General features: G+C 40.1%; 2 protein-coding genes across 3 annotated transcripts; both read left to right on the top strand.

Annotated features, from left to right (window-relative positions):
- The first annotated feature begins 1,377 nt into the window (after window positions 1-1,377).
- Window positions 1,378-36,872, top strand: PI4K2B (phosphatidylinositol 4-kinase type 2 beta). The gene is made up of 10 exons (XM_077815793.1): window positions 1,378-1,895; window positions 8,217-8,374; window positions 18,408-18,608; window positions 20,394-20,525; window positions 24,125-24,278; window positions 27,052-27,119; window positions 27,746-27,845; window positions 29,592-29,725; window positions 31,312-31,371; window positions 35,126-36,872. Exons 1-10 carry the CDS (start codon window positions 1,613-1,615, stop codon window positions 35,297-35,299), a joined length of 1,464 nt encoding a protein of 487 aa, XP_077671919.1. The 5' UTR covers window positions 1,378-1,612; the 3' UTR covers window positions 35,300-36,872.
- Window positions 36,873-40,288: 3,416 nt separating this feature from the next.
- On the top strand, window positions 40,289-59,907 carry ZCCHC4 (zinc finger CCHC-type containing 4). 2 transcript variants are annotated; one of them, XM_077815791.1, is made up of 13 exons: window positions 40,289-40,430; window positions 40,835-40,953; window positions 42,351-42,433; window positions 43,299-43,574; window positions 46,356-46,436; window positions 46,742-46,814; window positions 50,003-50,153; window positions 50,663-50,763; window positions 54,119-54,240; window positions 54,462-54,537; window positions 55,094-55,145; window positions 55,980-56,124; window positions 58,839-59,907. In XM_077815791.1, exons 1-13 carry the CDS (start codon window positions 40,292-40,294, stop codon window positions 58,978-58,980), a joined length of 1,560 nt encoding a protein of 519 aa, XP_077671917.1. In that variant the 5' UTR covers window positions 40,289-40,291; the 3' UTR covers window positions 58,981-59,907. The 2 variants fall into 2 exon arrangements, with proteins under 2 accessions (XP_077671917.1, XP_077671918.1); XM_077815792.1 differs by lacking the exon at window positions 55,094-55,145 and having other exon boundaries at window positions 58,839-58,978.
- The last annotated feature ends 1,316 nt before the right edge of the window (window positions 59,908-61,223 follow it).

The following is a 61,223-nucleotide window of genomic DNA, read 5'->3' as shown; positions in this document are numbered from 1 at the left end:
TTCCTGTTTGAGATCTGTACAATGAATCAGTGAGTGAGCTATCGTGAATGCTGTTTAGGTTAGGAGTGTTTGAGCAAATCACAGAACTCCCATTACATGAGCAGAAGATCCAAACAGTGTTAACATTTCCACTCCAGTATACAAAAATGGGGTAGGAGAGGGAAATATAAACATATTTCTTGTTCAGTCCATCCCCCATTATTGGCAGAAAAAAATCCCAAACTTGTTGGAATCTTCTAAAGGAGGTTCTGTCTCACCAATGCTATAGGACAGTATTGAAATAGCTACAAAACAGTAGCAGCTAACTCACCTATGTGGAGATGCACGGGACCTGATTATTCAGTGTGCAGAGTGGGTGTAGAATTTTCTGCCATTATGGTTTGGTAGCTTTTTACACCCACTGTGCACAGGGATTGATGACCATATAATATGCAACACTGTAAAATCAGTTCCCATATCTTTTGTCTCCATGTAATTTTTACTGGGCATAAAGGGCCAATTTGTTTGGGTTTACACTAGGGATAAATTTGGTCCATTCTGCTCATCTTCAGCAGAAACAAATGAAAAGAGAAATGCAAATATGAAGAGATTCTATGAGATTACAGATATTAATAGCTATATAAGCAAATGATACATGAGCGGGCTCCAAAATCCATGTCCCACAGTTAAGCTGTGATAAAACAGACCAGTCAGGTATTTGACTGGTTATTTTATCAGTCACTGAAAAAAGTAACTTTATTTAGGTTTTTCAAGTAGCACATTGAAGGACCCTTACAATTTCATAAGATGACTAATTTCCCACAATAATATCAGTTACAATCAATTTATGTATTCAACTTAGATTCTAGGGTGTCATTTTGCAGCAAGCAGTCCTGTGCTGTAGCAATTTCATATATGGTATAAATTTCACGAAATGCAGCCAGCCCAGGCCTGTAGATTGCCTCAATCGTCCTGAATGTACTTGTGTGGGGTGGCGGCCTTACTGGAGCTGGTGCCTTGGCCCCAAAATTCACTTTCAAAGCAAGAGAATAAAAAATGATAAATGTGTAAAGAAAGATATTGTCAACTCAAGCTTCCCAACAGAGAATAGAGCAGAGAAGCAGTGTGTGGCTTGGCTCTGTGCCTGTGTGTTTGGGCAGGCCCCTAGGGCTAGGATGACCAGATAGCAAGTGTGAAAACTCGGGACAGGAGGTGGAGAGTGATAGGTACCTATATGAGAAAAAGCCCCAACAATCTGGACTGTCTCTATGAAATCGGGACATCTGGTCACCCTACCTTGGGAGTGCAGGTCTCCCTGCTGAAGTGCGTGCGCCGGGGGCGGGTGTTGGAAGAGTGTCTCCCTAGGTAGGCTAAGGGGACAAGGGTGGAAGGGCTCAGCGGCCGAGTCTTTCCCTGCTGTACCATTTGCTCCTGGAGCTGGTCCTTGAGGGGGTGGCGAGGTATTCTACGTGCCTCGGCCACGGTGCGCATGTGCAGTGAGGGCTGCTGAGAGGTGGCGCCGCAGAGCTCGTTTGTCCGACTCTCGGCTGCTGGCTGCGCAATGCGTTCCCCCGGTAGCGTGTGAGCCCGCCTGGCGGCTCGCAGGATCTTACCCAGCCCGCCGCAGACGCTAATGGCGGAGCCGGGCCCTGAGGAGCCAGACGAGCGGCTGTTGCTGCTCTCGGAGCCGACGCTGCAGGACAGCCCCCCCGCGCGGGGGCTCCACGGCGTGAAGGCAGCTCCCGGCGGGGCCGTGAGGCTTGGCGGGGCCTCGGGGCTGGAGGAGGAGGAGGATGGGGACATAGACACGGACCCTGAGGGTGATGGTGAGGAAGAGCCGCTGCTAGGAGCATCTGCCACCCGCCGGAGCCGGAGCGCCGGTGCCTCCTGGGACAGGGAGACTCGCATTGCTGCAGGTACAGCGGAGCCCTGTCCACACACAAACTACCCACCCGGTGGGTAGGGTGACCCGATAGCAAGACTGAAAAATCCGGAGGGGGTGGGGGTAATAGGTGCCTAAATAAGACAAAGCCCCACATATCAGGACTGTAGCTATAAAATTGGGACAGCTGGTGTACCGGTGGGACTGCCTCCCCTCCCCCAATTTCCACAGCGCTCCCTTGGCTTCTACTCTTTGTCCCCCTCCCCCCGGGGAACGCGGGGATTCCTCACCACCACCCCTCCATTCATGCCTTGTCTTTGGTTTGTTGATCCCTTGACTCAGCGTTTATCCAGTTCACTTTCTCTTTTCTTTCCGAGGTGCTGCTGGCTTGTTAGGGTAGGAAACCTAAAGGGGAGTACCTCACAGTCTTCCTGTATATACACACATACAGCCTGCCCCCACACCGTGTAAAACGAGGGTTTACCCTCCTTTCTCTTGCTTCCATGTTCTGGAATACGACTTACTTAGTTTAAATAACCTTTTAAAAGAAGTGAGCCCGGAACAAAACAGGCGCTGTTACTGGAACAAGATCAAAGTTGTAATTGTTATTCAATTTGAGAGAGCTTACCTGAAGAGGGAGTGGAGGGGATGGGGTGTAGTATGAGATCATTGTAAAGCTATTTTTGCTGCTTGCAAGAGCTGCCTAACTGAAGGCCTGTTTGCTCAGGGAATGGCTACAGTATAGACAGTGACAGCCCCTTCCCTGCTAATTTGTTTGTAAGGATACCCTCTCATCTACAGAGGTAATTGAGTCTCCATACCCAATACCTCTTTGAAAATGCCAGCAAGGATCCATCTCAGGAGACCACCACCAATTTGTATCATGTAACGTGTGGGTCAGTTGTTATGTAAAAACTACTTTCAGTCACTGTTAGTCTAGAACGGTGGGAGAGTATATTGCAATGTAATCATTTTTGGGACCACCATCCTCTAAAAACAGTGCTTTAAGGAACGCTGCTACTGTAAATTAACTTAAAAATCAAACTCCTTGTCTCTATATGTAAGACCCTATGTGAGGTCACTTGCCTCTATATATCCAGTCTCGTGTATTCTTGCTTCCTGTTTTCCTCTCAGGTCAGGTCTACGCTAGGAAATTAGGTTGGTATACCTATGTTGCTCAGGGTATGAAAAATCCACATCCCTGAGCGACACAGTTAAATCGACCTCACCCCTGGTGTGGACAGCGCTAAGTCAGTAGGAGAATTTGCTTCTCAGGAAGGCAGAGTACCTACGTGGACAGCGTAGGTAGCCTCTTCACTGAAGTGCTACAGTGGCATAGCTGCAGCGTTTTATGTGTAGACTTGCCCTCAGTTCTCACTTAACAGCTCTTGTCATCTTTTTCAAGTTCTGGCTTCACACCTGTAGTCATGCTGTATCTAGTGTTTGGAACAGTCTATCATTCCTGACAACTTGGCAAAGCTTTCTCATTTTTCTCCTTCAGACTTGCTTGTTCAAGGACTGTCCAATTTCCTTTTCTTGTGAATAATATTTATTCACTTTCCATTCTGTGAAAAGTGATCCAGTGCTTGGTTTTATGACCTATTATAGCACTGGGGAGCTTTGTATTAGTGTGTCAGGTGTGTACATTTCTGGCAATATGAAATTGACTTTTAATAACTGCTTTCTTGTCTTTGAAACCCAGTACTCAAGGGAAAAGTGTCCAAATTTTAAAGTGAGTCAGTCTGTTGGTGAAATTCGAAATGCAAAAGTGCCAAAAAGAGGGTTGTAGCAAGAAAGTAATAACTAACAAATTGTTAGTTGTCTTTCTTATGACTTTATACCTCTTTTCAAGCCTCTCCAGGTCAGTAAAGGAGTGTAAACCTATGGCCTTGTCTAAACTGCTTTGCCTGTACTAGAAAAAGTTTATTAGTATAGCTATACCAGCAAACTTTGCTAGTTGAGATGCAGCTTAAAGCTGTAAAATAATCCTTTTTCTAGTTTATTTTATAATAGTTTCTCAAATGAAATAAACTATATCATCAAAAAAGTAATGTTACCTTGCACAACTGCATCTTCATTCTGGCTATTGCTGGCATAGCTATGTCAGTTTTCTGGAGGGGAGAGGGGGAATGATGGGATTTTTTTTTTCTTATTTCTAACTGCCATATTCTGGCAAAACTTTTAACTATAGACCAGGCCTAAGATTTAAAGAAGCTATGTTAAAATGTATTCGCTCATGTGTTCTGACATAACACGTTTTAAAAGTATGGTGTACAGTACATGAAGCATGTTGCCTTTAAATATGTGCTGAATTGGTTGTGTTATAGCTCCAGAATGAAGACTGTCAACAACTTTGCTTCTTTGATATGATAGAACTTTCTGCAATAATAGTAAAGCTTGTCTGTGTACTAGTCAGAAATTAACTCTCCCAGGAACTAGGGACCATAATAAACCTCTCCACCATTCAGACTAAAGTGCAAGGAGCATTTCTTTGACTTTGCCTTTCAAATATGTACACCCACATTGCTATATATTTATGTATAAAAATTCCAGAACACAACTGACAGGATTCATAGGGTACAACATGGAACTGTGGGACTGCTGTGCACCTTAACTCTCCAACCTGGGCTCTCTCTCTCAGTGCTATGCCAGTGACAGGCAGCCAACCCTTCCAGGTGCTGTGATCACTCAGCCATCAGCATGTGGAGCCCCACACGCAGATAAATTGCATGAGTCAGTCACAAATTATATAGAGATCAGCACCAGCCAATCACCCCAGCAATATACCGTCTTATGCTGTGCAAGAGTTGGATAGTGCAAGATCATTAATTAGTTTGCCACTTCTGCAAAGGGTAGTGGATATGCAACAACCCTTGTTAACCTGAGCTGAGATTTCCCAAGTACTTCAACAAAAACAACACTGTTTTAGATAAAATATAAAACAGATTTTTAAGTGATTATAAGTAGCAAGCATAGAGATCAAAGTTGGTTACATAAGAAATAATAATCTTGCAGTCTAAATTCTACAGTCTGAGGGCATGTCTACACTTACCTCCCGAGCAATCGATCCAGCGGGGGTCGATTTATCGCTTCGACCGCGAAGCGCTCTCCCGTTGACTCCAGTACTCCACCGGAGCAAGAAGAGTACACAGAGTCGACAGGGGAGCGGCAGCAGTCGACCTACCACAGTGAAGACACCCCCCCGGTAAGTAGCTCTAAGTACGTCGACTTCAGCTATGCTATTTTCGTAGCTGAAGTTGCGTAACTTAGACCTACTTACCTTGCATCCCCCACCCTTCCCCCCAGTATAGACCAGGCCTAAGTAAGGTTTGAATCAAACAGTCTCTCACCCCAATTTACACAGGCTGGATCCCCTTCCCAACCTGGGACCAGTTTCCCCAATTCAAAGTTTTATCTTCCTAACAGTCTTCCAGGTTTTGAAATGGGGGATGGAGAGAGGCCAAGTGATGATTTCACTGTCCCTCTTTTATACCTTTTTCTAGCTATTAGAAAGATCCTTGCTGTGAGGTTGGGTTTAGTTAGACCTCATTGGGTACATCCCCTCTCTAAGTCTCGGGGATAGTGGATTCTTCCTGATGGGCAATCAACACATGTCTGGCTGGTCCTGATGTAACTCTTTTGTCCCCACTGAAAGGCTAGCTGTGAGCATTCCCAACTTCACACGGCATTTGATTAACAAACCTATAGCAATACTTCGTGACTTCACATACAATGATAGTAAAATTCAACAGATTAGGACAGATCATTTTAAAATGATACTTCACAAGGCACTCATAGTACAAAACATATCATAACCATATGACCGTGGTGAATATGGAGGTTCCAGGATGCTATTTTAAGGTACAGTGTGTCACAAGAACTCTCAACTGCACACATTTTTATCACTGGGGAGGGTCTGAGAGAACAGTATATGAGAGATGATAGTCATGTTGCTTAATGCACTACTGGAAAGAGCTCAGATATTATGGTGGTGAGCACAGTGTATATTCTGTAAAGAAAATAGAATAGGGGGAGCCCCGGTTTTAACTCAATCAGTTTAGCATGTATTAAAGTATTTGCTGCTTTCTGTCTTTAAAATGTTTTATGTTAGCTAACATGTTTTAATATTGCACGCTTAAACACACGTCTAGACAAAGCTTAAGCAAGTGAAGTTGCTATACGTAAAAGCTGAGGGTGCTCAGAAGACGTGAGTTATACTATCTAGACTCTCATTTGAATTTTAAGCTGTTTAGTGATCTGATTCTGTAGTTAGATGTGGGCAGACCCTTGTTCCAGCATAGAGCCCTACTGAAGTGAAGCTGAGGTGAAAGGGGATCTGCCTGCTCAGGATTGATTGCAGTATTGGGGACTACATCAAAAATGGTTGACAATAGTGTATCCCCCCAAAGACAAAAACTTGGTTAAGAAAAGTTAGCATTGCTTAAGGGTAACCCCATCCACAAACCCTTAAAAGCAAAAAATGTCCCATAAAGGTATCCTCTGGCATACTTTAGCCCCCAAACATCATATTCACATCATTTTCACTGACGCTCTGACCTTCTATAAAGGTCCCATACACTTTAAACATGTATGATTTCTCATGCCACCTTCATCACTACAGTATCTGATCAACTTCCATTAGCACAAAAGTGACATGACTAACATCTGTCAAATGTCATTCATTCTGTGTCATTTCCCCTCCTTCCCCCAGGAGAATTGTGAATACCTGAGCAGTGGAGTTACTGAGCACTGTCCTCATCCTGGAGCTTTCTATAATCTTGTAGAATCTAGATATTCTGGTCACATGCCATTGAATGCCTTGATGATAAGGACTAAAATTTTGTATTTAATATGTACAGTAACATAATACACACACCACATTCTTTGTAATTATATTATAAGGCAAAACTTTACCTCTGACTTCAGTAATATCAACATGTCTTTTATACATCTGTGAACCAGTGAGCTGAATGGTGTGACGTTCTCCCATGGGAAAAGAATTAAGGATGAGAATCAGAAGATAGTGGTGAGACAAAAAGAGGGAGGAGAAGAGTAAGGTATGTGGGAGACAAGGTTGAATAATGGCCTGTCTACACTCAGGCCTGTTGCGAGAAATTTGGGGCCCTGGTACATCAAGTTTTCTGGGTCCTTGCCCCCTCCCCTTTCACTCCAGGAAGAGATGTTTAAAGTGTCCTTGAGCTTGTTTCTCCTTCCCTCATGTCAGGCAGTTAGTAGAGCTTAACACACTTAACAGGAACAAGGCACTCTTATTCTGGAATAAGTGTCCACATATGGAGTTATTCAGGAACAGCTTGTATAATTCCATGGATAGACCAGCCTTAACTTTTGCATTAGAATCCCTAAAATATTTTCTCTAGCTATAAGAACTTTGCATATGTAAAATATAGTCCTAACCAAAAATTTAAAAAAAAAATTGTGGAGAACTTTTCAGATACTTCAGATTTCAAAGCTTTTGATAAAAACAGATTTCAAAATGTATCAATTGCAATAGAACTGCGAAGTCATGGAAACTGTTTTCATAGTACTTCGATTTTTTTTTCACACTTGTACAGAGCTGTAATTTCTATGTTTATTGGTATGCAAAAAACCCTCTGGTGATCAGTTAATTAGAATGCTTTAAAGTTTGAATGTTAACAAGCATTTCAGAACTTAAACCGGATGTTAATGCTAGTTGCAAATGATCTGCTTAATGGATGGCTAGTGAACAATATTATCATACTTTAGTTTGTGGCAGAGGATTTGAAAATGTAAAAAAACAAGTATATTAAGCAAAGCTGTTATATGGACTATATCCTTGAATATTCAGTGCTGCTTGAAATGCTTTACTCATCTAGCTTTCTTTACAGGGCCAACTTACATATGTGGACAGATATTAGTAAAAAAGATCAATAAAAGCTTTTTAGTCCACTCATTTGAACTTCCCTCCTTTGGAAACAAGACTATAAGAACAAAAGAAACATGAGTTGTTTACATGTTTAAATTTAATGTTTATTCATATTCCCTTTTATTTATTCTGTATTAAAGTTGATGACAAACATTTTTACAATATTGAACTCAGATAAGTTGACACAAACTAGGCTTAATGCTTAACTTTTTTAAACAATAGATACTTTGTTGGCACTTGGTGAAATCCTAGTCTTGGTGAAATCAATAGCAAAACTCAACTGACATCAGGGAGGCCAGCATTTCACCCTTGGTCTCCAGTGAATGTTAGTGCCGTTTTCTAACTAAAGGAGGAAGAACTGATATAATTTTTTCCTACTCGCCATTTATTGTGTGAACCTTGTCTAAGATAGTTCAATAACATTTAGAGGAATAACTTCTTGTTTTTTAGGAAACGCGGGAAGTACTGCAGAGATGAACTTATTTTTGGATGATCCAGAATTTGCAGAAATTGTGCTGAGAACAGAACAAGCTATCGAGTGTGGAGTCTTTCCAGAACGAATTTCCCAAGGATCTAGTGGGAGCTATTTTGTCAAGGATCCAAAGGGGGTGAGTGCACTATTGACTAATCAGACTTGGTAAACACAACTCATTTTATTTGAAAAGGTGGAAGAAACTGGCATTCTCTAACTGGTAACCAAAGAACTGTCTCCCTTAAGTAAATGGTGCCATGTTAGTTTAATTTATTTTGATGCGTTAATAGCACGGCTGTGAAAATCAATTTGATCAGGTAGCTTGCAAAACAAGATAATCTGAAAATAATTCTTATTCCTGTGTAGTGGAATTTATTCAGGCACTTTTGAATGGCTGATGCTTAATCAAAATATATGGGGAATGGGATCTCTGTTACTGTTTGAAAACAAGTCAAGGATTCTTCTTACCTTGTGTAAAATTTTGATATTCTTTAAATATCAAAAGGACTATCTTAAAAGGACTATCTTAAAAGGATACCATAAACTTCAAAAACTTGAATGTTTTGAAGCTTTTGATAGCACACTATTTCAAGTAGTTTTACAGAGGTCTTTAAAATTTCTCTTTTAAATTCTGTTAATAGGGATTTTTCTGTTTCCCTGCTCACATTTTGAGTCTCTTCTACTTCTTAAATTTCAGCTTCAGCTTCACATCTCTTGTTAAATTAAAATGATCTGGACAAACTGGAGAAATGGTCTGAAGTAAATAGGGTGAAATTCAATCAGAACAAATGCAAAATACTCGATTTAGGAAGAAACAATCAATCACACAGATACAAAATGGGAAATGACTGGATTGAAAGGAGTACTGTGGAAAGAAACACTATAACCCCCAGGTATCACAAGCTAGATGTGAGTCAACAGTGTAACACTGTTGCAAAAAAAGCTAACATCATAACATCATTCTGAGATGTATTAGCAGGAATGTTGTAAGCAAACATGAGAAGTTAGTACTCAGGAGAGTGAAGTGTACATGGTGATCTGAGACAGGGACGTAGGATTTAGGCTTCTGAGTGACTTTAAGTGCTTTTGAAAATGTTATCCAAGGGTCTCATTCCATTCTTGTGACTGATTCTAACCCCTAATGTGTACTAAAAAGAGAGGCTCTGATTTGTAATTTGACTTCACATCGCCAGCTGGCTTTGAGGGAACTTAATCACCTCTATCTGAAGTCCTCAGCACTTCCAAAAGCCGAAGGGATGTTTCAGCAAGCACCAAAAAGAGAGGGTTTTTGGAAGGTTCTAGATGCTTAGCTGGCCAGCTTTTACCAGTAGTCTGCAAAGACCTCCCAGTTAGATGCAGACTAGAACCCTGTTAGTCTTGAATACCTATGGTCACCTTTGGCATTTGGATCTTGAGCACTGTACAATGTAGGTACAGCATTAGGTTTTCAGTCAACCTTCCAGATGGTTGTCCTGTATCCCTAAAAGAATGATCCTTGTTGTCAGGTTTGTATGGGGATCGACCGTTTTAAAAAACTTCATTAAAAATCCCTGTGTCTGGGATATTAATGTGGTTATGAAAAAGTGGATGCAACCTCCTTTTGAAGCACTCATTTCCTGTGATCTTAAGTTTCTTACATGGAAGGTCACTTTCGTGATGACAGTGATTACAGGTTACAGGGTGAGTGAACTCTTCAAGCTGTCTTGACCAACCCATCTCATTCCAGATTTTATGAGGATAAGGTGGTGCTGCAGACTCGTTCTAAATTCCTCTCTAAGGTGTTACCAGAGTTCCACCTTAAAGAGTTTATAAACCTGACAACATTTTTCCCATTGCCACATGCCCATCGCACTGAAGTCTTTCTCCACTTGTTTGATAAAAGGCTTTTGGGTTTCTATCTGGGGTGTCTGTCCTCATCTTCAAGGTGCTCGATGGCCTGGGCTCAAGATTTCTAAAAGATCGCCTCCAGGATGAGGACAGTGGTTGACAACTCCACTTCTCAGCCACAGTGGAACTTCCCACCACAAGGGTAAGTAAAGTTCATTAATGCAGGAGACACAGCTGCATCAGAGGTTGGTCAGAGACTGGAAGGAATTCCCCCAGGAATTAAGGACCATCACAAATGTCACCATCTTCCATTCCTAGTGAAATGTGCATTTTTTCAACCTCATGTTATCTAATATAAACAGCTAGCAGTGTGTGCATATTTTTTTAAAGACCTACTAAAACAAAAACCACTCTGCACACATGTCCCCCACCAACCTCCAGTGCGGAGAGGAGGATGAGAGAATGGACCACACATGACAGATGTTAGTCATGTCACTTATTGAACTTCTGGAAGGTATTCAGTTACTGTGGTGAAGAGGGTGGTATAAGAACTTTTCTAGAAAAGAGCTTGGTGTGGACTGATGCATTTAGAAAATCCATCCAACTTCTGACACCAGTCTGCTGGGCAGTCCTGTTAACCATGCCTTAACTAGCTGTCTGATTGTATTTCAAATTGCTGTGATTTGGCTGGTCGTGAATCAAAACAGTTATTTTGGATGGCTTTTATCTTCAGTTGGTTTTGCATAGGTAGTTTTTTTTGGGGGGGGAGTTTTTGGGCAGGGGTGGGGAGAATCATTCTACAGGCTGAGTATTGTGCCTTAGTGGAAGTACCTGTCTTCTTACATGCCAAATATTCACTCCTTATTTATACACAACTGCCTTGTTGCTACTGCATGGTGGAGCTTTTTACTCCTATATCCTTGGAACAGCTATTAATCTTTTTTTGGATTTTGGAGAGGTCATCATGCACAGATGATCTCATTAGAGAAGAAGTTAATATTTACTAATTTTGCTCCTATGAAAAGATCAACTTGCACGATTCTTGCTTGCCCACCCATCTTTCCTCGGAGATTGGAAGTTTCTGGTTTTGGATGCATCTTTTTCTAGTGTACTCTTATTCTAATTATCTTGAATTGGCTTTTCTTTCTGTGATGTATGCAGTGGTGTTGTAGCTTTGCTTATCGCAGGATATTAGAGATACAAGGCGGGTGAGGTAATATCTTTATTGGACCAACTTCTGTTAGTTAGAGAGACAAGCTTTTGAACTTACACCGAGTTCTTTAGGTCTGAAGAAGAGTTCTGTGTAAGCTCGAAAGCTTCTCTTTCTCACCAACAGAAGTTGGTCCAATAACGATATTGCCTCCCCAACCTTGTCTTTCTGTGACATGTCACTTCCTGCAGTTGAATTGAGAGACTAGAACTTTCAGAACACAGTACTTGTTGGAGCAGTGTGCTACAGTCACTAGAAAGCCTGGCTCGTGCTCTACCACGCTGCCTTCAAAAGTTAAAAAACAAACCCCCACACACCTTGTGAGGGGAGTTCCATCACACTCATAGGAAGGAGCTAAGACTCACAATCCTAGTAGAAATCCTAATCCAAGTCAGATCTTATAAAAGCTCCTCAGATCAGGGGCTGTTTTTTTTGTTTTATTTATACAGCACCTAGCACAGTTGGACCCTGATCCATGATTGGGGCCGGTCAGTGCTATGGCACCATAAACTGATATTCTCTGTTGAAATCATGACACATTAAAACACCCATGAATTCTGGCAGTCCTATATGTATGTAACAATGCCTAACACCCTCAAGTCTCTGACTGTCCCAATGCCTATGATATCCCTGGCAATCTTCTTTGTGGCACTTTTTTGGGAGGAGTCCTTTATTTTCCTGTTTGTTTCTTAGTGCTGAAGCAGTTACTTATATTTCCGCTCAGCATCATTTAAGGTCAGAGTTCAGTTTTCTTTCCCTCCTGTGTGCCTGACAGTTACTGTTCCCAAAATGAGTCATTTCATCACACTTTGATATATTTATATATATTTGATATATTTATATATATAACTGTCATAAAATATTCAAATATGCTTGGACTAAATATTTATAAAAATATTGGTAGGTAGACAATAGCTTTATTTCAGAATATGAAAGTATTGGCTAAGGGGTCACAAGGAGATTTATTACATTTGATTTACAGCTTTGCCTCGTTCTCCCAGCAGTCTCTGTGCTTGTCAGTTCAGGGTTCTGTCCAGGTCCATCATTTCTGTTGCTGGTTTCAGAATAGCAGCTGTGTTAGTCTGTATTCTCAAAAAGAAAAGGAGTACTTGTGGCACCTTAGAGACTAACAAATTTATTTGAGCATAAGCTTTCGTGAGCTACAGCTCACTTCATCAGATGCATTCAGTGGAAAATACAGTGGGGAGATTTATATATACAGAGAACATGAAACAATGGGTGTACACACTGTAACGAGAGTGATCACTTAAGATGAGCTATTACCAGCAGGAGAGCTGTGGGGGAGGGAGAATCTTTTGTAGTGATAATCAAGGTGGGCCATTTCCAGCAGTTGACAAGAACGTCTGAGGAACAGGGGGGTGGGGAGGGAATAAACATGGGGAAATAGTTTTACTTTGTGTAATGACCCATCCACTCCCAGTCTCTATTCAAGCCTAAGTTAATTGTATCCAGTTTGCAAATTAATTCCAATTCAGCAGTCTCTCCTTGGAGTCTGTTTCTGAAGTTTTTTTGTTGAAGAATTGCAACTTTTAGGTCTGTAATCGAGTGACCAGAGAGATTGAAGTGTTCTCCGACTGGTCTTTGAAGTTCTAATTCTTGACGTTTGATTTGTGTCCATTTATTCTTTTACGTAGAGACTGTCCAGTTTGACCAATGTACATGGCAGAGGGGCATTGCTGGCACATGGTGGCATATATCACATTGGTAGATGTGCAGGTGAACGAGCCTCTGATGGTGAGGCTGATGTGATTAGGCCCTATGTTGGTGTCCCCTGAATAGATATGTGGACACAGTTGGCAACGGGCTTTGTTGCAGGATAGGTTCCTGGGTTAGTGGTTCTGTTGTGTGGTGTATGGCTACTGGTGAGTATTTGTTTCAGGTTGGGGGGGCTGTCTGTAAGCAAGGACTGGCCTGTCTCCCAAGATCTGTGAGAGTGATGGGTTGTCCTTCAGGATAGGTTGCTGTGCTTCTTGGACCCCACAGACACTCCTTTGTCAGCCTTCCAATAGGGATGTAAATAGAGGGTTAAAAAAGTAATAGTTTAATCTATGAAATTCAATCGGTTTAACTGGGAACTAGGGCTGCGGGGGTGCTGCAGCCCACCCACATTTTACGCAGGGTTCTGCTGCCTCCTCTCTCCTCCCCTTGCCCCCCCCCTCGCCCCCCGCACACCCGGGGTCCTGGCTGCCTCCTGTCCCCCACCTTTGCCACCCCGGCCGTGTGCTTATTGGTTAACTGGTTAAATTTACATCTCTACCGTCCAAGCCCCTTTCTTTTAAGCTGGCTTTTAAAGCCTTTTTCAGCTTGACATTTCAGTATTGCATCATCTCACACCAAACTACTTTTCTGATGTGTTTTCTCCCATTCCCCTGTGGGTAGGGAAAATAAGTCCTCTCTCCCTTGTGTTGGGAAATAGGTAGTCAAAGTATTTTGTTTCTTCACTCTGTGTTTTACAGTATTTAACATCCCTTTGATTGTATCATTGTCTTGATAACCTGTTTTCCCAGAATATACGTAAACTGAACATGTGGATTTTTGCGTCTCTCTCCTTAGCTCTTCTATTTGATGCCAACAGAAGTGAAACAATAAACTATCATCATGCTCTTAGTTCGTTGTGTATTAAAATACCTCTGGGTAATGAACATAAGAACGGCCATGCAGGGTCGGATTAAAGGTCCATCTAGCCCAGTATCCTGTTTTCCTACCGTGGCCAATGCCAGGTGCCCCAGAGGGAATGAACAGAACACGTAATCATCAAGTGATACAGTCTCTGTGCCCATTTCCATCTTCTGGCAAACAGAGGTAGGGACACCATCCCTGCTTATCAGTGGTAAAGGAAACTAAATTAAAAAAAGGCTAATGAAATCTAAATTCAAATATAATATTGTAAAAGTAATTGAGCTGCAGTTTAAAATATTTTATTAAGCCCCCTCACCCCCAATCCTAATGTGCGTTGCATTTTACGGAACATAGATGATATTATCGTTGCTCCAAGGACTAACTGTCCTGAAGTCTTGGAAGTGTATAGAGTACACAAAACCATTAGGTAACCTGTGGAGTCAATCAGGAGACTTGTGTAGACTTCAAATCCTGCTATGGAGACTTCCTTAAACATCAAGCTGTGTGGCTCTGTAACTCCTCTTCATTAAAAGCCTCTGCACAATTATGCTGCCCAACAGTTTTGAACCTGTAGAGCTCAGCAAGTTCAGTGCTTCAGTCAAACTTTAGAGGCCATATCTGGGATTGGATAATCTAGATTTGACAATACAGAGAAAATACATCATGGTCCAGTCAACTGGTGGAATGGGTGGGACTCCTTTAATGTGGCACATGTATTGATTGCTTCCTTGGTAGGTTAAAAGTGTAATTCAAGGAGGCACGAGACTGATTATAGGGTTAACAGGCTGCATATACTACTGTATCTACCAACTTGTCACTGGGAAATGAAGAAGTCACTAGTATTGTAGACTCTTCAAATAAATGTATTGTGCTTTGATTGCTTTGGGTAGCAGCAACTAAACTACCTGTCAGTGTTTCCTCCAAGCCTCTGACTTTGGACTTGTGACTTAACAAAATAAACTCAATAAATCCAGTATTCAAAATGTTATGGAACTAAAAAAGCAAAGCAATATATAGTTGTTTTAAATAGAAACATTCCTCTAGTGATTGCAAAACAAATATTTCAGTATTGTACAAGTACAGTAAAAAGCATTTACCTAGTAAAGCATGCGCAATTAAAGCAAGTGATGGTCCTCTGTTCCTAGAAAGTGCACAAACATCTGTGTTCAAGCAGTGCTACCCATTTCAGTTCAAGGGTATTAAGTTGTCTTGGCTCCATCCATGCTAAAAGTTAAACTGGATACAAAAACATGGTTGTGTCATGCTCATCTGACTGACTCACAACAAATGTGGTTTGAGTTGTTTACTCTGCAGCTTTCTGCCTTGCAATTAGAGCTGACCCATATTTATGTGTCTTCATCAAGCATCTCCTTGCCATTCTGGGAAAATGTGGGCAACTGTCACTACTACCCCAATAGAATGTATGTGCCTAGAGGGCTTGCACAAAGCAGCATCAGCTGCTTGTGAGGGAAGTGCATTTTGGATATCCTCTGTAATAGGAGGAAGAGGGATTTCAGAAATAAAAATGATACAACGAAATGGTGGGTTGAAACTCTTTCAGGGAGAAAACCATGCACCAGAGTAGAATTTTGATGGAGTGAAATGCTGTACCATGTTCACTGTGTATTAAACTTATCGTTTATGGCCACTGACTTTGTTTTGAGCAAACGGTGTCACTAATTGGTTATAAAAGTAGTTTAAAATTCAAGTGCAGGCAGAACCTTTCTGAGTGTTTTAATGAATATGTGTGACATGGCTAGTTGAACCGAACTGTTCCTTTCAGCTTTGCAATTTGATTTTTCATGAATCCCTTTTATAGATATTGATCATTTTAACATTAAAGTTCTGAGAATACTTATTTACTAATGACTGCTTAATTTAAGGAATTCCTTTACAATAAACAGAAAAAAAAGCACAGAAGTAAAATTTAAATGGTATTTTTCTACATACAGAAACGTAAAAATGTGATTAAAATTTGTATTGGGATTCATGATGAATGCTTGCTAGTCAGGATAGCTTCATTATGTAAATACACTAAGCCCTTCAAAATTGTTCAGGCAAGAATGATCTATTATAGGAAACATTTTATGGGAAGCTTTGACTGATCTATACACTATCAGGTTAGCAGTCAGTGCACTGCTGTTGTCCATGAGTATATAGAATTAAAATGTGAAGTCTGATTTCATATGGTTCCATTACTGTTTGATTATTTTGTATATTGCCCTATGGCTTGTCAGTCATTGTTTTGCTCTTTTTGCATCTGAATTAGCTAATGCAAATCATAATTAAAGTTGTTTGGACTGTGGCATTATTTATTTAGAACTAGAAATACCCTTTATTTTTGTTGTTCTGTCTTTTTAAAGGTAGTAATGTAAACTGTTTTATTAAATCATTCATAAAAAGATAATAGATTAGAAATTTTAAATTGTTTGCTTTAATATTAACTTTACAGCGGTTATTTGACTCTTAAAAAGAACCGCTTATGAATATCAATACATGATGAGTTAAAGCAGCGATCCCCAAATTGGGGCGCCACCCCCCCACACACCCACGTTCTGGAGGGCATGGAGGAATGTTCGGGGGGGTGTGGCAGGACCCGGGCCAGCCCCAGTGGGTGGCAGGGAGAGAGCACCACCCAGCCCTGCCCCCAGCCGTGGCTCCTGGCTGCGGCCTGGCCCTGCCCCCAGCCGCATCTTTGGCTCCCGGCCATGGCCCAGCTCCAGCCACAGCTCTGGCCCCAACCACGGCCCTGCTTCCAGCCCTGACTCCCAATTGTGACTCGGGTATTGGGCGGGGGCGGGGGAATTACGTTAGAGGTAAGGTGATGCACCTTAAAAAGTTCGGGGACTACTGAGTTAAAGGATTGAAAATGTCAAAATAAAAATGGAAATCACCATATATTTCTGACTGTCAGATCTATCATTTATTTTATAGATAAATATCCTTCCAAAGGGAATTTTTGTGTTAATGATTTTTGGGCAAGGCTATGTGCAGCTGTTAAAAAAGAAAACAAAACTCAACTGTTTGATTTTTAAAAAAAAATGCTATACTGTGGGGATTTAGTGTTATATTGTCCATGGTAATATGGGCTGTTTCATTAGCACATCTGCATAAGAATGAGATGGCTTTAAAGGATTACAAGTGACAAACAAAAACACAAATAAAGAGTCAAGTGGAGTAGGTGAATGAGCTTAACTCTTATCTAAAAAGGTTTGAGTAGCAGCTGTGTTAGTCTGTATCCGCAAAAAGAAAAGGAGTACTTGTGGCACCTTCGAGACTAACAAATTTATTTGAGCTACAGCTCACTTGAACGGATGCATCCCCGGGGGGAGGGGGGCACAGAGGAACATTGAGGAGGGTGCGGCAGGGCCTGGGCCATCCCCTATGGAGGTGGGGAGGGAGTGCCACCCAGCCCCACTCTGCTCTGGCTGAGGCCACAGCTGCCAGCCTTGGCCCCTGGCCAGGGCCCCAGCTCTACTCCTGTCCCCAGACCTGTCCCCATCTGCAGCCCCAGCCTTGGTCCCCTTATCTCTGTCCCCCTTGACTGCCCCCCTTCCCCCAGGAGCCACTGCCCTGCTCTCTGACCTAGCTCTGGGTAGGCGGAGGGGGGAGGGGGAATGAGAGGCCTGACCCTGAAAAGTTTGGGGACCACTGGTATAGAGAGAATGAAGACGTGATCCCTACTTGAACCTTATTGTGGTCAGCATACTGATTTACCTGAAACTGAGTTTGGAGACAATCAGTCAGATGGACATTTCTAACAGAAACTTAAAAGTAAACCCTAAGCTTACTTTTAACAATAAGGACAATTTCAAGCTCATTGTTTCCCTTTAAGGTAAATGACTTGATGGTTTGAGGCATTGTCTGCTATGAGAAACTAAGTCTGAAGCAGCTGTACAAGACAATACAGCCCCTATAGATGCAAACAAACTAAAAAAACATATTACTTTTTTATATACTGTCACTAAAAACACCTAAAATTTGATTAGAGGAAAGAAAAATATTTTCTAGTTTAACTTCAGTTTTTTATGTAAGTGTCACTTTCTTCAGTATAGTTGTGTTTCTGTGCGTCTTTCACAAGTATTGTGGGAGAGAAAACATCTTAAATTAGAAAATCTGATTACTACTTTTAACTAATTTTTAAAATTTAAGATTGACCATATCCCTTTTAATATAAATAAAACCCAAACACTAAAGATGTCTATCTTAAAATATCTGTGAACAAAAGTTTTATTTTGAATGGTACATTTTAGACAAGCATTTCATTTTATAAACCTGTGAATTGACATTACCATTTTAGAGTTCCTATTCAACTCCTTGTTTAGACCAAAATGAACAAGTACAAAGCAGAATATCATCAACGATGGCAAACTATTTTCCAAGTCTATAAATCTTAAAATGCAAGTTGTGAATTTTTCAGTAAAAACTGTTGTGACTAATTCTTACACTTCAAATTATTATGTGTTACTTAACTTTGGATTTTTTTTCTTAGAAAACTATTGGAGTGTTCAAACCAAAATCTGAAGAGCCTTATGGTCATCTGAATCCAAAATGGACCAAATACTTTCACAAGATCTGTTGTCCTTGCTGCTTTGGCAGAGGGTGCCTTGTTCCTAATCAGGGATACCTTTCTGAAACTGGTGCCTGTCTTGTGGACACCAAACTAGGATTAGGAGTGGTACCTAAAACTAAGGTAAAAGAGTTCTTTCTTAGTACACTACGACTTAAGTGTGCAGAATAAACGAGGATATGATATTGCAATGTAGAATCAAACTGAGTATTTTTATCCCCAACTTGAGAGAGAGAAACTAATATTGGAGAAAAACAATTCAATGTGCATTGCATGAGCCAGTGTGAGAGGGTTGAATAGAAGCCAAGTGGAGGGAGAGACAAGCTGGGGTCCAGTGGCAAAATTGTGTCTAATCACTATAGCATGCTCCTCTCCAGAGCCTGTAATGGAACCTAGGAGTCCTGGGGAAGGGAACCCACATTTCTCTGCCTTCAGCAAATAGCTGTTAAACCGATCAGAAAAATGCATGTCTCATTCCTCTCCAATGGTTGGTCCACATAGGAAATAATGCTTACTAGTGCTATCAACTGTCCCCTAGCTCATATGATGAGGTCTGCACTGTGGATATAAAGCTCCAAATCCTGCTGATGACCAATGTGGGGGATCATTATGGTTTTACAGGATGGGATTTTTTTAATTTAAAAAAACAACAACCCTAGGAAATTGCATTAAAAACGCTGCTTTGAAGTTATTTCAAAGTTGTATATTCAAGCACTCAGAAGTTAGGAAATTGTTCTTGCAGCTTTAATTCATGCCTTTTTGCATATGCATTATGAGACGGTTTTTATATGTGCAATCATACTATTTTTTTCTTCAAAACCACTCCCTAATTCAGTGCCTAGGATGGATAGTGCTGTATGCATATATCAGGACTGTGTAGCGAAGGAGGATGTTGTCTGTAGAACCTCTTGTGTGTTGCAGAAGGTGTAAGTGTGGTGAATAGCGAATGAGGCAAGGGGCTGCAAGAAAAGAAAGGATGTTGTCGTGGTTAAGGAAATTGAATACCTATTTGGTCGCTATTTGTGTGTGCATTTGCTTGGTGATCAATGTGAGACACTTAGGGCCAAATTACAAGAAGTGCTGAATTGTCAGAACTGCAACTGAAGTCAGTTGGAGCTGTGCTTTGAATGTATAAAGTTTTATTAAAAATACCAAGTCCTCTGAAAATTCAGCGCTTAGTTGTCTAGACACTTTGCACAATTTTGACATTAATCTTTCCAGGTCTACATTCCCCAGCCATAAAATGGGGATAATACCACCTACTTTCATAGCACAATTATACAGATTAAGTCATTAATGTTTGTGAAGCACTCAGACATTCGTGAGAGCACCATAGAAATGACCACGAGGAAACTAATAATTTTGTATTCAGTACAGAGTTTGGATGGTGAGCATAAATAAGACCTGGGAGGGAGAGACTGAATGAGAGGGTTAAAAAATATTCAATAATTACATATTCACTGAATAAAGCAGAGGTCAAGGGCGGAAAAATAGTAAATGATCATGTTAGACAAACATAATTTGGCCCCCTTTTGTATATACATTAAGGTTGCATAAGGTTGGGCAACTTTAATTCATTATTTCCTAACTTCTGAGTGCTTGACTTTGCAATCATAGCATTCTTTTAATGTAGTTCTTTCAATATAGTGGTAATACAAAGCATTGTATATTAAAATAGGGGGCCAGTTCTAAGGACTGTAGTCTAGAATTTCCAGACCTATGTGTACATTTAAATTTTCTGCCATCTGCAGTGTTGCATGTGTGCAGCTTTTTTTGCATTGAATTTGCTTGTGTTTTTAAATATTGCTATTTACCTGGCATCTTTATGATGGTTAGAAATCTTATTGTCAATCTGTAATTGAAATGATAAGCAACTTTGAGCCATGTTTTAACTTGGATATTTTTAAGGTTGTCTGGCTTGTCAGTGAAACCTTTAACTACAGTGCAATAGATCGTGCAAAATCAAGAGGGAAAAAATATGCTTTAGAAAAAGTGCCAAAAGTTGGTAAAAAATTTCATCGAATTGGACTACCTCCTAAGGTAAGTTCTTCTGAGGAGCTTTACATTGTAGTATTTTGTTAATGCCTTGTCTATACAGGATATATACTTTGCTGAATCAAAAAGAGGACATTCATGGGTAGTTTCAGTCACAGGAGAAGAAACCCTAAACTAATACCAGCTATGTCTACACAGCAGTGTGAACCCCGGCTCAAGCCAAAACCCCGTTGCGTCCACGTGTTAATTGAGCTAACCTAGGGCTTGGACCAAGGTCGCAGGATTCTGGAGGGTCCGAGCCCATGTTAAACTGGGATGTAGGGTCCGAGCCATATTATTTTGCTGGGTGCATGTGGCTCCAGCTTGACTCGAGTCCTGGAAGTCCTCCAGATGTATCTGAGTTCCTGGCTGCAGAGAAGTAGCACTGCAGGCAGCCAGCGCAGTGGCCAGAAGCGACATTACCACCTGGCTAAATGTACTCCCCCCTTCCTGTTCCATCTCCTCACTGCTGCCTGGAGCAGGGAGCAAAGCTGGCAGGTGGGAGGCTGTTCCTGGTCACCAGGATATTTGGGGTCATCCCTCCCTGGCTGTGCTGTCCTGGGAGCCCAACGCTCCCCCTGCCTGTGGTTCACACTCAACTCTGCCCCCTCCCTCGCCCCCATTGCCCTCCCTGGTGCTGCATGTGCAATGTGCACTCTCACAGTGGCAAGTGGGTGCCAGACTCCAAACTTCTCTGCAGCCTCCCGTGGCGGTGGCTCTGGTTCCTCTTTGCTGTTGCGCAGAACTTGTCCAGCACAGGGAGCAAAGCTGACAGTGGGAGGCAGCTCCTGGCTGCCAGGATGTTTGGGGATCATCCCTCCCCTGGAAGTGCTAAGCCAGGAGTTCTGCCACTCCCACTCCCTGCAGGGCAGCTGCTTAGTCCCTGCTCCGTTCTCTGGCCCTTGCTCCCGGATACCTGGGGCTGCTATTCCCTGGAGCTGCATATGCAGAGGCATCTTGGCAGCATCCATTGTGAGGGCAGTGAGTGGGAGCCAGTCCCAAAACTTGCCTGTAGCATCCGGGGGATCCATTATCCCTGTCTCCCAGGGTGCAGCGGGGGTAGGGATAAGAGATCCCTAGGGGATGATGAAGCACACTGTACCCCAAGCCCTGGATATGCACTTCACCATTCTGCAGCTGGCAGCAGCCAGGTTGGGTGGGGAGGGTGTTTGTGTTTTTCCTCTGGCATCTACATTTTATGTCAAACTTCCAAACAGACAAATAAATAAAAAACAAAAACAAATGAAAACACCTTCATTGAACATCCCATTGTAAAAATTAAGAATTGCAAAGTTTTACTTTAGTGGTTTGATAGTCCTGGAGACCAACATCCTAATTATCCTCCAAACTGGTGCACGTGGGCATTTTCCTGGCAATGTGACTCAGCCTAGAGGTAGAGAGCCCAGTTCAGATTAGGCAGCAGTTCAGTATAAAGCCTTCTCAAACTGTAGTCATTATACTAAGACAGCCACCAAAGGAGCTAATTATGTAGATTATGTACTCCTTATGGGAGTCCCATCAGTAGCACCGCCACAGTTAGGAAACAGGGTGGGCAGCAGAGTTTCCCACAGTGCACCACCTTCCTAGGGCTAGAGTCCCAACATGGGGGAGCTGGGGCGCAAGGCACTTCGGGATATATTTACTTTGACTTGGGTGCACTGCAGTGTGGATGCCAGAGCCCTGAGTTCAAGCACAGGTCAGAAAATTCTTAGTCTAGGGTTAAAATACAGTGTAGATGCTCAAGCCCAGGGTTCCCTGACACTAATCAGCTGATTTGAGTCCCACTAACCCTAGGTTTACATTGCTGTGTAGACATGCCCCTATTCAACAAAAAGACTGCCAGCCTTAGCTAGCTTTAAACAAATTTCTGTCCACAAAGCATATCAGATATTATCCCTTTATTTAAACATATTTTAAAATCTGGTGACTTTACTGCATCATTTTGCATCTACACTTTCTACCAAGAGGATTCTAAAATTTACTGTCTCCACACTGCATTTGTTCTTTACATCTTTCCTTTCTTTCTCTAGGTATTTTTTCCTGCCTTGCAGTCTATTTTCCCATCAGTATCTTTTCTATATGGTATAATAATTGTTCTTTCTCTTCCCCTCCACCTTTTTTGTGGTGTTTTCTCATCCAACTGCCCAGTGTTTTCAGTCATTCTCACTTAGTCTGTCTTTTCTTTCCTCTCTTGGTTTCCCCATTTGTACATAATGCCCACCTTCATTTTATCTTATAGACTCTCCTGTCTCCCTGATCAAAGCCTCATATACGACTTCCTCACCCATAAAATCATAGACATGCTCTTCTTGCATCCCCAAAATCTCACAACCATGTTCTCTTGAAAATCAAGCAAATGCACACATGTGGGTTCCCCCGTTATCTGCTGACACGTGCAGGCTACCCACAACAGCACTCCATATGACACTTGTTAGGCATGCATTTCCCAGAAAGTCTCTGTCTACTTACATAGACGCATAGCAACATGCAGCCTTTTGTTCTGAACACAAGCACAGCCTCTCTTTCCTCCTGAGTGTTCTTTCTTTGCTGTGTGCCCTCTCTCACATGCAGTCCTCTTTCACACAGTTTTCTTCTTCCTCAGATACTATTGTGGAAGTGATTTTTGGGGTCATGAAAGTCATACAAAAGTTCTCTTATTTTTAAAAAGTGTGCTGGTATTGTTGCTGCCAGTTCTCTGACTCAGACATGAAAGGTGCATATTTGTGAGAATGGAGGATTTTCTCTAGTAACTTAATGTTCTGGATGAGCTTATCATGAAATACTGAACCAAGCGTCACTGATGTTCACTTTGAGCAGAACAGCAGCTTTAGTAGTGCGTAGTCTGATTTTCTTGCTGCCCCAAAGGCTGTTCATCACTGTGAACATTCAGTCCATTGGACTGTTTTGTGCCTAGTAAATATAGAGCAAATTATTGAACAGATGTAGAAAACAGATGTTTTGAGTGGTGAAGTAGAAGAGCTGGGACATTTCAGGGATCCCAAAAGAAGTTCTGAGGTACCAAGATCCACATGAAAAATGAGGACTGGTCTAGAAATCAGGATATACGCGTACAGTCACTTTAGCCAACCTCTGTTGCTTCCAGTTACTTCAGTACTGCTGTGAAACATTTCTGTTTTCCTTTTGCCATCTCTTGTATGGCTCCTGAAGTAGTTCCAGTTTGATTGGATTGAACTGCTTTCAAATTATGACAGTAGTAAAACTTTTTAGTTGCTGCTTTTCTTTCAGTAAATTTATATCATGCATCAATATGATTGCTATGTTTTGTTTTTGAACATTCAACTATTCATTTCTGACATACTGCTTATATGCAAACTAAGACTAGAATGCTGTTCTGGTATAGTACTCTAATCATAAAGAACTCTGAAACTGGAAATAGTTCAGTTGTATTTCAACCTATAAAATGTGGTTATCTAGAAATTGGAAGCAGGGGATTATTTTGTAGACTTAATATTTCATGTAGCTTACTCTGAGTAGTACTGTCAAACACTTTGTGTTCAGAACTCTTTGTGTTCAGTTCTTTCAGTTAACTTTTAAACTTCACCTATTTGATTACATTTTCTAAATGCAGGTTCTTAAAATTGCAGGTTGGCTCCTTCCAGCTGTTCGTTGAAGGATATAAAGAAGCTGAGTACTGGCTCAGGAAATTTGAAACTGATCCTTTACCTGAGAATACTAGGAAACAATTTCAGTCACAGTTTGAGAGATTGGTTGTTTTAGATTATGTCATCAGAAACACAGGTATCTAACATACTGTCCCCCAGTTTATATCTGCTTGCTCATTCGAGTCAGAAAATAGTGCTGAGTGAAAGTAACATTCTTCTAATGCATTTCACATACTTTTCACAAATCTGAAACTCCTTTGCAGATGAACTTGTGAAATCCGTTGAAGCTACAAAAGTTTTGTCTTTGAAATGTATCAAGTATCATAGCAGCCATTTAAGCAGTTTTTGGCTTTTGTAAGGCACACTGAGGGCTAGAGCAATATGTAGCAAATCAAGCACACAACCCCAGCCAGCGATTAGCCTTTTGATGTGAGTTGGGGATATTTGCTCTCTGGTTTCTCTTCCATTACTAGCAGAGGGAAGTCTCCCAGGATATGTGCCCTTACCTTCCACTTTCCATATCGTAGCCAAGCTGTGAGGGACACACTGGGGTTTCAAGACCACTTAACTAGGAAGAGGAGCAATATCTGCTGCCAGATCTTTCTGCTGAGTGGAAGAAGATGGCAGCCCAGTTGCATAAGAACTTCAGAACTGGTCCTATTCAGCATGAGCAAGCCCTGGAACTTTGGCCCTCAGCATCTCATGCTGGCCAAACTTCCTTTTCTGTAGCTGGAGGCTGATGTTCTGTTGCTGGCTATGTAGGAATCCAGTTTCCTCATGAGTGTGAAGGTAGTTGGTATGGACATTTCCTCCACTGCTTTGCCAGTAGTGGGTTCCTTCTTTTGCTCTTCTACAGGTCCTGCCACTGCAATTTCCTCTTTCCTTCCTCTCCCCACCCACCCCGCGCAATTAGGAATGTAGCAGGAAAGCCGGTTGAGGATATCTCAAGGAAAGCCTGTTGAGGATGCATATCACTTTAAACTCCCTGAAGGAAGAAAGTATGATGATAAAGATATCATTGTGCTTTCTGGTCACTGTTACGGTTTGGCAGCCAGTTTCCAAGCTTGATCTCAGTGTCTCCAGACTTTTACAGATTTTTCATGATCTGCGCCATATTACTTTAAGAGAATAAGTTAAAAACCAAACATGTAAAGCAGCATCCACACAACCAAATTATGTACAAAACTAGCAATAGTGGAACAGTAAAATGTTCAAAGTTTGGATGCTTATCCAAATCTATGAAGAATCTAAATACACCACCCCTCTGTCCCCACAAAATCCAGCAGACCCTGTGAAAGAATTTCTATCCAGCAGACCCTGTGAAAGAATTTACAACGTACCATTGTATTTTCCTGGTAGAGAATATCCTCTTAGGAATGAAGATTGTCTTCTATTCCCCTCCTCTCAGCATCTTTGGGTAGACCTTTACTCCTGGTGAAATTGTACACCAACAAATTAAAAATTCTGTGCACAATATTGTAAAATTGTGCATATTTTATTTGTCAAAATACAATATAATCATGCCAGTTTCAGTTATTTTGGTAACATTTCAAAATACAGACATACTTGTTGTCTGTTTTGTTACATGTCAGCAAAAAAGACTCAGGAAATGTTTTTTGACAAATAGATTCCTTATTAGTTATATTAATACAGAACTTTGAGTAATAATTCATTTAAACTACAATAAATAAATGTATTTCCTGCACCCGTCAGAAGCAGTGCAAAGCTTCGGGGAGTCAGGGCCAATGGAAGAACCGAGGGGAGAAGGAAGTAATTGCTGGGAAGGGGTCTGGGAGCGAACCTGGAGGGTTGTGTTTTTGTTTTGGGCTTTTTGGGTGGCGTGGTAGGGGGCGTGGCGATGGAAGGGATTTGGGGAGCCTCCTCCGTGCAAACCGTGGTTGACCCCTAGCCTCTCCCATTCAGTCATGCACCTCTGCCTTTGTCCATATGTATCACTGAAGCCCCACTCAGCCACTCCCCCTGTCCCCAGGTGGCCCTGCACCCCCTGGCTCAATGTTCATCCCCTGGCTCAATGTTGTCACCCCACTAGCTCCTGTACCCCCACCCCAGTTTGTGTGTCCCCCCCAGCAGTGCTGTGTGACCTGCTCTGTCCTCCCCACCATGTCCTGTGCTGCCTCCACCTGGCCCTGTGGGCAGAGTGCTGTGAAGAAGACAGTCTCTGACATCTCCCTCTCTGTGGCTGGCTGCTCCGGCCCATGAACCAGCTGCCCTCTCTTTAGCACAACATCAGCCCTGGGTGGGCGAAAGGTGTAATTGCAGCTTCCTTTGCCTCCCCGTCAGAATCAATTGATATTCAGGGGGGAGGAATCTGCAAGGGACGTTAATTCTGTGATTGTACAGTGGCGCAGAATTCCCTCAGAAGTAGACCTTTCCCCTTTGTGTGCTTAGCTAAATTTGTTAAAACATGGATAATCTTGGAGGAGGGCCTTGCCCTTTCCCCACCAGCAGCCCAGAGCCAAATTTCTGCTGCTGCTACTGACACTTCCGTCCTCCTCCTCCCCCAGACTTGGTTGTCGAGAACATACACAACATAGCCAACTTATTCTGGGAAAACAGGTTAAAATGAATTCTGCTGACGTTCCTGATATTACATGTTTGCTCAGCTAGTAAGAGAAGCTGAACTACTAGTGCATGACTCTACACAAAATTTGAATTAATAACATGAAAAATTTACATCTTTCCAGTTAATCTAGTACTAGTTTTTTTCACAAACTCTAAAACACATGTATTTTGATGGAAAAATATTTTTGTGAATATTTTCCCTTGTCCTTCTAATAAATATCTTCAGTTTATGATAGAAACAAATTGTTTTACAACATTATTTTAAGATCAGCTAATTGTAAAAGACTTTCATGTCCCCACAACAACTTTTGTTTCCCTTTTTGAAGACAGGGGCAATGATAACTGGTTAGTCAGGTATGAAAAGCAAGCTGATGATATTGATCTTTCAGATAAGGTAAGAAGAATTTTTTTTTCAAAACGAGTCAGTTGACTCATAAAATTTGAACAGTGTAGCTGGAATGCTGATGCACAGTGTGCCTTAACTAGGAATGTGATAGAGTACTCCTGGTGAAATATGTGGCTATATCCTTCTGGTCAAATTAAATTACAGAGTGACCTGGATAAAACCATTAATGAACTTCGTATTTAACTAAACTAAACAAGTAGAAGCAACATTTTGTATCACATGTGCTTCAACAATAAAGCTGTCTGCTTGCACATAAATGCAGTATCTTAGCTACTTTATTGATATACTCTGTTCATCTAATACTTAATCTTGGTTTTGTTGATTTAAATTAGATCTTCAGGCTGTCTTGATGTAGCTGCTTTTGGTCATTTATACTGTTTACAGAAGTGAATAAATGGATCCAAACCTTATGCACCTGACTTTTGGCCTTCGTTTTGAGTACTCCCACTTAATGCCTTCATTTTATTTTATTTTTTTTGTTCAGTCTAAAGCACTTGTGGTGTTGCTAAACCCGCTATATTAAAAAAATAATAATGCAGTTTACTGTATACTTAATTTTGTGTATACCTTATCGATATTCAATTACTAGTAACTTGAAAATGTTCTTATCCTAGGATATCCAATGGACTACTAGTAAAGAACCTGTTATTAAAATTGCTGCAATTGATAATGGTTTAGCTTTTCCCTTTAAACATCCTGACGAGTGGAGAGCATGTGAGTATTGAGTTCTTTAATCTTCAGTTTGAGGGAATAATTGTCTTCAGGTGGTATTTGAGAATACTTACAATATTTTCACCATATTAACTTTTGTTTTTATTGAATAATGGTGTATTTTTTTCCCTCAAGAAAATAAGCAAATACTGAGTGGCTTTTTACTGTTTTTGGAATGTGTTTGTGCTTCATAGTCACTCACTAGCTGGTTTTTCACCCCACCAGTAATGGATGGTGACTAATAGGATGCATTAATATGAATACCTACTTAGATATGTGGGGTTGGAAGGGATTTAGGGATGCATCTTTCATGTGCACTTTCTGCTTGCTATCATAGAATTTCTCTTGAGTGCTAAAATTCCCAGATTATTTCTATAAATGGGAATGGTCCTATTTCTTCCTATTACAAAACAAACTATTCTTCATCCTTTTGTAATGCTTATTGAAATTAGTAGACAAATACAAAGTGACATATAACTTCAGCCTTATTCTGTTGTACGGAGGTTAAGGTAACCTTTACCTGGGACAGCAAACTTAAGTACAGTGGATGCTGGTTAATACCAATACCAATCTTAAGTTTTGGTTAAGAGCAACATTTTGCTGAGAGTTGATCCCTAATGGGATTTGGCTATTGGCCTCGGGCATGCTGCTTATTAACACTTTTTGGAAGAAAGGCAGGCAGACTTGTGAGGCTGCAGCCAAGGAAGGAAACACTCGGATGTGCCAGGCCCTGACCACAGGCAGGCTTGCAGGGCTTCAGCCAGGGAAGGAATGTGCCAGGCACTGGCTGCAGGCTGGCGTGCGGGTCTGCAGCCATGGAAGGTATGTTCCAGTGCTTCCTTCCCTAGCTGCAGCCCTGCAAACCTGCCTTCTGCTTATGGGCAACTTCCAGTTAATGTAATTTTTTGCTGAGAACTGAGATGTTGTTAATAAGTGGAATCCACTGTATTGTGATACTAAAATTAAAGAGCATTACTATTTTTCTGTTCGGTATAAATTTTATTAATCTCAGCATATAAACTTCTTTAAGTTGGACAAGATTGGTGCAATACTACTTCTAAAAATAAAATATCTATCTCAGTGTGGTTCAAAAGCCTTAGCTCTGGGATGCAGAGCTGCTTTTCTCTAACTAAAAAGCATTATATAATGTACATAAACTTCATCTTACGTTCTTTCACAGATTATAGGATTGAGAAAAGACCCTTGTTATAGTTAATAATTTTTATTTTTCAAGGTATTTTTTAGAAAATGTCTTAGTAAGTTAAGATTGATCTTTACTTAAAAATTATAGATTATATTTTTAAATCAAATCAACTATCTGGAAGTAGTTTTATTTGATCAAAGACAAGACACTCCAAGACAAACTATATAACTGATGGGGAGATAGGGAAAGTAGGGACTTTTATTTTGGAACAATTAACCTTTTTAATTTTTATTTGTTCTAGTAAATATTTGTTGTGACCCTAATAACCTTTTAAAATGTCTTCTGTAGTCTCTTAAAAACTAAAGCCTTTACAGCAATCAAATTTAACTTGTAATTACAGGCAAACACAGTGAATGTAATAGTGGCAAACAAATTTGGGAATATTATATATGTAAATAACCTTTGGTAACTGCTGACTGACAAATGGTTTCATGTTTTGATACCGAATAGCAAGTTATTTCCTAAGATTTCTGCCCGTAGCAGATCATTTGATTCTAACTTCTACCTGTTAATTAATCAAGAAATTGAACTGTTTTTCCCATTAGATCCATTTCATTGGGCTTGGCTTTCTCAAGCAAAAGTTCCTTTTTCCCAAGAGACCAGAGATTTGATTCTCCCTCGTATTTCTGACATGAACTTTGTACAGGATCTTTGTGAAGATCTTTATGAACTGTTCAAGGTGAATCAGAATTAATTTTTAATTGAGAAGGGATAGTTAGTTGAGTAGTATATGTGGAAGGAAAACTTAATTGTTAAAAGTTAACTTAGAAACTTGTATTACTTTACTTAATTATTTCATAATATGTGATACTACTTATGCTTTACCACTAATGTTAGGATGGCAAAAGGGGTACATAGGCTGACACAGTAGTCATACATCCCCCTTTGTAAATGTATGGCCTTGTATTGTGCATGAAAGATTTGAAATTGTTGGTAATCAACTTTACTGATGGGTAATAGTCTCGTTTGTTACACTTAAATTTTATATAATCAATTAAAAAACACTAAACTAATAACTAAAACATGCATTTAAATATATTTGTCACTTAAGATGCCTGGCAACATGCACTTGAAATAAACAGTAATAACTTGGGGAAAAAGCTTCACTCACTGTAGTATCAGGTATTAGTCCAGCTGGTACATATTTAAAATATTTCATTTTACATGTGCCTTCAAAGGGATATTAAAACCTGTGTCATTCCAGTAATGAATGGGCTTCCAGACAGAGGTTTTGTCAGTTTCATTTTAAGATATTCAAACTATGTATTGTTGTGAATACACACACACACCTCCTTTTACTCTGTTTATTAAAGCATTGAACACAACTGTAATCTTAGTAAAGGGGACTTATACAAATTCTAATCTTGTAAAATATGAACATTTACCATGCTGAATGCTCCAGATGACCATAGTGGGGGTGTGTGTGTGTGTGTGTGCAACTTGCATTTCTAAAAATGCAATTCTGATTGGAAAAGTAGAGTCCTGAAACACATTCATTAATGTAATTTTGTATTTGTCTGACTTAAAATGATTAAAATACCACAATCAAAATTGGCACTAACTAGCACCCATTGTTAGTCACAGCAGAAATGTGAAGGATTTAATGGATCTGGAGACAGACCTGTCCTTTTTCCCATATAGGTAGTTTCTGCACATTGGGGTTGAGTAACATTTGTGAAAAGGTGATTTTAAGCTTGCACAGTTACTGCTCATGCTGTTCCTCTTATGTCTTAAAGGGTACTGTCAACAGAAATATTCCACTTATGCAGTATCTGAAACTTTTTACTGTTATAGGTAATACCTAATTAATTAAAACTGAAAGACAATAAAGAATCTTTTTTCAGTTACTTCGCGCAGTTTATAGCTCTCTATTTAATAGTCTGCTTCCCGGTTTCCCTTATATTGGTCACCCTGTGTGGTTCTTTCACACAGTAATAGGTGAGAGACATTTTAAAATGCAGTTTCAAAACTACAAAAAGAGAGAACTGGGGACAGGTGTAGTATCTGAAACTACTTCTAATTCACTTTGATGTTGACAGTGTCCAAGTCCAATCTGTCATCTTACACAGCTACTACACTTAATTTTATAATTGCTTTTGTACTTGGAATTTCCTTCCTAGTTATGGTTTGTCTCAATCATAAACTTTAAAATTTTACAAAAGGTCAGTTAAATTCTTAGAATAAGATTGTGTTTCCAAATACATCTGGTTTTAAGAATGGTAAAATGTTTTGAAAATAACTGCTCTGTTTTTATTTTGAATAAAGACCGATAAAGGATTTGACAAGGCTACTTTTGAAAACCAAATGTCAGTGATGAGGGGACAGGTATGGCTGATTTTTAAATTCCTTATCATGACCCATTTAAAAAATTTTACCACTTAGATATGTAAGATAGTTGCTGTATTTCTTAATAGTTGCTTCATTTTTCAGATATACCTGAAACTAATTGCTGTTAAATTGAAAGGGAGTTATGGGTGATTAATATCTCTGAAAAATCTAGCCAAATGGCCATGAAGACTGAACTTAATGTTTCATTCCTAGAGGTTGTTCTCATGCATTAGGATAGAAAGGAGGCAGCAAGGAAGCTTATATTAATGTTGGTCTTTCTGTCTGTGTTTTACAGCTAAAGAAATTCCATTTCTGATGCTATTAATTTAGGATCTCTAACAAACTCTATAATACTTCAAAATCAAAGCTTCGTAAAAGGGTTTTATGAACTTTCAACAAAATATAGTGAAAAACTTTGATTAATAAACTGTATTTAGAGAAACCAGCATACAGCTCAATCAGCAATTGAGAAGCTGAATTAAACTAGCAGTTAACTTGAGATAAATGTGAATGCTGAGGAAACAACACCTGACCTTAACTGTATGTTTATTTCTTAAAAGACAGTTTTGTGAAACCTAGCACATAAGTGTGTGACAAAGCAACAGGAACTCCTTACAAATCATTCGTTGTACCACATGCTTACACCTTGGGATTTACAAATTGAATTGCAGTTTAACTGAAATGCACTTAATCATAAAGTATAGAATTCTATGTAATGGTTTTATTGAGACTGAATTCTGATCAAAATGTATACTTTTTAGTATGATGTTTAAGCAGTGAATTATTCCAGTTTGAGTAGTTTAGCAGTTTATGCAAACACAGATAAACCTGCTTCCCAGAATTATTGAATGAAATATCAAAAGGATAATTTCTTTCCACCGGTCTTGCGCTGGAGTACTAGACAACCTTCTTTTTTAGCTGGCTTCTCTAGCATGTAACAAACGGGTGGTTCTCATTTTGCATCAATCTTTAGTTGGTCGAATCGCGTTGGTGTTTATTTTTAATATACAAGTAACCCTCCTGGAGACCGATGTCTCTTCCACCATAACTTTAGAATATTACATTTTATATTAGCTATCTAGTAAAAACTTTGTAAGCCAATAGATCTCCCACTGAAGTTACTATTTTAAGTTGAAGTGCTATGCTAGTCTGTGTGCTAATTAATGTATGACTTGAACATAAGATTTGGTTTGACAGAAAGTATGTCTTGTCAAGAAAGGTGATTTGATTCTTTTTTAGGAGATTTACGAGTTTGGGGGTTAAGTATGTTGCATCTATACAGTTACCTTTGACTTTTGTGACGCATTTGACTTAGTACTGTATAACATTTTATTTAAAAGGGGCACTATAAAACCTAGAGCACACATTGAATGGATTTAGAACTGGCTCACTGACAGATCTCAAAGTAGTTGTCATTGGGGAATCATCATTGAATGGAGGTAGTTTTTGAGGGGTTCCACAGGGATCAGTGTTAGGCCTCATGTTAGTTAACATTTTTGTCAGTGATCTGAAAGTAAATATAAAAACACTGCTGATTCAAATTTATGGATGGCACACAGACTGGTGGAAAAGGCCAGTAATGCAGAACCATCTTGATTGCTTGGTAAACTGGGCCCAGTCAAACAAAATGATTTTAATACAGCCAAGTGCAAAGTTATAGGAATGAGGAATGCAGGCCAAATCTACAGAAAGGGGGGCTGTATCCTGGAAAGCAATGACTCTGGAAAGGATTTAGGGGTCATAGTGGACAAACAACTGAACATGCGCTCCCATGCAATGCTATTGCAAAAAGGGCTAATGCAATCCTTGGAGGTAGGGAAGTGAGTTTTACCTCTACATAAGGAATTGGTGAGACGTAATGGAGTACTCTGTTCAATTCTGTGTTCAGCATTTTTAAAAGAATGTTGAAAAACTGGAGCAGGTACAGCAAAATGCCATAAAAATGATTGAAACTGGAGAAAACTGCCTTGTAGTGAGAGTCTTAAACTAAACAGATTGAACTCTTTATCAAAAAGAAGATTGAGATGATTTTATTACAGTGTGTAAGTACCTTCACAGGGAGAAGAGAAAGGGCCCCTAAATCTAGCAAAGAAGGTCATAATAAGAACCAATGACTGGAAGATGAAGCCAGACATTTTCAAATTAGAAACAGGTTATACGCTCTGAACAGTGAGAGTGATTTAATCACTGGAACAAACTACCAAGGGAAATGATAGATTCTCTATCCCTTGATGTTGTTAAATCAAGACTTGGATGCCTTGCTGAAAGATATGCTTTAGCCAAAAACCAGTTATGAGGCTCAATACAGGGATAGCTGGGTGAAATTTAAGGGCCTGTGATATATAGGAGGTCAGATGGGATGATCTAGTTCTGGCCTTAAACTCTATGAATTTGATTTTCTTGAGCTCATGATCTGTCTGAACAATGCAGAAGTTATGCATGTTCAGTTTTACAGTGGCATTGTACAGGGTTAATCTGACCCCTTTTCACAGAAGTCCCTGGCATTGATACTGCTTTCCTGCTCGCTGAGTCAAATATGGTTCTGGTAAATTAAGTAGCTCTTCTGGCAAAAAAGCCAGTAAAAGCATATTTGTCAAAATGAACTGTTAGGCCTGGTTTCTGAAAAAACTTGTGAAAGAAGTTTGGTGTGTGGACATATGAAAGTCACATCCCCTTCTTCACAGAGTTTTATCGCTGGGAAGTATTCATCAAGCACCAAACTGATTCCAGTGAGTAACCTTCTCATGACACACCGGTAACTTGTCATTGAAAATTGATTATTTAACAAAAGAATTCTGCAAAACCTTTAATTTAGAATCAAGACAAGTTCTAGTTTAGAAAAGCCTTTTTTAAAATAATAGAGATCCAGCTAAGATTTTACTGTTCAATACCATATTATCTTAAGAATTCTTAGACCCTTTTGTATTCTAAGCAATTTTCTGAAGATATTTCAAGAATTGCACCAAAATGTCTGTTAACTCACAAGAGTGATTGGATTCAGCACAAACCAAGTAGGTCTAGCCGTTACTTGCTGCATAAAGAGACATTCTCTTCCTTTAAGCCATGTATCGTTCAGGGATCCATGTAACTAAAAGCTTAGACACTTACCTGTGTAAAGGCTATATAATAGCATCACTAAACTTCAGCATAGTCTGGATGCCCTAAAACTTTCCATCTTGTAACGTAAAATAGAAAAAAATTATTCTGTTTCAAAGGTTCCCAGGGTTCATGAAAGACATGAGAGAATAACTATGATAACTGCATTTTAGACGGGTTTTTAAGTTAGCCTGTAATCATTCTCTTGTGATGTGAGACAGTCATTTCATAGCTAAAATTTTAGCTGGCAGACTTCTAGGATAAGAAAATGTTGATGGCCCTCCTGTGTTTTAATATATGGGTTTCTTTGGGGATGTGCTAGACTATGTAGACCTGAAAGCATTTCTGCATTTGTAACCTATTCCAGTAGTTCAGAAAGAACTTGCTTCACAAGAGGTATTTAAGGCAGGGTTTGGTGTGTATGCTCTCAAGAGAAAAGATTAGTGGAACGTTCAGCTGCCCAGTAATATCTTATGTTGTTTTACTTGCAGTTTAAAAAACAGTGTGATTCTTTAGGAGAAAGATAACTGAGAAAATAGAATTACCAGAACCCTATGGGATTGGTTGGTTGTTTTTTTAAGAGCAGCATCTAAACAGGTTGAACAATCAAATTTTCATTAGGTACCACTTACTTTGTTTTATTTTATTTCTGCAGATACTAAATCTCACTCAGGCATTAAAAGATGGAAGAAGTCCAATTCAGCTAGTTCAGATGCCACGCGTGGTTGTGGAGCGTAGTAGTACTGGAAGTCAGGGCCGAATTGTTCATCTGAGTAATGCATTCACACAGACCTTTCATAGCAGGAAGCCTTTCTTTTCCTCCTGGTAGCAACATAAGAGGAAAGTAAATGACTGTAATTTAGTAAGCTACTTTACACAAAAGGCTCTGCAATAATGTAATTCTGCTATATACCGAGGGCTCTGACTGCCAAAACCTCAAAACTTAACTTGAAAATGTAAAGATTTAAGCATTGTATTTTGAATGTAATCAAAGTTTACAATTTTTGTGTCAAAATTGTGAATCCTTATGTCAGGGAATGAGAGGAATTTGTCTATACTGTATTTTTATAGGCTGAATTCATACTAAAGGGAAAACTTACAGTTTACATATGCTGAGACTACTTTTGAATACAACATAGAAAAAATGCTTATTGTTGGATATAAATGTGAGCACATACAATTATAAACTGATCCTTTTTATATATGCTTTAGAAATGAAGCACAGCATGTTCTTTCTTTGATTGTAAAATGCTATTCAGTGTTACTGCTTACAGATGTCATAAGTTATTCCATGGGTTTTCATAGCCTAGTGAGTTGGAAAATATTCAAATAAAATGGTCATGCATTTAAAAAAGTGCATTAGTTGCAATTTTTGAAACTTGAAAAATACTCCAAAGGTTTTTGAGTTGGGGACCAAAAAAGCACATCTTAGTTTAATCAGAATTAGGGCAAATTTTTGCCCTCATATGTGTACACAACTTCATTTGGCCTCAGTGGGAGTTATGTACATGTATTGTTGGGTGAAATTTGGTCTTTAGCATTTTAAGGATCACTTGTATATTTAAATAACTTATGGAAAATTGTCTGTACTATATTTACTCCATAGGTAGCATTCTATAGTTCCATCATGACAACAAAATACTACATAGTTTTGTTTAGAATTGATGGCTAACGCTATGTATGACAATTCAATGGAGTATATTAACTGACACCAAAGTAGTTCCCTGCCATTGTTGATTGATGAAAACACTGGAGTGTTGGTTGTTGAGCCATCCCACTTGCAACATTTCAGTTTAAACACTCTCCATTATTTAATGTGGACCAGCAAAGGCAGAAAATAGATTGCAATGTGTAGAGTACAGCAACACTGTCATTGGACTCCTTGCAACCCCATGTTTGCCTGCCACTTATTTGTTTTTATGTTGAAGCTACACAGTTTAAAATATAGACTCATCTTTCACATCTGTGGCTTATGTGATATGGTAAATTATTTTTACTTCAGTGATGTCCTGGAAGGTTAGGACCTGGGGTGGGGGAAAAACCTTTGTTACAAATATTGTTGCTTTTAGGAAATCTACAGTTTAAGTATTTCAGACATTGCTGTATTTTATAATTCCAAGCAATACTATTAATCCCAAAAACAAAATCTTTGTATACTGTTTTATATAATTTTGGGTTGATGTACATATTGTAGCATGTCAGGAATTCCCTTGATTTACTAAAATGTCTAAGCCTTAAATGTAGAATTTACTGGACTGTGGTGTTTAAAATATGATTGAGGCAGCCACCTTTATAAAGTTCTGTGGCTTCAGTTTTTAGCTGAACAATTTATTAAATTTAAAGAGTATATTTAAGGTATTGGGCATGCCTACTTGCAACAATAAATGTCAGTCTGAAATGGACAGTTTTTGCCTAAAGTGTCTTATTTCTTAAGCAGGAAGAGGACCTTAACTTAATCTTTTGTAAAGTCTGCATCCAAATCACTTTCTACAAGATAAAATGTACATGGTGTAGAACATTATGAGAAGTTTTTCAATATTACATATAATGGGAAAGAGTACAACAAAAAACACTTGCAATGCCATTAGTACTATACTAACAAACTTACACGTTTCTAATAAGCAGTTGGATATCTTGGATACTAACTTTATTTTTGCGTACTTAACATTCTGTTGAGACTCAAGTACCTGCTGTGAAGAAGCTGTTCAGGCAGCCATGTGGCATTGAAGCCGTTCATCTATGATGAGACTGAAACAAGAATAGGTATTCTGAAAATGGTTACATTATTTAGCTATTCTTTACCTATCTAAATTAACAAGCACCAACAACAGAAGAAAAGAGTGAGTCCTGAATACTGCCATTTCTATAATCACTCCACAAGTTATTAAAATAATAATACTCTGCAGTTTGTCTTTTTCCCTTACACAATATAAACGTATGTGCTGCTGCTCTGTTACAACTTGTCTCCTGCCAATGAATAGTAAAGAGCAAACAGGAATTTCTCTTGGCTGAATTTATAAATACCGTGAATAATATGCTTGTGAAACTAACAAGTGCAGGCAGCTTGACTCTACCTAATGATCTATAGTTAGATACTCTTAAAAACATGAGGAGTACTTGTGGAAGCTTAGAGACTAACAAATTTATTTGGACATAAGCTTTCATGGGCTAAAACCCACTTCATCAGATGCATGCAGTGGAAAATACAGTAGGAAGATTTTTTTATATATATATACACACACACGCTATTATAGCCCACCTTAATTGATTAGTCTCGTTAAAGTTGGTATGGTAATCCCGTTTTTTCATGGTGTATATATGTGTGTGTGTGTGTGTGTATATATATATATATATATATACACACACACACATCTTCCTACTGTATTTTCCGCTGCATGCATCTCATGAAGTGGATTTTAGCCCATGAAAGCTTATGCCCAAATAAATTTGTAGTCTCTAAGGTGCCACAAGTACTCCTCGTTCTTCTTGCTGATATAGACTAACACGGCTACCACTCTGAAACCTTAAAAACATGGTATTTTATTTTTACCTGCTCGTTTCCCTTTGTGTTCTGTGCCCATATGTTGTCCAAGATAGCATGTACTTGGCACACTTACTCGTCTACACAGCAAAGAAAAACCCATGGCTGGCCTCACCAGTTGACACTCAGGCTTGCAGGGCCGGGGCGGTGGGGCTGTTTCATTGCTGTGTAGACTTCTGGGCTCTCAGGCCCTGCAGGGTCCTATAGTCTGGATTTCAGCCCAAAGCCTGAGTCCCATGAGCCTGGATCTGTTGGCATGGGCCAGCTGCAGGTTTTTCTTTGCTGTGTAGACATATCCTTAAGTACCAAGGAAGAGAGTAGGATTTTCCACATCCCTTTTTTCTTTGCTGTTTTAGTGGAGGGTGACGCCTTGTTTTAAATTTCTGGGGTGTGTGTGTATATGTATGTAACATTTGAGAAGGAGCAGAGGTCCTATGGAGTCACAAGGACTGCACTTTTACCACAGGAAGAGATGCTTTTCACTCCCTAGTTTCAGAACCAGTACTACTTAAAGAAGCCACTGTCACAGTCAGAAGGGCATTCTGTGGTAGCTGATTTCTATATTTATCTGACAGTGAATAACCTCCACCTGGCACCTGAGACACCAGCTGGGTTTTCTTATCATATCTATGACTTGTAACAAAGGTTGTGCGGGCTAAATTCTGCTCTATGTGACATCTGTGCAACTCCCGTATATTCAGTGGGGTTGTATAAATGAGCACTCACTAAGAATTTTGATTGAGAAGGAATAGAATGCAGTTCATCCACTCTCAGCTATATTGATTCTGTAGGTGAAATAGGCATCCACAGCAGTAAAAACTTGTTTGTGACTGAAATTGGAAAACAACGCTTGTGCAAAGGGATCAGCTGCACACGTAAACTTTCCTGTGCTGAAGTCAAATTTCAGAGTAGGCCCACCGTGAGACCTACCTGTGCAAAACCACCCTTTCTGTCTAAGTCAATGTGTATGAAAAATGTCAATTTAAAAGGTAACTTTTTAAAGTATAAACACATGAAAATATGGATGTTGCACTCCAAGAGCAGTGATACAGAAAAATCGGATAAAACCTACTAAAATACAGTTCCAGTTCAAATGGTTCCTGTTGCAGTCTAAGGAGTAGACTTCCCCTACATTACACCCACATTTGAAAAGCCTGTTTTGAGTGTGGCAAATGATGAGAGTTGTGAGAATGTTACGAATTATACCTGAGAGGACACGCACACAACTGCTGCGAATTATACCTGATAAGACACGCACACAAATGCTACGAATTACACCTGGTAGGACACGCACACAAATGCTGCGAATTATACCTAATAGGTCACGCACAGTTCAAATCTAGGCTGAGGCACATAAACAAAGTCCACAACTGCAGAGTTCCCAAAAGACACTAAGTTTATTATGCTGAAACGTAGTGCCCCCCTGCTAGCCAGGAGGGGACCCCGAATACAGATTATACAAAGGTTATATACTTTTTAGCAAAGCATGTTGCTCTTGTGCAGTGGAAACCTTAGCTAATAAACAAACCCTTTTCTTATCTACCACCTATCCCTGCTTGGTGCATTCCTCATGCTAAACTAGTATGTTAATTACACAGCATGGTCCTAAAGCCATGCATCAGTAACTTTTATTATCAGGATGGGAGACCTCACATCAAAGGCCAGGAGATAGGGAGTTTAGGGACTGACAAAGAACAGATACTGGGAGTCAAGGCAGGCTGGAGACAAGGAGGAGGATTTTCACAGGAATGCAGTAGCTAGGGAACAGGCCTCCTGGTGCATGATGTGCTTGTTTTTGGACAATGGTGGGCCCCAAACCAAAATGGAGTCACATGTGCTAACTTTTCCTTGACAAGAACCAAGGCGCAGCTCCTGCAGAACAAGAAAACCCAGAGCTTGTGGGACTCCTTCAGCTCTCCCCACCTCCAGCAAGGAGATCATGTTTTTAAAAGATGTGCGAGAATAAAATTTCAAAATGGGGCCTGGGCTGGGCAGGTGCAGCCGCAGCTCTCTGTGCGGATGGGGGCGAGGGAAGGGACAGAAGTGAGGAAAACACTTAATGTTTGGTTTCAGAGTAACAGCCGTGTTAGTCTGTATTTTTTGTCATTAAACTAGGGCTGCAAATCCCAGGTGCTACTCAGCTGGGGCGGGCGCTCCTCCGGCCACGGGGTGGCGCTGCAGCCGGCGCACGCAGCGTGGGGTTTGCATGTGTTCTCTCGCCCGCAGGACTCATCACCACCCGATACTGGCGGCGGGCGCTGAGGCTGCCGGGACGGTGGCATGGCAGCTTCCGCGGAGCGGGGTTTGGCGATTGACATGGGGGATGCGGCGGCCGGAAGCGAGAGGACTCTGCGGGGCTCGGGGGTGGCGGTGGTGCTGGGGCAGGAGGCCGGCCGGCCCGCTCCTTGCTGCCCGCACGGTGAGTCGCGGGGTAGCGCTGTCCTGAGCCCGGCCAGTGGGACGGAGCCCGGGAGGGGAGCAGGGGGCAGAGGGCTTGGCGGGGAGCCAAAGGGCTGGGGAGGAGGGGAGCGGAGGGAGGGATGTCAGGGGAGGGGAAGGAAAGGTGGGGCTGAGGACAATGGGGGCTGGTTGGAGGGGAGCAGAGGCCAGCGGAGATTGATGGGGAGGGAACTCGGGACGGGAAGGGGCTGGAGAGAATGGGGGCGAGTTGTAGCAGAGGGGACGTAGGCAGGTTCGGGGAGGGATGGCCATAAATATATCTCAAATCTAATTCTATAATCCCTTATAGCTAGTGTTGTAGCAAATGGAAAAATTGCATTTTTTTCTTTTAAAGGTACTGATCTCAGCACATTTCTTCTTTAGGTCCTACTCTTCTGTTTGTAAAGATTAGCCAAGGAAAAGAAGAGGGAAGAAGATTTTATGCTTGTTCAGCATGTAGAGATAGGAAAGACTGCAATTTTTTTCAGTGGGAAAATGAAAAGGTAAGAAAATACTATTTAAGATATGGTTAATGTTTTTTTTCCCTGTGTGTGTGTATGTGTATATGTATATGTGTGTGCGTATATATATTTGAACTGAAGATTTCTTTTATCTGAGAAGCAATAATATTTACTATTTCTAAAGTTCCAGCTGTTGGACAAAGAGAATGGGCTAAATGGTGAAATATCCCCGCAGCTCTGGAGATCCAGTTTCAAATAGGATTTGCTTTCAAAGGAAGTACAGCTGAGGTTAAATGTCACTCTACGTGAATATTACAAAACACAATACAGTTCCTTGCACCCTTTCCTGATTTGTATGTCTTTGCTCAGACAATTTAAAAATAATGTTAACTTAGGATTGATAAGCATTGGTGGAGCTCGGAGGGAATAGCTTGCCACAGTATCTTCCCACTGGGCTTAGTGTTATCATTTCTTCACATTCATGAGTGTGTAACTTATCTCTTGTTCCAATACTATTCTCAACATGTCTGCATGATTCAAATTGGATCTTAAAACTCACTTCTTGGGGGATGATATTAGCATGGACGTTTATCAATCCGATTCTTAAGCCTTTCACCATTTGGTCTGTTGTTCAAACCCAGCTGTTTGGAAGTGATGAAAAGTTATCTAACTTGAAAACTGTGTGAGATGGCTATTCGCTGGATTGTGTGGAGTGAAGTGGTGTTGCCAGTGGATAGACGTGTCCATACAGGAATTATACATACTTTAGGTTCCTTGGTTCCTAGTCCATTAAACTTCACAGCCTTCCATTGTGTCCTTTAAATAAACTAGTTTTGTCGCTTCTTTATAGATGTTTTGCAGCTGCATTAAAAAGGTTAAATAAAATCTGACAGGAAGTGTGAATTTCTTATAGGAATAAAATAAATATTTTTAAAATACTTGGGGAGGGTCAGTCATACCTTCAGGACAGCTACAAGGCCTTGATCCTCCACCTATTGAAGACAATGGCAAAATTCTCATTGTCCTCGGTGGCAGGACCAGGTTTATACTCCGTAAGGGGATTAGAATCTCATTTAAGACTGTGGCATCCTTTAACAGTGGGTAAATCCTTCTCTCACTCCACTGCAACAGAACATTTTTGATTTCCCACTCCTGGTTTTATTATTGTAGAAGGATGAAAAGAAGGGAATCTATCCTTTCATAGGCTGTTTGAATTTTTTCAGGGAATCACCTTTCCAGTATGTTGAATGCTGCCATGATCTCTGCAGGGATTGTGGGAATTCTTCTGAGTAGTAGGATCTTTTGCAGGGATAGTCAGATGCTGAAATAGAAATGTTAGGTCTTCTGGGAATCCATACCTTTTTTTCAACAGAGAAGTGTGAACTTTTCATATAGCATAGTTAGTTTCACATCTTTGTTTACATTTTCTATATCTACAGGTGTTAGAAGGTAGACTTTCAGCACGAGAAGGAGTTAATAGAAGTTGTCAACCCTCTTTGTCACACAGACAGAACGTGGAAAGGTATTGTTACTATGTGCATTTTCATTACTAAATATGAGCATGTAGATAGTTTAGGTACATCATATGTACTGATCATCCCTCCATTATGCTGATTAAAAATATGAAAAATTACAGACAAGATTTGGGAAAATAAGAACCAATAAACTATGAAGATAAAATTACATGAAAAGTTTCCTTAAATTGTGATCTCTTCAGGGCAGGGACTGTATCTTTGTATGAGTGGACAGTGCCTAGCACATCGTGGGCGCTAAGGTAATAAAAATAATGTATCAGCAGTAGTAGGAGTTCAAATCAAGTAGTGAATGCAGTTGGAAAATAATATAAAAATGAAAGCCAATTACTCGACTAAGTGAGCTGGATAGCACAAAAGAAATGTACACTACTGAATATTTCATAAAGGTCTTGCTATCATCCTACTCCAGAGTTTGTAGAAGAAGTTTTTGCCCCAGTCCAAGGGTATTGCTGACCATGTTCCTGTTAGAAGTGTGGAGGGGGCCCAATATCTTCAGTTACTACGGTCATTTGAACCTTTAGCAGCAAAGGAACAGGCTTCTACCACTTAAGTTAAAGGAGTAGCTGATTAGCTGGTAGCAGGAATAGGCTCTTCTCTATGTATACCAATCTCTGTTGAGATTCACAACACAGTTAGCCCCCATGCTACACCCTTTTCTTGTCAAGTAAGGCTTTTCCCAAGCATGCTGTTGAACATTTTTTTTTCCTAACCATTAATTGATTAGGGTTCAGTACCTTTGAAATAGTACTACTGTATTATTTAAACTTTTATAAAATACTTGGACTAATTTCATACCTTCATTCAATAGTTTGTTTTCTAAAATTGGTTCCTCATTTTATCTTGTATTTGAAGGTTTAAGCAGTTTGGTCTATTGCCATTATCAAAAAGGAAATTTTGTCAAGAATGCCAGCAGTTGCTATTGCCAATGGAGTGGGGAAAACACTCTGGCCATCAAATACTAAGTGATCTCTCCATTGCCCATTTACAAAGGCCCAGTCAACTTTTGTGTCCACTGAAGAATAAGAAGACAAATGCACAGTATTTGTTTGCAGATAGAAGCTGTCAGTTTCTGCTGGACCTTATTATTGCTCTAGGATTCAAAAGAGTGCTTTGTGTTGGCACACCAAGGTATGTTAGTGAGCATCAATATGTCTTGCAAGAAATTCTTGTTACCAAGCCCTGGTCTACACTACAGGTTAGGTCGAATTTAGCTGCATTAGGTCGATTTTAAAAATGACTGCATCCACACAACCAACCCCGTTCCGTCGACCTAAAGGGCTCTTAAAATTGACTTCTGAACTCCTCCCCGATGAGGGGAGTAGCGCTAAAATCGACCTTGCTGGGTCGAATTTGGGGTAGTGCGGATGCAAATCGATGATATTGGCCTCCAGGAGCTATCCCAGAGTGCTCCATTGTGACTGCTCTGGACAGTACTTTGAACTCTGGTGCACTAGCATGTACACAGGAAAACCCCCAGAATCTTTTGAATTTCATTTCCTGTTTGGTCAGCGTGGCGAACTCAGGAGCACAGGTGACCATGCAGTCTCCCCAGAACTGTAGAGCGTAGAAACATTCTACATCCCCCTATCATCTCCGTCCGTGAGGTTATCGCAGATTAGAAGGCAAAAAAACCACACTCACGATGACATGTTTTCCGAGCTCATGCATTCCTCCTGCCCTGATAGGGCACAGCTTAATGCATGGAGGCATTCGGTGGCAGAGGCCAGGAAAGAATTAAGTGAGAACGAAGAGCAGAGGCAGGATGCGATGCTGAGGCTAATGGGGGAGCAAACGGACATGATGAAGCATTTGTTGGAGTTGCAGGAAAGCCAACAAGAGCACAGACCCCCGCTGCATCCACTCTATAACCACCTACCCTCCTCCCCATGTTCCATAGCCTCCTCACCCAGACGCCCAAGAACTGGGGGGAGGGAGGCTCCGGGCACCCAGCCACTCCACTCCAGAGGATGGCCCAAGCAACAGAAGGCTGTCATTCAAACCGTTTGATTTTTAGTGTGGCTACAATAAGCAATGTGGCCTTGTCCTTCCCTCCTCTCCCATCCCACTAAGGCTACCTTGTCCGTTATCTCATATTTTTTTTTAATTAATAAAGAAAGAATACATGGTTTCAAAACAATAATTACTTTATTTCGAGATGGGGGGGTGGTTGGCTTACAGGGAATTAAAATCAACAAAGGGGGTGAGTTTGCAGCAAGGAGAAACACACACAGCAGTCACACTGAAGCCTGACCAGTCATGAAACTGGTTTTCAAAGCCTCTCTGATGCGCAGCAGCGCGCCTTGCTGTGCTCTTCTAATTGCCCTGGTGTCTGGCTGCTCAAAATCGGACGACAGGCGATTCGCCTCAACCTCCCACTCTGCCATAAACGTTTCCCCCTTACTCTCACAGATATTATGGAGCACACAGCAAGCAGCAATAACAATGGGAATGTTGGTTGCGCTGAAGTCTGACCTAGTCAGCAAACAGCACCAGCGAGCTTTTAAATGTCCAAAGGCACATTCTACCACCATTCTGCACTTGCTCAGCCTATAGTTGAACTGCCTCTTACTACTCTCCAGGCTTCATGAGCCATGGGAGCAAGGGGTAGGCTGGGGTAGGTGCGACCGCGCGGTGCTGCCGGCTGGGAGAGCAGCCTGAGGGAGAGGCCTCCAGCTCACATGATATTCCAGGCAGGACTGAATCTCCATGAGACAAAACTTAAAGAAGAGAATGACCTGGAGTCTCTGGCTCCCATTCGGTGCTCTAAGAGGAGGATAGCCATGTATGTCCAGGCGCCCCTGATCGACCTCACCGAGGTCTGCCAGGAGCACCCAGGAGATGTACGATGGCTATCAGTCCTACTGCACCATCTGCCGCAAAGGCAAGGAGCTGCTGCTGTGTAGCAATGCAGTACCTGCCAGCAGTACCCAGGAGATGTACGGTGACGGTGAGCTGAGTGGGCTCCATGTTTGCCATGGTATGGCGTCTTCACGGGTAACCCAGGAAAAAAGGCACGAAATGATTGTCTGCTGTTCCTTTCACGGAGGGAGCGAAGGAGGGAGGGGGGTCTGACGACATGTACCCAAAACCACCCGCGACAATTTTTTTGCCCCATCAGGCATTGGGAGCTTAACCCAGAATTCTAATGGGCAGTGGAGACTGTGGGATAGCTACCCAAAGTGCACCGCTCTGTAAGTTGATGCTAGCCACGAGTAGTGAGGATGCACTCTGCCCACTTAATGCGCTTAGTATGGACATACGCAGTCAACTGTATAAAATTGGTTTCTAAAAATTGACTTCTATAAAATCGACCTAATTTTGTAGTATAGACAAGACCTAATTTGCTTAGTCCTTTTTCTTACATGATTCAGTATCTAGCAGAAGGGTTCTCTCCCTCTGTATGTGACATTAAAGTGCCTTCATGAGCTCTGGTTTGAGGTACTTGGTATTGCCAAAGCAGCTCATGAAGATCTTATGAAGATACAGGAAGGGAAGGCCTTATAAATATTATAGTGAAGTACCAACAGTCTTCTTTCATTAGAAAGTAGAATTTTGCTGTCTTCCATGGTAGTGGCACTGAAGTGCACTGGATTTCTCCTTGACACAAGAAGCCTCTCTTTATTTAAAAAAAAAAAAAAAAAAAGTATTGAGAATTCTGATGGGCTCAACAATCTCCACTGCTTTATAATCTCTAATATCGTGTTTCAGGTAATGGGATGTTTTTTTCTAACTTTAAATAGTAGTGGAACTGAAAGATTGATAACTTGAATTTGGGAGATTTCAGTGTGATTTCATCTGAAAAATAAGCTGTTTTCTTTGGAAAACTATTGGTCATTCTTTGTCTAGTTAACTATTTTCTGAAGCACTCATGATATGATACGTTAAACTGCTTTGCTTTAATTACCTCAGGCTTCATGAGTTGATCCGATTAAAAGCATCACGAGAACAGGAGTCCAGTGTTAAAAGCCTTCTGCTAGATATTGATTTCAGGTAGGTTTTGTTAAGTGTCTGTCTGTATGGGGAACATACACAAACTATTTTTTCTGTGTGGTTTATTTCATTTTTAATTTTTGCCATCTGTTCTTTTTTTTCCCTAGCCAGGATCCATGTGGTATACTTGTTTTCCAACTAGCTCAATGATTGGCTAATATAAGTACTTGTCCTCTGCACTCAGCCTGTCAAGATATTTTGTAATTAACCAGTCATGGCCCTGTGCTCACAAGTTTTCACCCTAAATCTTATTACTAACATACAGGAATTTATGTTTTCTATTACATTCAAAACTTATTTTACAGGTATTCACAGTTTTATACAGAGGAAGACTTCTGCCACTATAATATGTTTAACCATTATTTCTTTGGTGGAGAGGTAAGGGCCAGTCAAATTCCCTGAATGTTTTCTCAAAGCTGTGTATGTTGTTCATGTAGAACTTTGTCCATATTACTGATATGGTAAAACATATTATAAAATAGTTACCATAATGTAATGCCCAGCAAACTCTACTTTAGATCAAAGAATAGCAGTGTCAATTTCTTCAGTAACTTATACCATTATATCCAAGGACATCACTGCCTATTTTAACTAGTGCTACTTAAATATTTTTAGTTACTTTTACTTTAAATACTTTTTAGTTATTTTGTATTAAAGAGAGAGAGTTTGTCAGTACAAGTTATTTTCTTACATAAGAAAGAAAGCATCTCAAATGGACAATATTGAGGAATGCAACAGAGTTAGGAATATGCTGGATTAGAATGGTGGCCCATTAGTCCAGTATCTTGTCTTGATAGTGGCCAAAGCCAGATCCTTCAGAGGAGGGTGTCAGAAGTCCTATAATGGACAATAATCCATCCACAGGAAAATTTCCTCCTCAATCCCAGATCGTTAGTAGTTGGCGCTCCGTTAGCTGGTGTACTCAGTGATCAAGTTCTGCTGTATCTTATTTTTCTGTTTGTACTAGCTTGAAGTGAGGATCCACTCTGAGAAGTGACTTGGAGAAAAAAAGGCCCCACCCTTCTCAGCAGATTACTCCCTTTGTGTCTTCAGAATCCTATCTGCTGGCTACTGCTTTTTACTCCAGTTAGTCTTGCAGATCCAACACAGTGAAGAGGGAACAAGCTTCCCACTTGTGAATCACTAGTAGAATTTATTATTGAAGTCCCACTGAAGACCGTGGGGTTACACTGGTCCACTGAGGGCAGGATTTACTACAAGTGTTCAAGATAGAAATATCTCAGCTTGACTGTCTGAAATGAGGACAAATATGTAGTGTTGACAGTTAGCAAAAACATCTTTTTACCGGTATACTGAGCACTTTGGGTCTGGAAATCATTGAAAAGAAACATGCAACCCCACAATGCCATATCTATAGTCACTTTCCAGAGTGGAACCATATTGTAATATAACCTACAAATTTGAGATTGTTTCTGACAATACCTTCATCAAAGTAATTTTACACAATAAATGTTAGTCTCCTCTGGAGCCATTGTTATTGTAGATACCAGTTTATAATAATATATCTGTAGCAGTGCCCTTTAGTTTGGTTTCACCTAGGATTCATATTTTTGCATCATAAACCATAGCTTTTAACGTTGACTCAAAAATAATAAAGAAAACTAACGTTCAGGAGTGAAAATAGCTATTTGAGGTTTCAGGCCCATAATAAACTTTCCTTGCCTTCTTGGTTCAAATCCAATCCTTTATCATTCTATTAAAGTATTACTGTGTCTCACTTTAAAAAAAAAAAAAAAAAAAGGAAAATGAAAAAAAAGTGAATTAGGGATAGTTACACCCCATTGTAGTTTAATTTTTTAACTTATGGGAAGTCTCAAATGATTGGCACTATAGAAGTGTATACATAATAGTATAATAAATTATTTGAGGCTATTGAACCACTGCACTTTTATGAATAGAAGTTATTATAAAGATTTCCCCCCTCCCCCTCCACCAGACAGAGTTGGACATGGTTCATAGGGGAAGGAACAGTACATGATTGTGTAGGATGTTGTTAGGGGGCTTATTCCTTCACCCACTTACTTCCCTGGTCCTTCTCGCATGAACAGAGAGCAACAATACCCGAAGTCCAAAGGTGCAAACAATTTGATGTTTATTTGGGTGAACTTCCAGCAAGCATGATTCCAGTTTCCTTCCTTAGTATCCTCCTTCCCAGCTCTGACACCACAGAGCCTTACACCTGTGTCCCTGTTCCCATTCCTACCCTTAGCCAAACATGATTCCAACTTCCTTACTCCCATTCCCTGTTCCCATTTCCCCCTTTAGCAAAACATGATTGCAATTTCCTTACGCCCATTCCCTGTTCCCATCTCCCACACCCACACCCTTCCTCATTGACTACAGATTATATAGTAAAACTTGAGTTCTGCTTAGCTATACCTTAACCAATCATTTTCCTGAAATTTAACTAACCAATCCTAACATATTGTAACATGATTATGTAACCAATTATATCCCACCACCTTAATTAGTTTACACCCAGCAAAATTAATTATACAGCAGACAGGAACAATCACAGAACCAGACAGAGATTATACAGACAAACAATAGCAAAGTGGGAACTATAATGACAAGACAATACAGAAGTGAGGATTTCACATCCCAGCTATTGATAAGTGAGTTCTTGCCAGACAGGATGCTATCAAACTAAGTTTCCTTTTACATTTTCTAGGCGCTTCCCTTTCTCTGGAAGTGATAGGAACTATCAGGACAGGATTGTATTCCTAACAGCCCAATAGCACCTTATTTCAATATGACTAGTTTGGAATGTGAGGATGTGACCATTCACTTCCCTGTTTATGGCTGCCTCTGCTGCTTAGCCAAAGGCCTTAGCTAAGAACAGGGCCTCAGACTGTCACAGTAAGAGAAGGCCCTTACACCAGCAGACAGTGATTTTGATTCTTTCTTTTATACCTCTAGAACTAGCCAACTGATAAGAATACACCTAAATTCTTAGAGTATAGGCCTTTACAGACAGACCTGAATATCTATATCCTAACAGATGTTAGTAGAATACTAATCTAGATGTGAAAGGCTATCAGTGGAAATCCAGCTCCAAAATGGAATGTTGGTTTCTGAAAAGTAATAGATTTGGTAATGATATGGAATGAACTGGTGAATTTATCCTAATTCCTAGTGGGGTAGCTATTCTCCATCTGCATTCATAATTTGCACTAATTGCCAGCCAAGGGAAAAGAGCAGATATTGAATTGGCATTGAGATTGAGCTACTCTCTCGCTCCTAGCAGCCTCCATCTCTCCAGGTCAGGGTTAGGACCCAATAAGAGGGGCAGTGTTAGGAAGCTCGAGCTGTTGCTATCCTTACTATATCTAGCCTATGAAATATAAAGGACTCATTTTCAGTGTTTTTAGTCTATCAGTTTTTACAAACACTAAATTCACTAAAAAAATTAAAATGCAATACACATTTTCAGACTTCTAAAAGGAAACTGCACACTTATAAAAAACACATTTTTTAATAATGCCCAATGCTGTCCTTAAACTTTTTGAGCTCATTTTCTGGAAAGTAACCTATATCTCCTGCAGGCTGCACATGAAATCTGTAGAAAATTCTTGCATCAAGAGAAAGGTGAAGGAGTCATATTGGTGACTGACCCCCCATTTGGAGGTTTGGTGGAGCCCTTGGCTTTTAGTTTCAAAAAGCTGATTGCAACATGGAGAGAGATTCAAGAGGAAGGTATGTGTTACAAGCAAATAAGATGTTGGAGTTAATAACTTCATCACCCCGTAATAATAAACTACTGTTTAAAATGGTACCTGACTCTTGAGTTGATGTACACAAATTTTCATTCTAGTTTCTAAAGATGTAAGACCAATATGCTAAATTGAAATGTATGTTTTAACTAATGGTTGAGGTGCTCTTGACTAATGTCCTGACATTGCAACAACTCACTTTCTTTATACAAAGTTTCATTTTCTTTTCTTTTTTTAATTTCTTCTATGTTTGTTTTGTGGATAAGACATTAAATCAATGTCACTTACACCTGTCCTTGGTTGTTGTCCAGGTGGAAGCTAACTACCCATAGTGGTCTGGCTAACATTCTGCCCTCTTAACGGAATTGGTTCCGTTTGAGCTATTCTCACACACATAACTGCTTTGGGTGCATAAATATTAGTACATTTTCATGCAGTTCATTCTGCTTTCCTTATTTAACAAAAAATATATCTGAATCTTTTTATTATTAGATCACAGTAGCAAAGAGTTGCCCATTTTTTGGATATTTCCATACTTCTTTGAGTCTCGCATTCTTGAGTTTTTCCCAAGCTTCAGTATGATGGATTACCAGGTATGACCAAATCTAATTAATGCTCTTAATTCACCCTACATATATTAGAAATTAAAATGGGCTGGACTGTAGATAATCAAAATACTTCTGTGCAAAAGGCAATTTGTCTTCAACTTCATGCCTTACTGTGCAGCAGAGCAAACACCACAACATCTGTCAAGTTATTTCTTAACCTGATACATATATTCCACATTTATATTGGTGATCTCTCAGATAAACTGTGGAGCACTGTGATGCCTTCATCAAGCTCCTTTGACACTTCAGCAGCCCGCTATCCACTAATCCTTCTCACTTGAGATGCTTTTAATATAACAAAGCTTTGGGCTTGCCCACATGGGGTCATTCAGGAAAGTTAATCATTAACTAAGGGTATGTTTATATTTAAAATGCTACAGCAGCACCATTGCAGGACTTCAGCGTAGACACTCATTACAGTGATGGGCCAGGTTCTCCTGTCGCTGTAGTTAATCCACCTCCCCAAGAAATGTTAGCTAGGTCAACAGAACAATTCTTCCATCAACCCAGCTATGTCTCTCAAAGGTGGATTTTTCAGATCCTTGAGAGATGTAAGTTTTCAGCATAAACCAGCCATAAGGTCTGAATTTAAAGTGGATTAGTTAAACTGCATTAAACCTCTGTGTGGACATTCTCATTTAGAATTAAAGTGGCCTTAATTCGGTTTAATTTACTTAATTTCCAAAGTGAATATGGCTGCTTTAATTCTGAATGAGTGTGTCCGCACAGGGATTTAATGCAGTATAGCTACTCCATTTTAAATTCCCACCTTTAGTTAATTTGGATTAATATTTCTATGGGCTGATCTACACTACAGACCTCTATTAGTATAACTGTGTCACTCGGGGGTGTGGAAAAATCCACACTCTTGAGCAACATAGTTATACCCACCTAACACACACCCCCCTCCCCCCGTGTAGACAGTGCTGTGTGGGAGAGCTTTTTCCGCCAACATAGCTACTGCTTCTCAGAGAGGTAGATTAACTGTGCTGTTGACTTAGTGAAGGGGTGGGCAAACTTTTTGGCCCAAGGGCCACATCTAGGTATGTAAATTGTATGGCGGGCCATAAACGTTCACAAAATTGGGGATTGGGGTGTGGGAGGGGGTGAAGGCTCTGGTGTGGAGCCAGAAATGAGGAGTTCAGGGTGTCGGAGGGGACTCCGGGCTGGGGCAGGGGGTTGGGGTGCAGGGTCCAGCTGGGAGTGCGGGCTCTGGAGTTGGGCTGGGGATGAGGGGTTGGGGGTGCAGGAGGGTGCTCCAGGCTGGGACCAAGGGGTTTGGAGGGTGAGGGGGGGATCAAGGCTGGGGCAGGGGTGCAGGCTCTGGGCAGCTCTTACCTCAAGCAGCTCCTGGAAGCAGCGGCATGTCCCCCCTCTGGCTCCTCGCAGAGGCATGGCCAAGCGGCTCTGTGCGCTGTCCCATCCGCAGGTGCCGCCCCTGCAGTGCCCATTGGCTGTGGTTCCCAGCCAATGGGAGCTGCGGGAGCCATGCTTGGGGCGGGAGCAGCGTGTGGAGCCCCCTGGCTGCCCCTACGTGTAGGAGCCAGAGGGGGGACAAGCTGCTACTTCCAGGAGCCATGTGGAGCAGAGCAAACCCCTGACCCCGATCCCTGGCTGGAGTGCCAGAGCGGGGCAAGCCCCGGACCCTGCTCCCCAGCAGGAGCTCGAGGGCTAGATTAAAATGTCTGGAGGGCCGGATGTAGCCCCCAGGCTGTAGTTTGCCCACCCCTTCACTAAGTCAATGGGAGAGAGCTTTCCCATCAGCTCAGTTAATCCACCTCCCCGAGACTATTTGGTGTCTACAGTGGCTCAACTCCATCAGTGCAGCTGCATGAATGCAGCACTTTAAGTGTAGACTTGCCCTGAATATCCTTTTGTAGACAAGCTCTTTGAGTTACTCAAACAGCTCTCTTAAATAAATAAGACCCAAACAGTTTTCTTTTCCTAAACGTGGAATTTCTCTTACCCATTGGGCCAGTGAAGTTTTATAACTTTAAATCCTGGACCAATGAAAAGCTGAAGGTCTGTTTCTCACAACCCATCAGGGCTAGAAATGGGATCTGTATACCACTGCAAACATTCTTTTTGCAAATGCTTGTTCGAAGCGTCAGGGATAAAGCAATGAAATGGTTTTGGCTCCATGAGTGGATAGATGTAATTTATAAAATTGTTTGAGTGTTGTACTATATCAAAGGATTTGTATCTGTGAGGTCAATTGTGTTGTATGGATGTCTGTTAGAAATATATTAAAACATCTTTCCTTGTGAAACAAATGTTTTTATATTCTGTACTAAAATTGGTGAACTATGCGTATCCGGTTTTTATACCATTGTGTAAAATGACTTGGGTGTCCTAACAATATTACATTTCTATTGTACTCATCACTATATCATCTGAGTACATCACACTACTGATACATACAATTAAAGCTAGGAAGGTAGAACTCGCCTTACTTATTCAATTAAGCCAGTTTCCTAGTAACAAGGGCTGGTGTTTGCTTCTGCATTGAGTTATGACATGGTGGTTTGGGGAAATGCTTATTTAAATAAACCATGCAGCACGTTTTTAAGATAGAAAAATTCATTCTGAGCTTCATCTCTTGTGAAAGTCTGATGCGTGATTGCAGTCTATTATTGTGAAATTCTGACACTGACTGCTGAGAGCCCAAGACAAGCAATAGTAAATAGTTTCCAACCTGTCTTAACTTCAGTTCAATGGCCTGAGGAAAGAAGGGAATATTTTTAAACGCTGTATATGTTTATATTGGAAACAGGTTTACATTTTTGGCTCTGTAATTTTGGTAGTGTCCAAGGTGACCGTTTCTACAGCAAGGTACCAGTTTCCAGCACTAGGCTCAGAAATAGAAATTGTAATTAAAACTTTTTTATGTGGGATGAGAAATGCTTCTTAGCCTGTGAACTTTCATGCTGCCAGGCTGAGGAAACTGGATGCAGTTTTCATTTAAGTAATGGATTATTTTAACAAAGGAGATATATCTCTTTCCTCCGCAGCAACTGTAAAATAACCTTACCCAGCGCAACAGTGTAATAAAAAGGGAAGATGCACTAGGTTAAGTGATAGGAACCCTGAGTCACCCCCAGTAGTCTAATCACACTAATTAATAATGATGACCTAATATCTGCTCTAGAGTTTATAATTTAATTTTGCTATTTTGTTTGCACTGGGGATGGAGTCTAACTCATAGAAACATGAACCTCTTGGAGGGTGTAGAAAGGGAGTAAACATGCTAAATGCCATTGTCACTTTTTAGCATAGTACTTGGGAGGAAGTTTAGAGGTTTTTTTAATTAATTTGTTCTTCCTATGCCTTCATTTTCTAGGTAGACTATGATAATCATGCACTTTATAAACATGGAAAGACAGGCCGTAAACAGTCTCCTGTTCGTATTTTCACCAACATTTCCCCAAGTATGATAGTACTTCCTGTGGAAGAGGGTTACAGGTAAAGTATAAACGGATTTGCTTACAGTGTATGCGCAAGTGACTCCAGCCAGTATTTAAAAAAAACCAAAAAACAAATTGATTATTCCATAGCTTGATAGTGAGATTTTAAATTTACCAAACTAAATTTGCATTCCTCGTGCAACTTTTTGTTGAGTTGATTCATTGATAAGGTTCTCTGAGCAAACAGCAGACCAATACTTTTGTAACTGCTTGTTTCAGGTTTTGCTCTGTGTGTCAGCGATATGTTAGTTCAGGGAACCAGCACTGTGAGATCTGCAATTCATGTACATCAAAAGTAAGTCCCTCTTTCTGGAAAGGAATTTTAGCACTTGTAAAGTGATGTATTTGCATACTTTTGTTATAAACCCGTCCTGATATTGACAGTATATCTTTCGTGGCAGGGAACTCAGTATGGGAGGCTTTCTGTTGATTTGGGCTATTGATCAGGTCCTGTGGGATTTTCTGTCTCCTTTTTCTGATTGATTTTGGGTTGGAAGAAGGACACCAGAAGTTTACGCATTTGCCCTTCACCCTCATGACCCCATTCATCAAAAGCTTGCTTCCATGTACCATTTTTCCTGTGTTTGGAAAGGTGGAAAAATATGCTATCCTTTAAGGCACATCAGTTCTGCTAACAGCTGCCAAAGGATGCTCAGGATCTGTGTTTTCAGGGTATCTGTGTATGCCAACTATGTACATGCATGTGCCATATTTTTGAAATATTTCAGTGATGTATGCCAGGAAGACTGGGAGTACAGTACAGTTTAAAATTATAGTACATATTTCATTAGTAATGTTTGAAAATATTTGTGTTTAAAATTAACAAATTACTTACAAAATCTATTTCATAGGATGGAAGGCGATGGAAACATTGCTTTCTTTGCAAAAAATGCGTAAAGCCCTGTAAGTACAGAAAATATTTTTCTAAGTAATACAAGTACATTTACTATATAAGTTATAGTCCAAAGAAGTCAAAACAAAAACTAGAAATGAAAATAGTAAACTATAAAAGACACAATGATTCCTTGCAAAAATACCAAACCAAAAAAACCAACTTCCATAGACAGCCCCCAAAATTCAGCTTGTCTGAGTGGATTTCAGCTGCGCGAAAACATTTTTGTTGTTGAATCAAGGCACAGTAGATTCCTTCTGTATTAGTTATAGAAGAACTTAAATAGTCTGATTCCTGTATATTGTAGAATCATGAAAAAATTCTTACATAGATTTCTCAGCTGAATTCTATAAACATATATAAATGGTTCTTAACCTAGTCCCCTCTCCCTGCCAGGTGTTTTATCATTTCAGATACATGAAAGCAGCTCAGCAACTCTCATTTGGAGCTGTCTGTGCCTACATAGGACTAGTTTATCAATTCAGAGCCAAAGCTTCTTGGTTACTTTAACTACTGTATCATATTTCCAAGATTAAGACTGTCATCCCTGTGATGAGCTTAGTACAATATAGTACTACTACATCAGAACAGTTTTATCAATTTATTGGATTTACTAAAAGAAAAGCAATGAATTAATGGGGAAGTCCCTAGTTCCTTTTTTCTTTTCTCCCGGCACATTTAGTGAAAACAAAAAAATGGCTGGTGAAATAGAAACTAAACGTAAACCTTAAAATACCTTTTTAAATTGCAAGCAATCTGTAAACTTCTTGATGTTAGAATCATGTTTCAATTTTAATATATTTTTGTGAGTCTTTTCAAAATCATAAATCCCTGTTATTTTTCAGCTTGGATTCACTGCAACACTTGCAATCGCTGTGCTCTTCAAGGTCACACTTGTGAGAGTGCTAAAGCTGTCTGCTTTATTTGTAGTGGAGCAGGTCACAAACGCAGCACCTGTCCTAATCTTTCTGTGACTGAAAGAGCTGGCAAGTAAGTTTGACACTGCGCCTCTCAATTGTGGGACGTGACTATTATTTCATGAAAATGATTTTATAGAAGTAGGGAAACAGTTGTTCAGTAACCTCAAATTGTCTGTGATAATGAATAAATTGAGGAAGTTCTAAGAGTTTTTTCATTTCACATGCTGTTTGCTGCCTGCATCCTTTGTAACTTTGGCCAAGACATTTAATCTCTGTTTCAGCCTTGTCTATAAAAAGGAGATACGACTACTTCAAGTGTTTGTCCACATGGATTGCCTCATGGATTTGGGGTCATATTTTGGCCAACAGTGTCCATTGGGACTGCACATGCACCCTGTCCTTGAGCCCCTCACTCAATCTGTTTAACTTTTGTGGGGAATTTGAGAGAGACTCTGCCTGTTTTGATAAAGTGCCGGGTTTTAAAGAAGCTTAGGAGACCCATGATTGGCTGAGCCAGACTTAGCTGTCTACACTTTAACATGAGGGTATAATTCCCAGCTCAAGGAGACATACTTGCACTAACTCTGATTGAGCTAGTGTGCTAAAAATATATGCCCATTGGAGGTGCTAGGCAAGTACTTGGCACATCTAGCTGCTCACAGTGCCTCAGCTTCATTTTATTTTCAGTGTGCTAGCGTGATCAGAGTTAGCATATGTCTCCTCAAGCTGGGACTCGCACCCCCAGCTAACGTGTAGATGTGACTTTAAAAGAGACAGGAGCTTCTTTCTAGAGAGCTTCAGAGTCTCTCACTTGAAGCACTCTAATGAAAACAATTTTAAATAGATGTGTTTGGCGTTTCGTGGGTTTGTTTTGAAAAAAGATCTGCATGTTGAGCATATTCCAGGCACATACCCCTCTCTAAGGTAATAAAGGCACTTTAATATGTCCATCATTGAATGGCCTCACAGACCAGACAAGTTTCTAAGTCTGGAAACTTAGACTCAGTCATAGTCACTGCCTTAACACCAAGGTAACTATTAAAAATGGGGGGAAAGATTTTAATTTGTCAACAAGCTTAACTAGCTACTAAATAACTAACACTAGGTAGAACTAAACAATAAGAGAAGATACAGAAGTGGTTCTCAAACTTTTGTATTGGTGACCCCTTTCACGTAGCAAGCCTCTGAGTACGAACCTCCCCGCCCCCTTATAAATTAAAAAATGCGTTTTTGTATATTTAACACCATTATAAATGCTGGAGTCAAAGCAGGGCTTGGGGTGGAGGCTGACAGCTTGCGACCCCCTGCGGGGTCCTGACCCCCAGTTTGAGAACCCCTGAGATAGAGCTACAAGGACACTTGTGTTCCATCTTACTGTCATGGGTGGTAAGAAGGAACTGAATAGCAGTTGGGACTGTGTTGCTTTTATGCATTTGAGTGAGGGACTCTCATTGGATGGTTCCATGGTCATCAGTTGGCCAAAAGAGTGATTTTGTGTACATGGGGTTCATATTCACCTAGAGATGTTTTGTCCACATGGATCCCGCTCTAAGAACCACAATTACTGTAAGGTTTTAGTTTTTTGAGTTTAAATCCATTATTTTTTGTCCAAAGCAGAGCAACCAAGATGACCATAATAAGAGCATGCAGTTACTGAAGTTTAGTAAGGCATGTGCACTTATTAGTGGATGATGTAGTGTTTTAACCTTTCCTTTTTATAGGTGAGATGGCAGAAATTGTGGCTCTATGAGTAGATGCCTCTGTATATACAGTCCAAAAACTATATTAGCATTTTGTGTCCATACTACATCAGCTCAGGTGTAATTTGCTATCTAATATCAATGCAAGGCTTAGCTGAACATTTCTGTTTTCCAATCATTCTAATTATGGATAATATATAGCCAAAATGTAGGGGAAATCCTCATTCATAATTTTTTCCAAAAATATTTTTCCTCAAAGAAGTAAAATCTACATGAAAATAAGTGTGACCTTGCTTTTCCATGAAACTTTGCATGCCGGCAGGTTTTGGTGAGATCAAAGACCTATATCTTATTGAAATACTGTAGTTCTTACAGATCACTGTTTATTATTATTCTCCACATGTTTCTAGTGCATTGAATTGTTGGATTAACATGGGCTTTCTTTGCTAGTTAATGTAAACACCTGCAAATGTATGCAATTGTTAGTACAAAGATTGTGTAGTTTTTAGTTGATAGCATGTTGGATGCCCATGACAGATGGAAAAGAATCCACATGTTAATTATTTAGGTTTTCATTCCTGTATTCTGTGCAGATTATTATGTTTGTTAAACATTGTGTACTTTTTTCAATAGTAAAGTGAGCAGAGAAGTTCAGTATTGAACATGCAGTATCAACAATTGCCATGTTTTATATTTGATCTGTGATTTTATATATATATATATATATATATATATACACACACACACACTTTTAAATGTTTATAAACATTTGGATCTAAAATTATACGACTGAGTCAAGATTTTATATATATATATAGTGCAAAATAAATGTGATCCTGTGTCAGTGTTCGAGTTAAAGTGGATAAACTTATCCCTCGGGAGATTAATTAGACTCTCACAAATCCAATTTCAAAGAAAATGTTCCTTTTAATAGCTGTTTTTGTGATAATACTTCTGAGTTTTTGCTCATGAACAGTCCAGTCTTTTAACTTGTATTTATGTATTTGTATACGACAATGTATAATTCCCTGTACTTTGATAGCATGTAGTAATGGGTTTGTCTATCTTTTTTTTTTTTTTCCAGAGCTGACAGAAATCACAGGCTAAAAAAGAACAAGAAGATAAAAATGGATATCGTTAAAAGATCATATGTGAAGCATGCTACATTCTCAAGGAAAAAAATAAAGAACAAGAAAAACAAAAACAAAAACACTCTTGCCTGTTAATCTCCAGTTACCTAAAACTGTGAATGATTTTACAGCCAACTTTTGCTTCCATTTTCTGTAAATGTTTAATATGATCTTTCAGATAAAATCTGGTTGAATTAAAAATTACTACTTGTAATTGGCAGTAGGACAAAACTGCTATACAAGCTGCTCTTTCAATTTGTGTACATTTTCAAATGCAAAATAGAAATCGGTGTATATACATTGTAAACCATGTCTGTGCTAAAATAAAAAGTGGAATAATATTACACAGGATGATTTAAGTTAAAGGGACAGGGATTTTAATAGCTTTCAGTTAACTTGGTATTGACCTTTATACAATAACACATACATTTTGATCCTTTTTTACAAACATTTTCACCCAAATCTTACACTCTCTCAACACCGTCCACTGTGGCCATCTGTCTAACAGATATCAAGTCATCCTTTTGTTATTTATCTAGTGGTATGTTGATTGTCTCACCCGCAGTAATGGAGATCAGTGCTTTATAATTTCTAGATAACTATAGATGTATGTAGTTTTTAAATTTTAGCCACAGTGGACACATTGTAGACAACAAAAATTCAGAGGATGTTCTCCAGCTGTTACAATATTTTTAGGATTTTAGTGATAAACTTAACAATAGATTTATAGATTCTAAGGTGAGGGACCATTGTGATCTTCTAGCCTGACCGCTATAGCCTGTGGTATAGAACTTCCCCAAAACAATTCCTAGACAAGTGCCCCTTGTTATAATATTTTTAAATCAGGGATTTTTAAAAATAGCTAAACTTAAATGTGTAACCTCATTTACTAGTGGTGATGAGTCTGCAGTTCAAGGAAACTCATACAAATTATTCTTGATTCTGTGCTAGACATGAATATAACAAATTCAGAGGAAAATGAAATGAGAAATGCAGTGGAAATAAACTCTTTTTATAACTGTACTTGTTTGATTCAAGAAATTGATTTTCTACTTAGTATTAAATATCAAAGATGTCATTGACAGTTTTTTCACTGTCTATCTTCTCCCATCTGCCAATACACAATTTCATTGTGCTAAGGTGTGCAAAGCAAAATCTTCCGCAGGGATAATTTGTCAGGTTTATGAAATCTTGCAACAGGAGTTCCTCTGCTAATTTCAGACCCCAGTCATCTTGCTCTGTTTCTTGACCACAGTGATTGAAAGAGAAGATGAGAGGGATATAGAAAACGCAGTCATAATTTGTGTAACTTTTTGAAGCTCACTAAATTTCATAGCATATATGCTCAATTTATCTGCAATTATCTGCAAAATATCTGCAATTATAATAAATCTGTTGATGTGCAAAGAAGAAAAATGAATTTTACTTGCCCAGAGCTGTGTTGGTTCTGCAGGACTAAAAAATACTAAATCATATGGTGTTCTGAATTGTCTGTTCTGTTTCTGTGTTTCCAAATAACATTATTTATTCAAACATTTTCTGATGTGGAAAATGATTGGGCGTAGAGGGGTTGGAAAGGTAGTTACTTTTTCAAGTTGATATATAAAGCTTAAAGTATCATAGAATTGTTGGACTGGAAGGGACCTCGAGAGGCTATCTAGTCCAGTCCCCTGCACTCATGGCAGGACTAAGTATTATCTAGTTGCACTGTATGTAAGAGAGCAGTATGACTGCTCAGAGCTCAAGTCTGAAACTGCAGAAAAACCTGAGAGTCTCTAGATTAAGTTTAGAAGTGTGAGCAACAAGGGTGATGTCGTGGTGGGAGTCTACTATAGACCACCGGACCAGGGGTATGAGGTGGACGAGGCTTTCTTCTGGCAACTCGCAGAAGTTACTAGATTGCAGGACCTGGTTCTCATGGGAGACTTCAATCACCCTGATATCTGCTGGGAGAGCAATAGAATGGTGCATAGGCAATCCAGGAAGTTTTTGGAAAGTGTAGGGGACAATTTCCTGGTGCAAGTGCTGGAGGAACCAACTAGGGGCAGAGCTCTTCTTGACCTGCTGCTCACAAACAGGGAAGAATTAGTAGGGGAAGCAAAAGTGGATGGGAACCTGGGAGGCAGTGACCATGAAATGGTCGAGTTCAGGATCCTAACACAAGGAAGAAAGGAGAGCAGCAGAATACAGACCCTGGACTTCAGAAAAGCAGACTTTGACTCCCTCAGGGAACTGATGGACAAGATCCCCTGGGAGAATAACATGAGGGGGAAAGGAGTCCAGGAGAGCTGGCTGTATTTTAAAGAATCCTTATTGAGGTTACAGGGACAAACCATCCC

Source organism: Eretmochelys imbricata, chromosome 4 (genome assembly GCF_965152235.1).
Source record: "Eretmochelys imbricata isolate rEreImb1 chromosome 4, rEreImb1.hap1, whole genome shotgun sequence".
Taxonomy (NCBI): Eukaryota; Metazoa; Chordata; order Testudines; family Cheloniidae; genus Eretmochelys; species Eretmochelys imbricata.
This window is presented reverse-complemented; position numbering and strand designations above follow the sequence as displayed.

What these genes read in the sequence shown, in the direction of transcription:
- PI4K2B (XM_077815793.1), top strand. Translation starts at nt 1,613, where the DNA reads ATGGCGGAGCCGGGCCCTGAGGAGCCAGACGAGCGGCTGTTGCTGCTC. An exon ending in GAATTGGACTACCTCCTAAG is followed by an intron (nt 20,526 to 24,124) that starts GTAAGTTCTTCT and finishes TTAAAATTGCAG; the next exon opens with GTTGGCTCCTTCCAGCTGTT. An exon ending in TCCTGACGAGTGGAGAGCAT is followed by an intron (nt 27,846 to 29,591) that starts GTGAGTATTGAG and finishes TTTTCCCATTAG; the next exon opens with ATCCATTTCATTGGGCTTGG.
- ZCCHC4 (XM_077815791.1), top strand. Translation starts at nt 40,292, where the DNA reads ATGGCAGCTTCCGCGGAGCGGGGTTTGGCGATTGACATGGGGGATGCG. An exon ending in CACAGACAGAACGTGGAAAG is followed by an intron (nt 42,434 to 43,298) that starts GTATTGTTACTA and finishes TTGTATTTGAAG; the next exon opens with GTTTAAGCAGTTTGGTCTAT. An exon ending in CTTTGTGTTGGCACACCAAG is followed by an intron (nt 43,575 to 46,355) that starts GTATGTTAGTGA and finishes TAATTACCTCAG; the next exon opens with GCTTCATGAGTTGATCCGAT.